Source organism: Nansenia antarctica (genome assembly GCF_963989245.1).
Source record: "Nansenia antarctica genome assembly, chromosome: 20".
Classification (NCBI taxonomy): Eukaryota; Metazoa; Chordata; class Actinopteri; order Argentiniformes; family Microstomatidae; genus Nansenia; species Nansenia antarctica.
Genome location: NC_137693.1, coordinates 2,931,124 through 2,997,631, shown reverse-complemented (window position 1 = coordinate 2,997,631; position 66,508 = coordinate 2,931,124). Strand labels below are relative to the sequence as shown.

General features: G+C 45.9%; 2 protein-coding genes and 1 pseudogene across 5 annotated transcripts; all 3 read left to right on the top strand.

The window, feature by feature from the left end:
- Positions 1-6,418: 6,418 nt before the first annotated feature.
- Positions 6,419-10,931, top strand: LOC308174864 (lysosomal proton-coupled steroid conjugate and bile acid symporter SLC46A3-like; the record flags this gene model as incomplete). Its single annotated transcript, XM_080549973.1, has 6 exons — positions 6,419-6,607; positions 7,059-8,039; positions 8,392-8,638; positions 10,073-10,156; positions 10,359-10,515; positions 10,811-10,931. 6 exons carry the CDS (start codon positions 6,419-6,421, stop codon positions 10,929-10,931), a joined length of 1,779 nt encoding a protein of 592 aa, XP_080406099.1.
- Positions 10,932-36,449: 25,518 nt separating this feature from the next.
- LOC308174863 (nipped-B-like protein B) lies at positions 36,450-47,813 on the top strand (annotated as a pseudogene). The gene is made up of 32 exons: positions 36,450-36,557; positions 37,271-37,442; positions 37,759-37,910; positions 38,096-38,176; positions 38,323-38,423; positions 38,605-38,731; positions 38,823-38,905; positions 39,075-39,207; positions 39,375-39,518; positions 39,648-39,734; positions 39,900-40,039; positions 40,184-40,289; positions 40,391-40,489; positions 40,791-40,937; positions 41,735-41,869; positions 41,985-42,083; positions 42,207-42,260; positions 42,396-42,489; positions 42,655-42,791; positions 43,101-43,241; positions 43,368-43,458; positions 43,569-43,717; positions 43,848-43,941; positions 44,121-44,294; positions 44,499-44,689; positions 45,173-45,280; positions 45,382-45,588; positions 45,753-45,899; positions 46,344-46,581; positions 46,748-46,916; positions 47,088-47,201; positions 47,571-47,813. The product of its transcript is annotated as a nipped-B-like protein B (transcript).
- Positions 47,814-49,447: 1,634 nt separating this feature from the next.
- LOC308174785 (sorting nexin-12) lies at positions 49,448-59,248 on the top strand. Of its 3 annotated transcripts, none has more exons than XM_080549888.1 (5): positions 49,448-49,711; positions 54,766-54,861; positions 57,798-57,922; positions 58,034-58,124; positions 58,508-59,248. In XM_080549888.1, exons 1-5 carry the CDS (start codon positions 49,559-49,561, stop codon positions 58,514-58,516), a joined length of 474 nt encoding a protein of 157 aa, XP_080406014.1. In that variant the 5' UTR covers positions 49,448-49,558; the 3' UTR covers positions 58,517-59,248. The 3 variants fall into 3 exon arrangements, with proteins under 3 accessions (XP_080406014.1, XP_080406012.1, XP_080406013.1); XM_080549886.1 differs by having other exon boundaries at positions 49,448-49,723; XM_080549887.1 differs by lacking the exon at positions 58,508-59,248 and adding an exon at positions 58,313-58,392 and having other exon boundaries at positions 49,448-49,723.
- Positions 59,249-66,508: the final 7,260 nt, after the last annotated feature.

Sequence of the window (66,508 nt, the reverse complement as noted above, 5' to 3'; positions counted from 1 at the left end):
GAGAAGAGTGGAATGTTTAACTTCTCATTTTGAATTGTATTATAATGCAGGTAACCAACCATCATATTACCTCTTTGTAGGTAGGAGTGTAGTACTTAGATACAACTAGAGGGAGACTATCTTTCTTCTTAAGGCCCCCTTTTCGATAAAACTAGGTAACTTGACAAAATGATGAACACTATGAAATATAAAGAAGCATGTGCTTTCTCTCTGGAAAAGAAGAATGTAATTTCTAATGTAACCTGACAACCCCAGTTATCATCTTGAGTAGACATAGGCGGTTCATTAAGTACTGTAATAGCTGAGCGCTATTAGAGAGAATGAAAAACTGCAAATGTTTACATCCGTTCAGGGATTTTTTCTGTATATAGATGAGTCAGTGGCTCTCTTTTCTGAGGTAATAGAGTGTCCCAAATGTGTTAGAGGGTGCTTTACGAGCAATGTAATGATAGTGTCATTGATATGGAATATCAAATATTTAACATGACTTTCAGCAATTTTCGGTACTGTGCCCACTAACACTCAGGGTCCTCTCCACCAGTATTCCTCTATGCTGACAGAATTGATATAAACTTGTACAGTGTGACCTATCTTTAAGCTATTATCATTGACACTTTTGTAGGTGACACTCAGATGTGGTTGACATTCAAGCAATCCAAAGCAGCCAGGAGGAACACCAGTTATGGACAGATGAATAGTACTCTAATGAACGTCTTGACTATTAAAACCAGCTCTTGAAGGTTAGCCTACTACTACCAAATCTGAAATCGACTGTATTACAAACCCTCAATGTTTTCGTATGGTGCTTGTTCAACAAAGAATGTCCCAATGTAAAAACATGTTTACTTTTTGGTTTTCGGGCAAACTATCTGTTCAATTCTGTGTAAACGTATTCCACAATGATTATTCACTGTTTCTACGAATATCTCTGTACCATATTATGGTTTTGTTTCAAATCAACATTCAGAATGTGAATATTTAGTCAGGCATAGTGAATATTGAATCCTTAAGTTTCACTGTGAGTTTAGAAAGTTTAGAATTGCAGTTTATCCAGCCTGCTGCCATCATTCTTAGTATGAATGCAGATTGAATACAATTTATTGTAATATTGCCAATACCAAAACCTCAATGAACCTCAGAAAATAACTCAAGAAACCAGCCAGATACAAACATGTATTCTACTGTAGAATATTCTAACAAAGTACTCAGTTATTGAATTTTATTTCAGTGTATAAGCTAATTTGCTATAATTATATAGATCACAAAAGGTTTTCAATGTGTTGTCCAGCCAATTGAAGGTCAAGGGTATTTGTTTCTTGATGTACAGTAGCTCTCTGAGTTCTTTAAACTAGTCATCAGTGTTGATATGTCGTGATCTTAGAATTATAAGGTTCTATCTCCGTTTAGAATGATAAGGTTCTATCTCCGTTTAGGGTACTTCAGAGATATTGAGCGTCAAAGTTTTTACATTCCATTATGTTTTGTAAGACCTTTGTATTTTTATTAATTACTAACTAAAAAATGTCAACATTTTAAAAATAACACCACACAGGCATTAATAAACACTTAATGGATCAGATTATGTAAAAAACTAAATTTTGACAAAAATGGAGATAGAACCTTAATAAACACGCTAAAGGGGCAATCAGTAACATTCATTTCCCATAACTTCAGCTGCCCCAGGCATTTTTGCCCGTCTGGCCAAACATCCAGTAATATTAATCAAGATCCACCCCATCTGTTTACAAACAAATGATGAGGCAGCGCTTTTGACTGAAAATGAAAGTTATCGATGTCCTCTTCAATAGATGTTTTCAACATACAGTACAGTGTCGAATGAGCTTAATGTAGGTCTCTTAATCAAGTACCGGAACTGCACTCTCCAATGTGTCCTGTGGATATGTTTGTCTCACTAATCCATCTACTGAATGTGAACAATGTTAATGAAGCTTACGTCATTATAACATTGAATGAAGGGAACAACGTGACAATGTGTAGCACTCTGTGTCTCTCTACCCTGCGGAACACAAGCCTAATGCTAATGTTTGAATGCTTATGGAGGGGCCCTGATTGCTTATGGGAGTGCCTATAAGCATTGGTACCACTAGAAATGGAAACCTGTAGGTACAGTACAACTGGAATACCATGGATGAGGCCGCTCATGTGAACCAGTAGAGGGACAATAGTGATTCTTGTATCAATGTCTCTATGTTCTTGTAAACATTGACTCTGATTGTACATTTCAGTGTAAATACATTTACGGTACTACATTTACACACACACACAGATTAGCAGAAGCATGCTTTTGTCTTTGCTGTTTATTTCTCTCTCGCTCTCTCCCTCTCTCTCTCTATCTCTCTCTCTCTCTCTCTCTCTCTCTCTCTCTCTCTCTCTCTCTCTTCCTCTTACCTCTCTGCATTGTGATGGTCAACTGTAACTGTAGCATAGAAGGACTAGAGACGAGGAATGGAATAGATGCACATGTATGAGTATGTTGATGCCTTTATTTGCACTTTTTTGGAGAGATTAAGATATTAAAAAATACTACAAAAGAAAGAAGCTAGTGCCATGGTCATGCTTTCAAATGTCTTGTTGTCTTGTTTAATGTTTGGGGTCCAAGAAATAGTCTAGTGTCATTGAATGTGGAAACAGTCAGGTTTCCTGGTAGTTCTTGCCCTATAAAAATGTTTTAAAATGTTTTTTGAATGCTGTGGCAGAATGCTGCCATAGAATTCAAATGAGTGGAAGGAATCTTTCAGCCACCCTCAGATGTTTTGGCACAATGACCACAGTTGGTAACTTGAGTGTGCTTCATTCAGACAGGTGGACAATATGGAGGACAACTCCTTACGTGAACTTGGCAGTTGGCACGCAGGACAGACAAAGGAATCGTTTGGTCAAATATATCAACGTGTCACACTTTAAACCCGGAGTTTGTGATCAACCGGGGCAGCCATGTTGACATAAAGGTAAGTTCAAGAATACACAGATAACACCAATGACTTCATAACCTGCATATTTACCTTTCTGACCACTCCCAGAATTGACTCTGTTAGTCAGCACTACACTGTGACAGGGCATGGTGTTGCTAGATGTTTCCAATTCCAACCTTCACCTTGCCACATAGTAGCGTAGCATGACCAACAAGTAAGTGTAGGTATTTTCAGTCACAGAAACACAAGCACACACACACACACGTAGTAAATGATCTCTTCTCATGATATTTGATACTGCTTCTCAGACCTGTTTTCCTCATGGAAACTCCCTAACCCCCCCCCTCTCTCTCTCTCTCTCTCTCTCTCTCTCTCTCTCTCTCTCTCTCTCTCTCTCTCTCTCTCTCTCTCTCTCTCTCTCTCTCTCTCTCTCTCTCTCTCTCTCTCTCTCTCTCTCTCTCTCTCTCTCTCTCTCTCTCTCTCTCTCTCTCTCTCTCTCTCTCTCTCTCTTCTCTCTCTCTGGGGGTGTACCCTATGGAGGATTAACAGACTACACAAACAACTGCATTGCTTAGCAGCAGGATTGTGTGTGTGTGTGTGTGTGTGTGCGTGTGCGTGTGTGTGTGTGTGTGTGCAGTAGTGTGATACCAGTGTATGTGTATGGGAGTGTAGCAGCTGCTGTATTACATGTGGGTATACAGTAGACACACATTAGTGTTCAGGGTTCATATAGGGAGACAGACACACCCACACCTCCACACTGGAAGCTACCCCGCCCAGGTGCCTCTGAGGTGAGGCGAATACGTTGTTTCACCTCATCAGAACGGTTGAGGGAAAGGAGGAAATGACACCTGAGTGGATGTAAACTAGATGCAGTACTACCGTGTTCACAGGTAAATTGTTTTCGATCCCCGAGGACATGACTTTGCGCAGATACCAGGTATTATAGGTATTTGAATTCATTCACATCCTTTAATGTTGTGTGCACCTTATTGACAGCTACTGTATACAGCTGATGAGTATACTACTACACTCATTCGTACAATTGTAGTACGGTTACCCGACGGCTTATAGAATACATTTATGGGACAGTGTTGCTATGTCATCTCCACCTTCTAATATCCGTCTGCCAGGTTTGTTTTCACAGGCAGGTGAGAAACTTGAATGTAAACCGTCTAAAAGACACAATCAAGGGGGACTGAGTATCTGTATAAACCTAGTATTTTTCTATTGTGTTATTTAAAATTTGGCATTTTAGCATTAGCATTAGCATTTAGCATTATTTTACTTTGTCTCCTTTAAAAGAAAAGAAAAACGAAAGCCAGGTTGGTCAACATGTGTTGATGTTCTCTGTTGTGGCTCTCAGGTTGAGGGAGTTGGCTGCTGCTCTGCGGTCACACCAGGGTGACTAACGCTGCTGCTGTGTGTCTAAGGTCGGAGGTCGGAGCAGGAAATGGCTGGCGTTGGCCATGAACCACCTGTTCTCTAGAGGATGTGTTTGCTTATCGGGACTGAAACAGGCTGCTGACTTGTGACGTGACAATTACGTAGGTTGTCACACACAGGTGTCAAAGGGTAAGACGGTTAGTTCACGGTGTAGGGATTGTTACTTCTACAGTAAAGTATGTGACTGATCTGCAGTATGTAAGAGTGTGTCTACAACAGCATGTTTGGATACTGGATTCTGATTGGCTAGCTAACAGTGGTAACTACCCCAACTCCCTTCAGTTCAGCTCAGCTCCAACCAGGGCTGGACTGGGACAAAAATTAGGCCCTGGCATTTTTGGCCCAGACAGGCCCACCCCATTCGGTCGGACCACACCCACCAGCACAAAAACACTTGCCTTATATACTCGTCTTATATACTGTGCTGTACAGTCATATGACAAACTGTAGTATTCCCCCAAACCACTACAAAGACGACTACATGCAGTAAGCAATGGTACCAGTGCAAGTAGACCAGTGTACTCACTCACTCTTGACTGGCGGTGGTGGCCATGGGGTACACAATCTCCATACTTGACTCAAGTATAGTAGAAGTAAAATGTTATCAAAGAAAAAGCACCAGAAGTCAAAGAATAATTTCAAATGTTTTATTATATTAAATAATATATAATAAATTCTAATATTTAAGTACTAGTAATAAATACAGCATAGACTGTGAACTCACTGCTAAATGGAAAAGAAAGACTGTGAAGTCCAGTGAAATGTTTCAAACAAACGGCAACGCCGACCTTTGAGAGAGAGAGAGAGAGAGAGAGAGAGAGAGAGAGAAACAGAGACAGAGACAAGGGTGAGACTAAGACATGATCATTTGAATGAATGAATGAATGAATGAATGAATGGACTTTATTGTCATTTCTACAGTACAGGTACCAAACAACGAAATTTAGGAGGGGTGGCTAGTAGTAGTAGTAGTAATAATTGCATCATTATTAGTACCTTTTTACTTACTGTAGAACAACGTAGAGATAGCAGCATATCTGGAAAACAGCCACTTCAACAAACTATAACAATAATGCCATCTCATGATGGAGAGAGAGGGAGAGAGAGACAGATAATTAATTCAAAATTGTAAATTGTACATTATCATGTGACAGATTCAGATGATCAGAGCATCTTCCAGAAAATGGAGGAAAAAAAACTGACAGCTACTGTACTGTATACTCACTTAGTGGAAAAGGCTGCATGGCCCTCTGGATACTAGTCTCAACAACAATGGACAATGAACCATACAGGGCATCCTTAGAGAGGTGGGGAACTGGGGATAACAATGAGTGAGTCACATGATCAAATTATCTTCAGTCTAAAAAGCTGCTAAATTATTAGAATAATTGTATTTGAATATTCTCTAACCTTAGTACAACAGCAGTTTCCTCATGAGCTCACTCTTCTCTGCCACTTTGTCAATGACAGTGTCTGTGTCCAAAGCCACAGTGGCCATCAACATGAAGGCTTCCAGTTTGCTGGAAGACAGGCTGCTCCTCAGTCTGCTTTTTATGTACTTAAGTGTTGAGAATGATCGCTCGCAGGCCACCTGGGTTATTGACAATGTCAGCAAGAACTCGTATGCAAGTCCAAGCATTTCCAGTATCAATGCGCCTCCCAACCAATCTGATTAAGAACACCTATGCTGACTCATCGTTGATCTTGTTCATGGGACTATATTCTGTGGCGGAAGGATATATGTATTCTGAAACGATTAATGATTGTAAATAAATGAATTTAATGTTACAACTGCGTATTTTTTATATTATGTGGTAGCTTTTGTAGAAAAGCAATTGACCATTCCAGGGCGGGGGTTGTGGAGACTTTACCACTGTACAGGGTTTTCCTACTCGGCTTCTCCTCGTGCCACAACCCTGTACCAGTGGTAAATGTCTCCACAACCCCCTTCCTCTCATGGTAAATTGCTTACGTATATTATTGCTCTGCTCTCTCTCTCTGTCTCTCTCTCTTTCTGTCTCTCTCTCCTTAGGTTTAGAATGAGGCGTGTGTACCTGATAGAGCCCGTGATTGCGGTCTATGCCTTCTCCATGTTTATGATCTACCCCCTGATACAGCAGTATGTCTACCGGAGACTCTGGGAGCAGCTCACCGGCGCCCCCTACCCTGCAGAGCTCAACGAACCCATCTGCTCCGACAACAAGACTAACGTGACCTCGATACACGAGGTGAGAGGAGAGAAGGAAGGAGAGAAGGAAGGAGAGAAGGGGGGGGTAGTAGAGGTACTGAGGGAGGGACAGGGACGGGGAAAGAGAGGTGAGAGAGAAATGAATAGGTCCTTTATTGTTCTCTTTTTGTTGTGCTTTTTCGTGAGCTTAGAATGATATGGTTCTATCTCCGTTTAGGGTAGTTCAGAGATATTGAGCGTCAACGTTTTTACATTCCATTATGTTTTGTTTTGTGAGATGGAACCTTTGTATTTGATTAATTACTAACTCAAAAATGTCAACATTTTAAAAAATAACACCACACAGGCATTAATAAACACCTAATGGATCAGATTATGTAAAAAAACTAAATTTCGACCAAAAATTGAGATAGAACCTTATAATTCTAACGTCACGATTTGTCTTTTTCTTCTCTTGCCCAATCTTACCCCGTCCCCTACCCCCCCGACAGGAGGTCCAGAAGGAGGCGTCTCTCTTCTTCCTGCACAGCGAGCTCTGCTTCCTGTTCCCCAGCCTGATCGCCTCTCTCCTCTTGGTCTCCTACAGCGACCACCGTGGCAGGAAGGTAGCCATAGCGCCCCCCATAGTGGGCGACTTGTTTTTCGCCCTCTCCTACGTCGTCGTCAGCAGGTTCTCGCTCAGTCTCAACTACCTCCTGGGGGCCTCGTTCCTCTCCGGGTGCCTGGGGGGCCCCACCACTCTGGCGGGGGGGTGCTTCGCCTACGTGGCGGACCGCTGCGAGCAAAGAGACCGGGGGGCCGCCGGGGGTGGGAGTGGCAGCGGAGGTAGGGATCCGTATGAGGAGAGTGACGTCGGTTTGGGCGAGGGAGGAGATGGAGGTGAGGAGAGGGGAGGTGCGGTCGGGGATGGGGTTGGGGTTGGGGTTGGGAGGAAGGGTAAAAGCGAGGGCGGCGGGGAGGACCAGTGTGAGGAGCGGGACGGACGTGTGGAGTGTGGAGGCGGAGGCGGAGGCGGAGGTAGAGACGGGAGTAGACGAGACAGGGGCAGCGGTAGGGGCTGTGGCGGGCGTACGCTGCACATGGCGGTGCTGGACATGCTCCTGGGAGTGTTGTCGGGCCTGGGCTCTCTCTGTACCGGCTTCTTCATCCGGGCGGCTGGATTCACTTGGCCCTTCCTCACCGCAGCTCTGCTCCATCTCCTCAACCTGGGCTACGTGCTGTGCGTCCTCCGGGAGTCCATGGTGGTTTCCCACGCGCGCACGCCATCTTCGTCCACACCGCCGCCGTCATCCTCCTCACCATCCTCATCCTCGACCTTGTCTCCGACACATATCGGGCTGGGAACTTCTTACCTGCCTAAGAAGGAAGCCCTGTTCGGTCGGTTGCAGGGGGTGTATCTGCTGTTCGCCGCATCGACTCGTAGGAGGAACGCTATCCTGGGGCTGCTGCTCGCGGCCTACGCCTTCTATAAGGTCAGAAAACACATCAAGTTAACCAGACAGGTCTGGGCAGTGTTCACCAACACTCAGTTAGAACCAATGATATGCATATGCACTTAAAGCACTTTGAGCTGCAGGAAAAGTGCTATACAAATAAAAGTTATTATTATTATTATTATTGTTATTATTATTATGAATTAAATAATGGCATACAACTCAAAGTCATCTTTCACTCTCTCTCTCTCTCTGTCTCTCTCTCTCTGTCTCTCTGTCTCTCTCTCTCTCTCTGTCTCTCTCTCTCTCTGTCTCTCTCTCTCTCTCTGTCTCTCTCTGTCTCTCTCTGTCTCTCTCTGTCTCTCTCTCTCTCTCTCTCTCTCTCTCTCAGGTGTCCAAACTGGGCGGTATGTCCATCTTCATCCTGTATGAGCTGAACGCCCCCCTGTGTTGGAGTGAGGTGTTGGTGGGTTATGGTTCGGCCCTGTCCACGGTGATCTACATGGGCAGCTTCGCTGGAGTCTCTCTCCTTTCCCGCTGCCTGCGAGACGGATACATCGTCCTGCTGGGCTTGTTGTCCGTCAGTGCAGGGATGATGATGGCCGCCTTCGCCAAGACCACACTGCTCATGTTCCTGGGTGAGGACAGTGTGTGTGTGCGTGTGTGTGAGTGCGTGTGTGTGTGTGCGTGTGCGTGCGTGTGCGTGTGCGTGTGTGTGCGTGTGTGTGTGTGTGTGTGTGTGCGTGCGTGTGTGTGTGTGTGTGTGCGTGCATGTGTGTGTGTACGCGTGTGTGTGTGTGTGTGTGTGTGCGTGTGTGTGCGCGTGCATGTGTGTGTGTACGCGTGTGTGTGTGTGGATGTGTGCGTGTGTGTGTGCGTGCGTGTGCGTGTGTGTGCGTGTGTGTGCGTATGCGTACCCTAACCCTATCGAGAACAAGAGTGAGAACAGCAGTGAGCTGTATGAAGCCATGTGCAGAGATAAGACCTTGACCCAATAATGAGCTACTTCTTCAGCTCCTCTTATCTGGCCCTGCGCCCTGGCTCTGCGGACAAACACAAACGCTCCGGGTCCGAGGAGATAGCATAAAGGAGTAAAACACTTCTCCAATGAATGCTAGACACCTTCGTATGACTTCACCCTCGCAGACAAAGAGACTCTGTTCTATTATCAGAGTTAACCACGTTGTCGAAGCGAAATAACAGCAATAGTATCTGTTCTGTCTACTGACGCCGACCGAAAGGCTGGACTGAAGGACACGGATACCATTCAACTCGTTTTTCTTATTTTTTGTGAAAATTGAATAGATTGTAAAACCTGCGAATGCAGACTACAAAACATACATGAATACACAGCTCTGACACATTCAAAGACTAAAACAAAGCATATAAATGTTACACAAAGCACGCATCAAACACACTAACCGTGGCATCCCTCAAGTCCTGGCATCACACAATGAACCCATACGCACGGTCTCCCACTATTTAAGCACCTAATCACAGCCCCCAATATCCCTACGCATACCTGATCTATATAATCAAACAATTCCCACGCAGTTATGAGGCATAACTCAAAATAATGTTACTAATATCTAATAATCAATCATTAATAATAACTAATAATTATTCAAATAACATTTAAAATAACATTCCACATACACTGAAACACCCCATCCTAACTGGACAGTACAGTATCATTATTCTAGGCCTTGATTTACTGTCAATGACCAAAGTCTTAAGTTGACTCATGGTTATATAGTCACTTTTTCTTTCTTTTGCACTGTTTTGCACAGCACTTTGAGCTGCCTTCTTATGTATTATTATTATTATTATTATTATTATTACTATTATTATTATTGGGTGCGTCACTATGACTGTTGTGTTCTATTACTATGACAAATCATTGTCAGCGTGTGGCCTATTGCTCTGGATAACTACTGTACGTACTACACCACCTCTCAAGGCTTCTATCTAGTATAGGCCTGCAGGGGCACCAAACTCTGAAGTTGACCTATGACCTCTTTTGCCCAACCCTTCAACTTGGTCTAAGAGTGTGTCTCTGTGTGTCCCTGCAGTGAGGCTCCCTCTCCTCCTCTGCATCATGCCCACTCCGGTCCTCAAATCAATGATGTCTGAGATAGTACTGAGCTCTGAGCAAGGTAATATCACACTACACTACTACTACTACACACAATGTCATATCTTGAACTGGCTACACTTTACACATGACTCAGCAGGGTAATACAACACACTGTACACAACCCCTGACTGAGGTTGTATCGAAACATTTTTTTATTTGATCATGTTTCCAGAGGTTTTTTTTTCCTCATCAACAGTCTCTCTCCTCCTCCCCTCCACCAGGGGCAGTGTTTGCGTGCGTTGCGTTTGTAGAGATGCTGAGCATCGGCGTGGCGCTCACCATGTTCAGCAGCACCTACGCCGTCACAGTTTCCTGGTTCTCAGGCTTCAGCTTCCTGCTGGCCTCCGGCCTCACCCTCATCCCTGCTGCTCTGATTGGGTGAGTGGGTCGTCAGAAGAACCACTCTGATTCGACCAGAGGATTCATTGTCGTCTCTCTATTGGAGGGACAGTAGTTTCAGTGTTCAGTGGCGGTACTAGGGATGATTGACGACACGTATTTGAACTGTAAATTCATACCGACCCCAGCGAGCTGTGTCGTATTTTCTTTTTAAATGTATACTACAGAATATGAACTGTATGCTTCAATTCAGCACTGCAATAAAGGAAAAAAACGGAGTAAGTCTGAATAGAGTTGAATTCACCACTGATGTCTGTGTGTGTGTCGTCTGTAGTGTGGTCCTATGTTTAGGACTGGACGTGGATCAGGAGACCGAAAGGCTGACTGGTGGTGAGGAGGAGGACAAAGAGGGTGGTAGAGAGACACTACAGCTGCCTCACTGGGACACCAGCTAGCCTCCACCTCCACCCCTGGTCCCTCCACCTGCAACTGAGGCCTCTCCACCCCGCCATCTGCAACCCCTCCACCCAGCCACATCCAGCCCTGACCCTTCCATCCCACTACCTCTAGGCCTGACCCCTCCAGCCCACTACCTCCAGCCCTGACCCCTCCAGCCCTGACCCCTCCAGCCCACTACCTCCAGCCCTGACCCCTCCACCCAGCGATATGTCAACACTCTCTTCTCCTCATCTCATCAAGGAGAAGGAAAAGGAGAGCCTACAGATGCCCCATTTGGACACCATCTAGATTCTATCTAGGAAGTCCACCCCTGAACTCTACTACCTGCTACTGTACCGAAACTACTGAAGGGCTCGAAATGATCAATAATGAAGGATCAGATGGTGGATCTTCAGAGTACAATACAATGTTTTTTATTGACAAGACAGGCACAGACAAAACATGCACAAAACCAGCAGACAAGACCTGGCGAAATGTTCTGGATCAGCCAGGGAGAATACATTTCTCAAAGTATAATTCTCCTGTGCATTCACCGTTATGTCTGGTTCTACGTCAGATTTAGCGATGGCACTGATTGGTCTTTTGTTATGGGAGTAATCAAGATCAGACAATTGCGGGTGGAAAATCGAGGGTTACTGTCATGGAAATTCTCCACTTGATTACTCGGCAAAGATGAGATTCAAGAATCAATGGTCTTTTAAGCCACAATATCAAGTCTTTATTATACTTCCAAGAGAGACGCCAGAGACTCCAGAGAGACGCACCAAACACGTTCATCTGTATCCTGGATATGCTGTCTCTCTTATAAAGGAGGAAGTTGCAGAGCTGCCACTCACTTCTGAGTTCTGTAGTACAAAACTAGATAATACACAGATACATGACAAAGTGACAAATATAATTAAAAACAGTGTTTACGAGGAGTGCTTGAAATGAGTATGATTACTCATGATCACAAATTGGGCTATCAGCCCAATAGAGCTCTCAGGTCTTCTGACGCTGGCTTTCTCTGTACACAAAAAGGCTATTTCTCACAAATTGTGTTCACAAAATGTGTTTAAATCTGTGTTAGTGAGCGCTTCTCCTTTAACAAGATAATCCATCCACCTGACAGGTGTGACATATCCAGATGCTGTCTGACTAGACACTATGTACAAAAGAAGAGATTTGGTGAGGCTGCATTCTCATTTTATGCACCCAAATTATGGAATACACTGCCAGTTTACATTAGGGATGCAACCTCAGCAAATATTTTCAAGTCAAGACTAAAAACCCATCTTTTTAATATTGCCTTTAAATGACTAAATAATACAATTATGATTATATAATGATTAAAGCACTTTGAGCTGCAACGTTTGCAGGAAAAGTGCTATACAAATAAAAGTTATTATTATTATTATTATTATTATTATTATTATTCAGTTGTTCGTTGCATAATGTTCATTGGCCCGACTAAAACTCCACTGGATCACCAAACGCGTGTTGAAAACTAGCGTCTTTCAAATTCTACCGCCACTTGCAAACACAACAGAACAGTGGGAGGAACGGCGTCCTAACGATTCCCACCGTAGTTGGGGTAGACCACGCCCACGCCACGGTCAATGTTGGCCGGGCGCGGCTCTCATTGCCCTGTGGGCCCTGGAACGCGCGCCTATTCTTAGTGTCAGTGATTGTAAAAAAATAAAAAACCTACATATTCCAGAAGTTGGCGTGGTCTACCCCAACTACGGTGGGAATAGTTAGGACGCAACCCGGCCCGACCCTGCTTAGCTTCCGAGATCGGACGAGATCGGGCGTGTTCAGAGTGGTATGGCCGTAAACGAAATATGCAGTGGTTGGTACTGTATATAAAGAGACATCTACCACGTTGCAATATAAATAATGTCATCGTGTATATGCAGAAGGCAGGAAATGATCTTCAAAACCGTAATTAACAAAACAAACAACAACAAAAAAAGAACACGTTTGCTTGCAAACATTTCATTCACAACTGAAAAGAGGGTGCGGCAAAAAATAAAAGCCGATGATTGTAATCAAAAAAGCACAAAAGTGCAAAGACTCAACTTCTCGGTCTTGAATCAGCTCCCCTCATCCCGGTAAGCGGAGAGAAAGGCAATTCTCCGGGTACTACAGAAAACGGTTCATATTACTTTCCACAGAGAGAGGGGGTGCACCGTTCCTGGAGGTACTGCAATACCAGGTCGATGCGTGGAGTGGACGGAGCAAGCCCCTATTCCATCTCCCTGCTCCAAAAATCAATTTAATATATGGTCCCCGGGTAGGGGACGTATCAGATATTAAACTGATAAGAACAGATTTTTTTTTCTTTTGAAAGGTTTTATTGTAAAAAATACAAGTACACGTTATGACATTACATGTTTAAAAAAAAAAACATGGCTGTTGTACAGGAGCGGGGTGAGTCCTTATCAAGACTGCCTCGCCCGCCTTCATGAACAGTTCCCCGCGACCGCCGTTTCAGGCTCCCAGAGGAGACCCTCAACCATGGCAGCGGTGGCACTCGCGCAGTCAGGGCCGGACCTCTATGGTGGGCCTCTGACCCCCTCCTCCGAATGGGCGACGTGCGACACATCCCCTCAAGGTCTCAATGGCCGCAGCTACCACCGCCTGTGGGGTGGTCTCCACGCGCTTCCCTACCAGCAGGCTGCGGGAGGTCCAGAGTGCTTCTTTAAAGCATGTCAGGGTGAGCCAGAGTCTGGCGAAGTCCGCTGATGGTATGCTCCTCCGGCTCACCCCGTAGAGCACCAGTTGGGCATCTAGGACCTCTCCCGCTGGCAGGCACGGGTATAGTAGGGGGCCGGCTCGTGCCCACAGGTCTTTCGCTGTGTTGCACTCCCAGAGCAAGTGCCGCACCGTCTCGGGGGCGCCACACCCTGGTCGGGGGCAGGTGGCAGATGCCGCCATGCCCCGGGAGTGCATGACGGCCCTGACCGGGAGGATCTCATGGGCCACCATCCACGACAGGTCTCGGTGTCTGTTCATGAGGGCAGGGTGGGCTACGTTGCGCCAAACGGTGGAGGGCTCGCCGAATGCAAGCCCGCGCACCGGACTCACTGCTTCCCGCTCCTGCACAAGAGAAAGAAGAGAACGGTGTTTAATTAAAATAGCTTTGTTCTCATTCTCCATGTTATATCTTTTTAAAAACTTCTTGATAAAAACATATGCCGGTGGGAGATTAAAAGACACGGGTTCTCTCAAGTCTGTTTTTAAAAGTTGCAGCCGTCTCAGGTATGACCCCATCCAGAACCGTGCCATCGCTGTTGTTTTGTGATCTCTGGATGGGGCCAAGGCGTATGCCATATGTAGCGTAGTGTAGCGGCTGCCTAAAAACAGGTGGAGGTCTGGGAGTCCTTTCCCTCCGTTCTTGGGTGTCTTTTTTACCTCCTCCCTTTTCAGTCTCTCCCACTTGGACCCCCACAGGAAATAAAACATGGCTCGGTCTAAAGCTAAAAGAGTGGTTCGTGACGGGATAAAAACAGAACAGATGAGTAAAAGCACAGGTAAAATCACAGCTTTAATGATTAAAACCTTGCCTTCAAAAGTCAGTCGTCTGAGTCCCCAGTACCCCAGTCGCTGTCTAACTTTCCCTATCACGTCCTTCCAGTTCCCTGTACCTCCCCCCTCCCTGTCAAACTTAACCCCAAGTATCTGTAGGTCAGTCTGTGTCACTGTCAGGGGGAGTCTGTCCACATCGGTCACTGTCCATGGTCCGTAAAATTGGGCTTGGGTCTTTTCTCTGTTTAATTTAGCCCCAGAGGCCCGTCCGTACCAGTCAGTCTGGTCCAGTGCTCGGTCAACAGATAAAAGGTCAGTGCATAAAAGGTTCACGTCGTCCATATATAAAACACACTTGGCGGTCAGTCCCCCACTCCCAGGAATGCCCACCCCACAGATTCGTTGATCCCTTCTCAAGAGCTGCGCCAAGGGCTCGATGCAGGCAACGTAGAGGAGGGGGGATAACGGACACCCCTGACGGACACCGCAGTGTATTCCCACCGCTTTTGTCAGTTGCCCATTTACAAGAATTCTGCTGGTGATGTCTCTGTACAGCAGTCCCACCCAAGCTAGGAACCTCCCTGGAAACCCCATTTTTTGCAGTACCTGGAAGAGGTACTGGTGCGAGACTCGATCAAATGCTTTCTCAAAATCTAAATTTAGGACTACCAGCCGCATGTTTCTGTCTCTCGTATAACAGATGGTGTCTCGGATCAGTACGAGGCTGTCTGTGATCCTCCTCCCCGGAATGGCGCAGGCTTGATCCGGGTGAATCACATCCCCTAAAAACAAAGACATTCGATTTGTTAAAAGTTTACTAAATAGTTTGCAGTCGAAGTCTAAAAGAGTGATTGGTCTGAAGTTCTTTAGGTCAGTCTTGTCATGTTTCTTGTGTAAAAGCGAGACTATCCCTATTCTAAAACTGTCAGGTAGTCTGTCAAGTCGTTCAAAGTCCATAAAAACAGTTAAAAGGTTGTGTGCTAAAATGTCCCAGAAAGTCAGATAAAACTCCAGGGGAAGTCCGTCTTGGCCGGGGGACTTCCCCTTCTTAAAATTCTTTACACATTTATCCAACTCTAAAAGGTTAAAATCCTGGGCTAAAAACACACCATCCCCTACTGTCTTATCAATGAACTTTAAAACTTCTCCCAAGGTGTCATTGCAAATTTCTTTTTCTTTATACAAATCCCCATAAAAATCTTCTACTACTTTCTTTATCCCTTCTGTGTCTTTTATTGTGTTTCCCTCTATATCTTTTAAATTTGATATTACCCCCCCTTTACTAATAATCTTCTTAAAAAAGTAGTTTGTGCATTTCTCTCCCTCCTCTATATCCCGTTCTTTACTTCTTAATATGACACCTTTGCTTTTTATTTCTGCTAAAATTGACATTTCTTTTTTCACCTCCTTTATTTCTTCATTAAAATCCAAACCCTGTTGAATTAAATTAAAATACCTTTGAAGTCGTTTTTGCAGTCCCAACATGCATCTGTTTTCCCTATCTTTTTTCTGCTTGCCTACCTTCCTAAAAAAGTTCCTAGTCCTTTCCTTCACCATCTCCCACCAGTGTGCTCGTGTCTGGAAACAGTCTTGAAGGGTCTGCCATCCACTGAACTGCTCCCTGTACTCCTTCACCACCTCCTTGTCTTCTAGGAGGGAGCAGTTCAGCTTCCACAGACCTCTTCCTACAGTCACACCCGAAGAAAGTGAGAGGGTGCATGTTAGCATAGCGTGATCGGAAAAGAAAACAGGGGATAATCTAGCATCAGTCGGCGGGCAGTCCCGTGTAAAAATGTAGTCAATGCGAGAGGCTCTGGTGCCATCACCACTGAACCAGGTGAAGCCCTCCTCTCTTGGATGCATGTATCTAAAGCAGTCTGTTAGTTTAAAATCTCTACATAGGTTTTGCAATAAAACCCCTGCCTTATCTACTCTAAAATCCTCCCCTGCCCCTTTCCTATCTTTATTGGTTAAAACAGTGTTAAAATCCCCTCCTACCACTAGGGGAGCCCTACCTAGCATGTGGGACTGCAAGTCCTGTAAAAGGTCAAACCTGTCATTTTTATCATTAAAACCATACACATTCAAAATGTTAAAATCCTTTCCCAAAAATGTCAGATGTGTTAAAAGTGCCCGCCCATCAATCACCACAGTGCTGCCCTTCACCAGCACTTGGGGGTTGTTGATCAGGAGGGCCACTCCATCGGAGCGGTTGTTATTGGACCCGCTCCAGATGGAGGGCCCATGGTTCCATCTCCTCTCCCACTCCTGGTAAGATTTTAAAAAGGGTAGAGAACATTCTTGAAGTAAAAACACATCTGAATCACATTTACTTAAAAAGGATAAAACAGTTTGGGCTCTCACAGTCGACTTAACACTTCTAACATTTAAAGTAGTGACTGTGAGAGCCATTAATAATGATAAAAACAACAGGTTATACATAATCAACTATGGGTAAAAACATTAAAAGACTGCTTTAAAAAACACAATGACTAAAAAAATACAAATATTAAAATGTTCCACTGTTATGAGAGTACTGTACTATGGCTTTTTTCTTCACCACACTAGGCGGTGAAGGGTTATCAGCCATAGGCCTCCCCGGAGCTCTCTTTATGAGGGGAGTTGATGTCAGCTGCAAATTCAAGAAGGAAGTCTGATTGGGTGAAAGGGTGGGGAAGACTCTGTCCGGCTCATCTAATGATGATTTAAATGGCTGGTCAGCTCTTCCCCTTTTTTCCTTATTCTCATCAGATTCTGAAGAGACAATTAAATTTCTCTTTTTTGTTGACAGCTGGGCGCTAGGGAGGGAGGGCTCCACAGAGCTACTACTTTCCCCACTTACAGTTTCTAAAGTGCAATTATTCTCTTCCTCACTACTACTTTCCTTCACATTCTCACCCTCCTCCTGCCCCACGGTTTTCCCTTCCACTTCACGCTCTACCTGGGCTGGCTCCTCCCCTCCCGTCGCGCCCCCTTCCTCTCCTCCAATGGGAACTTTTGGCGGGAGATTTAAAATTTCTGGCTCCGCCCCTTCAATTAGCTCAGGAATTGTTTGAACCTGTCCAGTCTTTTTCACCTCTTTTCTTTGGGTTTTTACTTTGTTGGCAAATGATTGTGGGCAATCTCTGAAGAGGTGATCTGAGTCTCCACAGAGATTACACTTTCTGCCATTTGGACAGTCAGAAAAAACATGTCCAATCTCTCTGCACTTCCCACATACTAGTTCTTTGCATGCCTCTGCCAGGTGCCCATGCTTACCACACTTGCGGCATAGCTTGGGCTGACCCTGGTAGTGGATGTAGCCCCTGTTTTCCCCCAGAACTATCATGGATGGCAGTTGTCTCAGGCCCTGGAAGCCTTGGGGGTCTTCCAATTGTTGGATTGGGACCCGCCAAGCACAATTCCAGATACCGTCCTCATCTGTCACCTTCATAGCCTGGCCTTTGACAGTGCAATATCTCCCCAGCCAAACATAGATGTCACCTATATTCACCATTTCATTGAACATCCTGACAATAACCATTTTTGTGGTATTGTCAGTCAACTTCTCCACAGTGAATATATTGAACTGGGTTTTAACATTTTCAAACACATGCCAGAATTTTTGTAGCAGGGAAGCACTCATAAAACTAACATCAAACCCTCTATTAAAAGGGAGGGTAACAATACAGTTCAATTCAGCAGGGGTGAAACCAAGTATTTTCTGCATCATTTTTCTGCTAAAATCCAACCTTGACATTTCATGATACGTTAAGGTTTTCCCTCCAATTTCATTTAAGAGGAAGCGCACACTGTGGTGCCTCCTCATGCCGGCACGGGCAGCCGACATTCTGGAGGCACCACAGGTTAAAACAATAAAATACTAAAATACTAAAATGCTAAAACTGGTCAAAACAGCTAAACCAGGTAAGAACTGCTAAAATTCAGACTAAAACAATGCAAAATGAGTAAAAACAAAAGGATTCACTTACCTTGACCTGGGGTCTAGTTTGTTCCGCCCACTGGTCTGCTCTTATACAATGAATTCCTTTTGTGATGGATTTAACAACTACTGACTGAGTTGCAAAGTCCAAAAGCTGGGGAAAGAAAATAATGTACTCCTAAAACGCAGGTAGAAAACTCACCACTAGGGGCAGAATTTCTCCTACAAACAGGAGCGACCGCTGTCTTAACCAAAAGGCCGAGAAGCGATACCTACAATGGTTTCGAGGGAGGGGAGTGATTCTCCGGCACGTTAATTCAGGTCATGGTTTAACAACAATAGGTTCTATATGCATTCCACCGAATAATAAAACATAGTGTTTAAATACTAATAATGTAGTCCTAACGTACAAAACATCCCCAAAATACTACTTGTGACTGCTCGAAATCAGGAAATTCAATAGGTCACGTGGTAACCCGTCTCCAATTGTAGCGAAAGAAGGCATTTGTTAATCAAAATCACATTTACCGCAAACTGGAAACAATGACCAAGCGGTTACATGTAGTAAAACGTAATGTGATTATTATGTGACATTTTTGGATACGGACACTTTAGCTTTTCGCCTGAATATGAATGACACAGACACACAAAGCCAACACACACACACAGAGCCGATATAAAGACCTCTGTCGCCCTCTAGCGGTTATAACACATTATAACCAGACATCTCTGACCTGTCCTGCTTCTCCCCGGTGAAGTTCAGCCCAGCAATTTATCGATAAAGTTTGTGCCATTCATAAGCTACAGTTAAACCAACTGGTTGCACAGATATAACCTGTTTAATGCTAGTAACAAGGTACCAGAACAATTCACTAACTGTGCTGCATTTCAGTCTAGAACCTGAAGTGCAATCTTATCTGTTTAGAATATAAAGAAGATTACCGGCTACAAGTGGCTGGAGATCTGGAGACTAGTTGAACCGGTTCTTCAGCAGCTTTGACACGGGGGCTCATTGTCTCCCTCCCCCTAGCTTCACCAACGACTCTCCACTCCGTCCTACATGGACATTTACATTTTTGGCATTTAGCAGACGCCTTATTCCAAAGCGGCTTACAATAAATACTTTTGACTAAGCAAGTGAATCATCAATCCACCAGTCGTAGCAGGAAGAGTAATCTGGCTCTGCAGTTCTGACAGCCGTGGGAAGCTCACCATCCTTCTCCTTCTCCTTCTCCTTCTCCCTCTCCTCCTCCTTCTCCTTCTCCTCCTCCTCCTTCATCTTCTCCTTCTCCTTCTCCTCCTTCTTCTCCTTCTCCTTCTCCTTCTTCTCCTTCTCCTTCTCCTTCTCCTTCTCCTTCTCCTTCTCCTTCTCCTTCTCCTTCTCCTTCTTCTCCTTCTCCTTCTCCTTCTCCTTCTCCTTCTCCTTCTCCTTCTCCTTCTCCTTCTCCTCCTTCTCCTTCTCCTTCTCCTTCTCCTTCTCCTTCTCCTTCTCCTCCTCCTTCTCCTTCTCCTTTTCCTTTTCCTCCTCCTTCTCCTTCTCCTTCTCCTTCTCCTTCTCCTCCCCCCAGCTCCTCCAGCCCTGCTCTGGTACTGAACCAGCCCCCCTCCCCCTGCCCTGTCTGGACCCATTCACACCTCTCACCTACCCCTGTCCCATCCAGTAACCCACTTCAGCCCCCCTCCCCCTCCAGCACCACCATTTCCTCACTACACAACTCTCCAGCACCCCCCCATCATTCTGCCCCCCAACACCACTGCCACAGCCAACGACCTCCCCCACCGACCCCCGCTCCAGTTTCTTCATCAGTCTGACGACATTTAGGAGGGGGGGCTCCCCTGGTGCTTGGAAAAAAGACTAAAAACAAGAGGGCCAAGGGTAAAGTGAAAAAGGGAAAAGAGCTGGTTTACATAAATAAAGGCTATATACACTATCTACTATACTATACTATACTATACTATACTACTATACTATACAATAAAACACTGTGCTGTACTCTATGCTATGCTATAAATATCCTAACTTTTTCCTATATCTGAACCTTATGTACACAAGGGTTGTCATATTGCACATAGTATTGTTGCACATTCATTAAAGTGTCGCAGTTAGCAGGTTTGTCGCAGTTAGCAGGTGAAGAGAGAGTCAGGGAAACTCCGCACCAGGAAAGTTGCAGGCCCTGACGTTGTCCCTCCTAAGACCTCTTCATCCCCTCTACCCCCCCCCCCCCCCCGTACCGTTTCTCTTCTATAAAAAACAAACCAAAGAAAACAAAGTAATTCTTCCTTCTTCTAGCATTAGACAAGCGTATTTGTCGTAAATCGCTTTGGATAAAGGCATCTGCTAAATGCCCCAAAAAATGAATCTGAGGTTTCAATCTTAATTTATTAAGTTATTGTCAGTCCTGCAGCCTGATCACCAGAGAGAGCATCATGGTCCAGACATTGACAAAGACCCTTGCTGATACGTTCTGGTGGAGAAGAAAATATGTGATGGTGAAAGAAGATGAAGGAGAAGACAGTGGTGGAGAGAGAGAGTGATAGAAGATGAAGTGGAGGAGGAACATGTGATGGTGAAAGAAGAGGAAGGAGGAGAGGATATGGAGGACTCTACTTTCGTAGCGGCCCACTACCCCTCTGTACAGACCTCCTCATCCCCACTACCCCCCTGTACAGACCTCCTCACCCCCCACTACCCCCCCTGTACAGACCTCCTCACCCCCTCTACCCCCCTGTACAGACCTCCTCATCCCCTCTACCCCCCTGTACAGACCTCTTCATCTCCACTACCCCCCTGTACAGACCTCCTCATCCCCTCTACCCCTCTGTACAGACCTCCTCATCCCCACTACCCCCCTGTACAGACCTCCTCATCCCCTCTACCCCTCTGTACAGACCTCCTCATCCCCTCTACCCCCTTGTACAGACCTCCTCACCCCCCACTACCCCCCTGTACAGACCTCCTCATCCCCTCTACCCCTCTATACAGACCCCCTCACCCCCCACTACCCCCCTGTACAGACCTCCTCATCCCCTCTACCCCCCTGTACAGACCTCCTCACCCCCTCTACAGACCTCCTCATCCCCCTCTACCCCCCTGTACAGACCTCCTCATCCCCTCTACCCCCCTGTACAGACCTCCTCATCCCCTCTACCCCCTGTACAGACCTCCTCACCCCCCACTACCCCCCCTGTACAGACCTCCTCACCCCCACTACCCCCCTGTACAGACCTCCTCACCCCCCACTACCCCCCCTGTACAGACCTCCTCACCCCCCACTACCCCCCCTGTACAGACCTCCTCATCCCCATCCCAAGTGCAATGTTTTGGGGCTTGTTTTTTAAACAAAGACACTGAAAAGACTCTCTTTAAAACAAGACACTGAAAAGACTCTTTTTAAAACAAGCCCCAAAACATTGCACTTTTAATGTCATAACTTTTATCATAGCCATGTTTTTATCTGTAACCTTTTAAAACTGTGTGTTTTAATGAAAGTCCCTTCATGGTTGCACAGATGTTTTTTTTACTGCTTGTAAACTGAACAATGGCTTTTATGGATGTTAAAAATGTGTGAAGAGATGTATATTGTGTTTTTTACTATGGCTTGTTGTGTTTTTTACTATGTCTTGTCGTAACATGTATAATGTAATGTAATGTCATATATAACGTGTACGTGTTACAATAAAAACTTTTCGAAAGAAAGAAAAATCTGTTCTTATCAGTTTAATATCTGATACGTCCCCTACCCGGGGACCATATATTAAATTGATTTTTGGAGCAGGGAGATGGAATAGGGGCTTGCTCCGTCCACTCCACGCATCGACCTGGTATTGCAGTACCTCCAGGAACGGTGCACCCCCTCTCTCTGTTAAAAAATAACTAGGTCTATTATGCCTGTATATGTATGTATGTATGTATTGGACCTGCTTAGCACCGGAAATATGGCGTTTTCAATGTATCCGATTACCGGGATTGTGGGTGACCGTGACCTAGGGTGAGATTGAATCTGCGCTTTTTGTGCTTTTTTATTATTATTATCAGAGGCGGCGCTAGGGGGTGGCTACTGGGGCTCAAGCCCCGGATGTTTTCTGAAAAGCCCCGAATGTTTTACTTAAAAAAAATAAAATAAAATAAAAATAAAAAAAAACTCTCGTGAGTAACGTGCAGTACCGGAGTCCAACAGAGAGGCAGCAGCTGCGCGACATTAGCCTGCATACTGCGTAGCCTGCCCTGCCCTGGAGAAGAAGTGATCTCAATCAGTGCCTGACTTGCACAATTGTAAGGATGGATATCCCAAAGTTGTTTTCAACAAAACAAGCGCCAAGAACTGTTGCAGCAGCCGTATCAGCAGCTGACAACAATGACTTCACCAGCAGTGATGACATAGATGATGTTTCAGGTTTGTGAATCTTATTAGAAAGGTGACTGACTCACTGACACTACTTTTCCGGTTTGCTAATGCTAGCTGGCTATCATAACATAACGTTATGTTATAATGAAAATGAAACATAGCAAGGTACTGTTACGGTACATGGTAAGAAATCAAACAAAGGATAATACTTATTCAAATAAAGTAATATTATACTTATAATACTTATTCAAATAAAGTGAATAACAGGCTGATAGTCTTTGATATCTGCACTCTGGTTGACTGAGTAACAAGTGAAAAAGAATGATGTAACGTTAATGTTACAGCTAGTAAACATGGAGTAACCACATTAAGTATGCCCTTATGGTAGTATGTATGTATACAGAACATGACTCAAATCTATCCTAAGATGTAACTCTAACTAACTAAGTTTGTTTAATGTCCCAGGGGGGATTTGATTTCACAGTACTATACACAGGCCAACAATACATGTAATATATCGTCATATAACACAGGACAAGACTCTAAATACAATATAAGTGGTGAGCACAGAGTCTGCCCTGATATACATACTGTAACATAACTAGCCTCAGCCCATCAATTATGTAATTCTATACAAATATAAATGATGGTGACTGACAGGGGGAGCTACGTGTGCTGACCTCCCTCTGTGCCCAGAACCACCACAATTAGTTTGCTTCATTAAAGGGTGTGAATGTATATGTGTTCTCCAGTGCCTTTTGTCCGCTTTAAGGTGGTGGTAAGTTGAAGGTTGAAGGCAAAAAATGTCGGTTGATTATTATAATGATCTGCCTTGTTTGTGTTGAAAAGATAATTACTGTATATTGTCTCAAGTAAGTAGCTCACGTTGTGGATGTTGCCGCACCCTCTTTTCAGTTGAAAATGAAATGTTTGCAAGCAAACTTGTTCTTTAGATGCAGGTTAGTACAATAATTATTATTGCGGTTTTGATTGGTTTCCAAAATAATTTCCTGCCTTCTGCGTGTACAAGATGACATTATGTGTATTACAAAGTAGAACATGTCTCCCTGACATAACTTTATATACAGTACAGACCACTACAAACATCGTTTGCGGCCATACCACTCTGAACACGTCCGATCTCGGAAGCTAAGCAGGTCGGGCCGGGTTAGTACTTGTGGCGCTTTTCCATTGACCGGCCTGGCACGGCTCGGCTCAGTTCGCTTCGGCCCGCTTTTGAACAGTTCTGGGTACTGGCGCTTTTCCACTATACACGAGAGACCAGGATCGAGTAGGAGGAGTAGGAGATAGTAGGCGGAGTTAAGGCCGGTTTAAGCTTCTGCGTAAAGTCGACGCCGTAGGCTACGCGTAAGCTTACGTAGTCCCGCATGACCGTGCGTAGCCTTGACGTGCTCCTCTCAAAAAATCTAACCATGCGTCAGAGCGCACGTAACCGTAAGCTCTGTGATTGGTCCGCTTGGTAGTGTCGTATATTTCCACACACATGCATAGATAGTATGATAGGGGGTCATGCTATTCTGTAGCCTTCATGTTTGCACCAGCGGGCACCCGGAAGGGTGACATCACAGTGACATCACAGGGGACGGCCCTCATGGCCATCTGGATAAGGTGATAGGCTATGGCCTGTGACTGTATTTGCATATTGTTGATGAATAGGGTTGAGACCCAAGGGGGGGCCTCTTTGCCAGCGGATCCCAGCGGAGGAGGAGAGACACAAGGCTTCAGCTGCTGGTATACGTATACCCTGTTTTTGTAACTCTGATTAAATCGTCTTAAACTCAATAATTGTTCTTTGATTCATAACCAATAAGAAATACACAACACATGGCGAGCCAGCCAGGAGATAATATAGCTTAATTTACAGTATTTTGCAAACTCTTCAATTCAACGAAGAAGGTAGGTTTTCTGCAGAGACCTCTCTCTCTAGTCGATTGGTGTGTTCAAAATAGACTGTAAATCTCAGATAAGTTATAGTCAAAAGAATCTTGTGTAACGGTAATCTTATTGGAAAAGGAAACACATCTTTCATAGTCTTTAAGCCTGGGTTGGTGATAAGGGCCGAATTTGGTAATTCGTTTTTGTGTGTAATATTGTGTTAAGATAGTAGTTGTGTAACTAATAGATATTGTTTGGACGGTATTACGGAATATCGTGAGTGTGTGTGTAAAATTGTGTTTTGATAAAGCGTAATAAGTCAGAAGTGTGGCTTAGACGCCATTTGCTTTGTCCTTTGTCAGCGGAGCTTAGACGCCATTTGCAGTGTCCTTTGCCATTGTGTAAACGGAGCAAGAACACGCACGCTCGGGCACGCGCGCAGACACGCGGACACACAGGCCTAGATATCTCTATGAAGAGAACATGAAAAGCATTCATTGACCCCTCTTTATGAAAAGTGGAAAACGTGAATGCATTGAATATTTGAATGAGATTTAATTTGGGAAATAATAGTTTAACTGGATTGAAAGATAATCGTGAAATTGTTGTGTCGTGGATGTTGTGAGACTAATCTTTACACAGGAGCGGTTTTTCCCCCAGAAGGACAAAGACTAGCCCCTCCCCCTCCTCCTTCCTCTCCTGTTGTTCAAACATACAGACACGTTGCGTGTGATTGTTGCATTACATAGACTATAGTATTTTAGAGATAGAGATAAAGTGAATTGATCAGCGGGGTATTTTTTAATAGTTTAGAGTTACGGTTGGAACATTCATAGACGCCATTTTACACGGAAGAGCAGGCGCATGCGCGTTAGCCGGAGCACAGCTCCGCCTGCTGGACAAAATACGACAAGACATTTTAAAACACTAATCCTCAGTGATCCATCTGAGGTCGATGAAATAGTCCTATACAATAATAAATGGATGGTTGTAAATGATTGTAATATATTACCTTAATTCAATTAATTTAATTAATTACAAATTGATTGAATTAATTATTCAGATCATTTCATTTTCTGTTTTCACAAAACTTTGATCAATTGTTTTGTGACAATCTAATGATATGTTGATAATAGCTAATTGACTTCACAGGTTTACATCAATGAAGTGTCAATGAATAATTCTAACTAATCATTCATTCCTTTCACTTAACAAGTCGATTTCTTTACAGATTGTAATTAATAATTAATCATTCATTCTTTTCCAAATAACAAGTCGATTTCTTTACAGGTTATAATTAATATTTGTAATTTACATCTTTTATTTCAAGTTAGGTCATGTCCACAGCTTTTGATTAGGAATAGCAGAATAGATTGTATTGATAATTAAGCAGTAAAAGGGTTTTTGTAAATCAGTGAATACTTAGGTGTTGACCAGCCTTTGTGATTTAATAATTGTGTTGACCAGAACTGTAATTAGTATTGAATGAGTAATTAAGTGACACATATTCATAAACAATTAGGAAACACATTTAAGTATAAAGTACTTACACAGATATTAGATTTAAGTTAATACTGCACTGACATACACAAGAGGCAAATCTGTTATTCTGAGTTGCAGGGTTTTGTGGGGATGGTTAATACAGTTATATTGGACTAGCATTTGTTTAGCAAACAAGGCAAAATAAGGTGGGTTGTAAGAAGCGTACACCTTATCTAATATAGAATATTGTCAGCATATTGAGCAAGTAGAATGGGGTCAAACTCAACGAAGCTGTTAAAAGATATTAGTGAACATCGTGGAATGTTGGCTACGTTATCCCCTATGGCTGTAGTGGAAAAAATGAATCCTCTTGTTAGGGAAATTAGCAAAATGTCTACGAAATGGAATAGCCGTTGGGCATACATTGAACAGCCGTGGCCGAAAGAGGGCAGCCTTAATTTACAAATAATTGCAACATTGGAAATACTTATCAATGGGCACAAAGCACATCAAAGAGGAAAGATTAGATCAGAGAAACGCAAGTTAGAGTTAGCTATTTTAGATCTATTTAAGGTAGAGGGACAGAAAATAGCTCAGATGGAACCGGAAAAGAAAAAAGAATTGGCCAGAACACTGGAACAGAAATTGAACATTCCATCCCCAGACATGTGTCCTGTCTCCAGTCCCCCTCCATATGCTAAGGCACTGGAGGACCATTCCCAGAAGAAGAAGAAGGAGCCAAGGGGAAAAGGGGACGACAGGAGTGACGAGGAAGATGACAGCGAAGATGGCAGTGAAGACTCAAGTGATGACGACAGTGCAGATGGAGGCTACAACGCGCAGGTCAGGAAGATGATAGCCACAGCCGAAAGGAAAGGTGGGAGAAGACGCCCGGAGAAAGCGGAAAGAGAGGAAGATTGTCACCGAATGTCATCAAATACATTAAAGAACTGTCCAGTGCTGATTCGGGGTAACAAGATGGAATATCATCCGTGGCATCATACAGATCTGTCTGAAGTGATCGAGAAACTCCCAGTTCTGGAGGAGGGAGGACATTCGTGGACGCGAGAGGTCGACGTGATACTGACAGGAACGCAGGCCGCAATGGGAGACCTGAAAAGACTCTTAGCTTTTATTGCAGGATTGGATACAATGCAGGAAATATTGATGAAGGCAGGACTTCATAGATATATCAATACATCAGTTTATGATCCAGAGCTCTTCGCAGCAAACAGAGGCAAACTGTGGAAAGCAATCAGAGAGACTTACCCTACTCACATTCACCCAGACAATATCATTGTGAAGCCACTGGGGGGGGATGAGAATCCCAGGGGTTATGTTGCCCGTGTGCACTCTCAATGGAGAAGTGTGACAGGGAAAGACGCTGAAGATAACCCCTTAGAAAAATCCATAATCAGGGAAAAAATACAAGAAGGGCTTCCTACCCCAGTTAAGGATAAGCTAGCAGAAGTGGTGGGGCTACGACACATGAACAAAGCTGTTTATATAGACCACGTAGCTCATCAAGTTGAGTTATATCGAAAGAATATTCAGATACAGAAGGCAGAAGACGAAGAATCACTCAGAATATTGACTCATGTGCAATTGACTGAAAGCGAGAGGAACATAGAGGGAGTGCAGGCTTTAGCCCCACAGCAACAGCCACCTGGAGTGCAGACTGCTACTTACCAGTCCTACTCACAGGGGCCACAAGGGGGGTATCCTGCTACTTACCAGTCCTACCCACAGGGGCCACAAGGGGGGTATCCATACCCACAAGGGCCACCAGGGGTGCAAGCGGTTCCATACCAGATGTACAACCAGCCTGGCCAAGGATCACCACCAGGGGGATGGACAGCAGCAGGGAAGAAGATGCTAGAACCGTGTTACCAATGCGACCAGAATGGACATCTAGCCTGTACCTGCTGCAACAGGCCCCAAGGGGGCGCAGGGGGGAGCCAAGGAGGAGGATATTGGCCCCCTACTACACCTGCTCCAGGAGTGATGAACCCTTACGGAGGCCCAGCAGCTGGCCTATAGGGGTGCCCGGAAGATCCGAGTGGGAGGTGCCAGCTGGTGGTGACAAAGAAGCCTGAAGACGCCACGCACCTTCCTATGTCTGGAGAATATGTCAAGACAATCGGATTTGAGGGAATTAAACAGCTGATTCCTACAACTGAGCTTGTAGACTTAGAGTACAAGGGACAGAGAGCAACTCTGTCAACATTTGTGCCAGAACACACGCCAACAGGGCTGCTAGGGAGAGATGCTCTATGCCAATTGAACTGTACAGTAAAATGCACACCTGACGGCTGTCAGGTGACGGTGCCATCCGGTGTTCAGATTCCATCGACAGCCAGAGTGATTAAGCATAGAACAGACCTACAAGCTTTGCCTTTAAAGGGAGCTGATATAGAATATTGGGTTGATGGGTCTTGTTACAGGGTAGGAGAAACTTTGTGCGCTGGGTATTCCTTAGTTAAAGCACAGAATTCAAAGTTTATTGTAGAACAGGCTGAGGCAGTTCCTCAGCCATGCTCAGCTCAGTTGGCTGAGTTGATTGCCCTCACAGAAGCATGCAACTTGGGAACCGGACGGAGAGTGACAGTGTACACCGACTCTGCCTATGCACATAATGTTTGTCATTTTAATGGAGCTGTATGGAGGGGGCGGGGTTTTAAGAGAACTGATGGTACGCCTATACAGCATCACGCACAGATCATGAAGCTGTTACAAGCCATGATGAAGCCAAAGGAATTAGCCATAGTGAAGTGTGCCACACACAGGTCTGACTCATCACATGTCACACAAGGTAACAGGGCTGCAGAAGATGCAGCCAAAGCCATTACAGGAGCAGACAAGGCAGGTAAAGGTCTTCTGATCACACATGAAAAGCAATTACAGGGCATGGTCGCACTTGAGGATTTACTGATGTTACAGAGTAGAGTAACTACGTTAGACAAGAACGTTTGGCTAGCAAGGGGGGCAAGTCAGGATGACACAGGTCTATGGAGGAATCATGAGGGGTTGGTTGTAGCACCCTCAGATTTAATAGGCATGTTAATACGGGAAGCTCATGGATTAGCACATGTGGCTAGGGGGGAGGTAAGACGCAAGATCACCAAGGAATATGGGTTTTGGAGTCCATATTTGATGGAACAGATTGACCATGCTTTGGGTCAATGTGGGGTCTGTTGGAGAAACAACATCAGAGTGGGTACACCAGTGGTGTCTGGGCATATCCCTACCCCAATAGGGCCACGGGTGGTGGACAGGGGGGTGGATGTACAGAGTAGGCAGGATGTTGTGCCAACAGGTGCCGAGGTCCCCAGAGAACCTGAGAAGGAGGAGCTACGACAAGATGCTGTGGTGTTGCCTGAGCCAGTGGCAATGCCAGCGTTACAGCCAGTGATATTACCGGCAATGCCTGAAGCTGAGGGGACAGTGGAAAGCTGTCCAGATGCCAATAAACCAGAAACCAACGAAGCAGAGAGTGTTGACAGTCTGGAGGTCCAGCCTGGGGGTGTCCAAAGCCTGGACACCTGTGCTACTGGGGATGCTGGCGAGTGCCTGCATCATGCTTCAGATGATGCTGAGGGCGACTCCCCAGACCTTGATCAGCGTGGGAGGGGACCAGGCGGCTGCCTGAACCTCAATGACACTGACGGACGACGACCAGTTAGGAAAAGATTAAAGACTATGAATAGGGTAGTGAAGCAGCAGATCAAAGGGAACGACGGGAATGGACAGCAGATGATAGCATGGCTGGAAACGGTCTTAGGGGCATGGGAAACTTATTTTGCTAAGATAGGAGCACCTATTATAGCAGACATGATTTTTGACTTTCTTAGGAGGCAGGGCCTCATTGACTGTTTTTGGAAAATCAGTCACTCAGTCCACGTTAATGAACTTTTCAGAAGACTAGTCCTCACCTGAGGTGAAGATCTATGCATTAATGCATTCCCTTTGTCCTATGCTTACTGTTGGAGAATTATGTGTTATGATAACTGAATGTCATTATTTGTGTATTGTTTGTTTGTTTCTATATTGTGTGATTGAGGTCAGTTGAGAAGTGATGTGGTGGTTATACAAAGCTAAGAGAGAGGTTCTGTTCCTAGCGCAACGAAAATGGAAGCTCCTGACTATGAAAGTGTTATCAATCTGAGACAGCGGTAAAGGCTGTTCTCCAACTGGGTACAAGTGCTAGTAACCTCTGACCCTGACGCTTCAAGGACAAAGAAAACATCGGTCGTTGGAAGTTTCTGTATTGATTTGTGCATGATGAACTGTGTTTAGTTTAATTGTGATTGTTATTTTCAAGATTCTTTTTATTATTGGTTGTTTTCTATTTTTTGTTTATAATATCTTTGGTTCCTAATACTGGTCCTGGGTTGGTCTGTGTTATTGTGCTTCTTGTGTTGTGTGTTGGTGTAGTTTTTCTGTTTGTTGTTGTTTATTTTTTATTTTTTTGTGGGGTTTTTTGTGGGGTTTGTGTTTTTGTTTTTGTTTTGTGGTCGTTTAGTTTCGGAACACCCTCTGGGTGGTCCGAGGGGGGATGTGTCGTATATTTCCACACACATGCATAGATAGTATGATAGGGGGTCATGCTATTCTGTAGCCTTCATGTTTGCACCAGCGGGCACCCGGAAGGGTGACATCACAGTGACATCACAGGGGACGGCCCTCATGGCCATCTGGATAAGGTGATAGGCTATGGCCTGTGACTGTATTTGCATATTGTTGATGAATAGGGTTGAGACCCAAGGGGGGGCCTCTTTGCCAGCGGATCCCAGCGGAGGAGGAGAGACACAAGGCTTCAGCTGCTGGTATACGTATACCCTGTTTTTGTAACTCTGATTAAATCGTCTTAAACTCAATAATTGTTCTTTGATTCATAACCAATAAGAAATACACAACAGTAGCACATGATTCAGACAAGATTTCGACTCTCTCGTCGCCCAAAATGCGGAAGTCATGACAGAAATGTCATTCACCTTTTCTGTAATTACTTATTAATACAGATTTGAAAAATTATGATAACCATCGTATTATCTTAGTTTAATGTCATTTCAATGCATCATAGAACTTTTATTTACAACAAGCATACCAACAAAAAGATCGCTATTATGCCGCTTTGAGCTTTGAGCTCCGTTGAGTTCCTAACCGGAAGAGGCACAGCACAGGGGCTGAAAACACACTGCCACCTAGCGATGTGACGGTGTAATTGCAGCGCGGACCAACGTCGAACTATAAACTTGGAGAGCCCTCGTGTAGTCTACGGCGTAGCCGCACGTAAATTCGACGCAGAAGCCTAAACCGGCCTTTACGCTTCATAACAGCACGCCATGGTGGTGACGTATATTTTCACGAGACACAACACAGCCACAACAACGAGTAGGGTCCAACTGCGCGCATCAAATCCATCACCCGGAAATGTGATGTACCATACGTCATCATACCGCGCCTGCATATTTGCATAGACTACGTCATCGCCTTACTACGGTGGAAACTACGGTAGAAACCATGAATCGCCTTACTATGGTGGAAACTACGGAAAAAACTAATATGTAGAGTACAGTCCTATCAATTGTTCGAAAAGGAGTAGGAAGAAGCCTGTCCTACCCCTGTTTATACTTAACAATTATGCTTACATTATATAATCCAATTAATTAATACATATATTTCAGTATCATCCGTTCTAATACTTTTTCATAAAAAATAATTTAAACCTTTTTTTAAATAGAGCAATAGAGCAATATTTCTGCTTTCCTTCATATTTTCTTCATATTTTTCACATTAGGAACAAGTTATTAGTGTGATCACGATATCCGACCTCATGTACATTCCTCATAGCTTTTTTCTGTAGTGTAATCAATGGGTTTAAAGTGCTTTTATATTCATTTCCCCATATCTCCACACAGTAACTCAAATAGGGTAAGACAAGACAACAATATAGAGTATACAACATGCTCTGTTCCAGAATATGTTTTGCCCTGCACAATACTGCAATACTCCTTGATACTTTGGATCTAACGTATCTTATATGAGATTTCCAACAGAATTTACTGGGCTTAAAGTGCAGACTCTCAGCTTTAGGTTAAGGGTATTCACATCCAAATTGAAGGAAGGGTTTATGAATTATAGCTCTTATATATAATAACCAAAAGTAATTAGACAATTGACTCAAAAGCTGTTTCATGGGCCAGTGTGGGCTATTTATTCCTTCATTATTTCTTTATCAATTAAGCAGGTAAAAGGTCTGAGTTGATTCCAAGTGTGGCATTTGCATTTGGAGGCTGTTGCTGTATACGCACAACATGCAGTCAACAGGGATCTCAATGCAACTGAAACAGGCCATCCTTAGGCTGTAAAAACAAAACAAAAATCCATCAGAGAGATAGTGGGAACATTAATACTGGCCAAATTAACTGTTTGGTACATTCTGAGAAAAAAAGAATGCACTGGTGAGTGTGATGACATGGACATGCATGGCTTCTAATGGCACTGGGTCACTAGTGTTTATTGATGATGTGACAGAAGACAGAAGCAGACAGATGAATTCTGAAGTGTTTAGGGATATTCTGTCTGCTCAGATTCAGACAAATTCAGCAAAGTTGATTGGATGGTGCTTCACAATACAGATGGACAATGACCCAAAATATAGTGTGTAAGCAACCCAGGACTTTTTTAAGGCAAAGAAGTGGAATATTCTGCAATGGCCAGAGTCAATCACCTGATCTCAACCCAATCAAGCATGCATTTCACTTGCTGAAGACAAAACTAAAGGCAGAAAGACCCACGAACAAACAACAACTGAAGACTGCTGCAGTAAAGGCCTGACAAAGCATCACAAAGGAGGAAACCCAGCATTTGGTGATGTCCATGTGTTCCAGACTTCAGGCAGTCATTGCCTGCAAAGGATTCTCGACAAAGTATTAAAAATGAACATTTTACTTACTGTATGATTGTTAATTTGTCCAATTACTTTTGAGCTCCTGAAAATAGGGGACTGTGTATAAAAATGGTTGCAATTCCTAAATGTTTCATACAATATTTTTGTACAACCCCTTGAATTAAAGCTGAAAGTCTGCACTTCAATTACATCTTGATTGTTTCATTTCAAATCCTTTGTGGTGGCATACAGAGCCCAAATTATGGAAATTGTGTCACTGTCCAAATACTTCCAGACCTAACTGTATATAAATAAAAGAATGTCAATGACCCCAGGTGTGGGACTTTATTAGGTCAAACAGGTTTGAGGGGTCAGGCAAAGGACTTGGTGGAGTCAGGCAAGGGTCAGGCGATCATCGTTGTAATCCATGGAGCAGGGCAGGAACCGTGGTGCAAGGTGCTGGGCTGGAGGTGTCCATGGTGCTGAGTGCCCTAGTCAACAGCACTAGGGCTCCTTCACAAAACCCTTACTGGAATCTTCATACACTCTGTGAATTAGTCTTTACTTTCTGATGAGTCAACAGCACTAACCCCATCCAGTGCGACATGTAGATAGCATATATTTAAAATATGTAAAATGCAAACACCAGAAATGCAAGAAAGTTTGAGGTATACCAAATGGAATTAATAACAAGTGTTACGACCCTTCTGTCTAGAGTAAAATAAGGGCCTAGGGTAGAGTGCACAATGTACAGGTGTGTTGCAACACAAATGCCCCAAAAAGTGTACAAGGGATCAAATAAATTCAAGTTTTATTTGTATAGCGCATTTCTTACAAGATGCGACTCAATGTGCTTCACGTAATGACAGATGTTCAGTGTCCAGTGTAGTGTAGTGTTCAGTGTTGTGTCCAGTGTCCAGTGTAGTGTAGTGTTCAGTGTTGTGTCCAGTGTAGTGTAGTGTTCAGTGTTGTGTCCAGTGTCCAGTGTAGTGTAGTGTTCAGTGTTGTGTCCAGTGTAGTGTTCAGTGTTGTGTCCAGTGTCCAGTAGTGTTCAGTGTTGTGTCCAGTGTAGTGTAGTGTTCAGTGTTGTGTCCAGTGTCCAGTGTAGTGTAGTGTTCAGTGTTGTGTCCAGTGTCCAGTGTAGTGTTCAGTGTTGTGTCCAGTGTAGTGTAGTGTTCAGTGTTGTGTCCAGTGTCCAGTGTAGTGTTCAGTGTTGTGTCCAGTATCCAGTGTAGTGTTCAGTGTTGTGTCCAGTGTCCAGTGTAGTGTAGTGTTCAGTGTTGTGTCCAGTGTAGTGTAGTGTTCAGTGTTGTGTCCAGTGTAGTGTAGTTTTGAGTGTTGTGTCCAGTGTAGTGTATTGTTGAGTGTTGTGTCCAGTGTAGTGTAGTGTTCAGTGTTGTGTCCAGTGTCCAGTGTCCAGTGTCCAGTGTCGTGTCCAGTGTCCAGTGTAGTGTAGTGTTCAGTGTTGTGTCCAGTGTAGTGTAGTGTTCAGTGTTGTGTCCAACCCCCAGTGGTCAGACACGGACAGCTCCGTTGGTGGCCAGTCATCCCTCTGCTCGGGACCACAGCTCGGCGCCTGCAAAAAGTCAGCTCTCAAAAACAAGAAAACAAGCAATAAAAATAGGGGGATAAGTAATCGGTAGACATCTGAGAATGTAGCTATTGTGAACTTTTAAATTACATTAAGTGGTTGAAGACAACGCAGCGTTTTTTAGCCCTGCCAGCTGTACATCTTATATGCATAACTGCATTTTGTTGTTGGTACTTGTACTCAGCAATGACAATAAAGTTGAATCTAATCTAATATCTCTCTAATATCTCTGATAACGCTAAACCACATAGGATTACCCAATTAGCCAAGCCAGATGAACAAAACTACGTGTGAAACAGCCGCGTAACACATGCAACAACCTAAATAATAAATACACATCTGAACAACATGTTCATTAATAATATTTCGAAATTCTCACCTGAGCTGCATTTGCCATTGTACTTGTAATTCTTCTTCTTCTTCTTCTTCTTCTTCTCAATTGCGTGTTCAAATTATTGTTCGTTAAATGTCCTATAAAATGTCAAGTATATACTTGCAAAATCTCGCGGTTTCTCGCGGTTACTTTTACCGACGCGCTTACGATGACGTGGTCCAAAAATGGTACATCACATTTCCGGGTGATGGATTTGATGCGCGCAGTTGGATATACTTGGAGTCACGAGCACAGCCAATGTCTCGTGCGTTCCCTCCCACTCGACCCGCTTCACTGTTGCTAAGGGCGACGGCAGTGCGTGAACAGACCGCCAGTAACAAGCGGTTAATTCAACCTGGAGGAAAAGTTTCGTTGAACTGTTTTAATATATTTTTTAATGTATGGTTTAATGTAACGTCCCGACAGCGGTTAGCTTAGGGGGAATGGCACCAAAAAGAGTCCGTTGCACCGTGTCCGCTGCAGGTGGAAGCAAGGCTTGGGAGACTGCTGGACTCACCTCTGCACCGTTTGGGGAGGTAACATTAGCATTAGCTAGCTAAAACTAACCGTAATAAGAATAATAATCATCTTGTTTCTTGTATTATAGCGCTTTTCCTGCAAACGTTGCAGCTCAAAGTGCTTTAATCATTATATAATCTTAATTTAATTATTTAGTCATTTAATACGAAAAGCTTACAGCACCGTGTATTCCCAGGCGGTCTCCCATCCAGGTACTAACTCGGCCCGACCCTGCTTAGCTTCCGAGGTCGCACGAGATCGGGCGTTTTTTTTTAGTTTTTTTTTTATTATTATCAAAAATACATTTCACAGATAATTTGTTCAGTTGGTTATTTACATTATTCACAAAACACATACAGATACGATACGTAAATAACACAGTGAGACATGACAGACAGCACACAGGTCTGACCTCCAGGCACTATGTCCTGCACTACCAGTCCGATTAGGAGAGCCCCCACTGGGCCACTCTACCTACCATGCACCCCTCTTCTGGAGGTCTGACCTCCAGGCACTATGTCCTGCACTACCAGTCCGATTAGGAGAGCCCCCACTGGGCAGAGCTGTCTAACATGCACCCCTCTTCTGGAGGGCTGACCTCCAGGGCTTATGTCCTGCACTACCAGTCCGATTAGGAGAGCCCCCACTGGGCATTGCTGTCTACCATTCACCCCTCTTATGGAGGTCTGACCTCCAGGGCTTAACCCCGTGCACCAGGCGGTCCCGGGCCCCCACACTTAAAGGCAATATTTAAAAGATGGGTTTTTAGTCTTGACTTGAACATAATGTGCTGAGGTTGCATCTCTAATGTAAACTGGCAGTGAGACACAATCTGGAGCATACCTATTAGGACTGAAACATGTTACCTGTATTCATGCCCAAATGTATTCATTACTTAGACAAATGTATTTGTTGTAAGTAGATTTGGATAAACGTCTGCTAAATGTAAAAAGTTTAAAATGGGTTAGGTATCATAAACACTAATGGTCATCCCTCTTCCACAGCTTCCATCGGATAAGTTGGTGAAGGCATTGAACATCCTGGAGAAGAACATTCAGGATGGTTCAAGGCTCTCCACGCTGATGAACCATGTGAGTTCTCCTGGTGGCCAAGTTGAGACAGGATGTTTATTGGGAGTCTGTTCAATCATTGACAGTTGTAGGTAAACATTAGGGCTGGGTTCAAAAAATCGATTTCCCGATTCTGAATCGATCTTCATTGAATGAGCGATTTATCGATTCATAAATCCCGAGATCGATTTTTTTTTTGCTTGCAGCTTCAACCCGCAACGAGATCTCGCGCTACAAGAATTTATCATATCTCACGCAACGAGAGGTCTCAACACTAAAATCTAAAAACATGGCGATGGCAGGGACACTCAAGTCACCACCAGGCTTAAAGTCAGATGTCTGGGTGCATTTTGGATTAGCAAAATGTTGGTCAATGATGTTCATTTATGTTCCAATAAAAAGTACATTCATGTAACTGCTTTGGAGTCAATTCTTAATGTAAACATTGATATGTTTAACAATGTTACATGTTATAGGGTTCCTTGAACCATTTATAGCATTAGTTCTGAGAATCTCTTTCATATTCAAGCAAAACATGTATATTGTAACTAGATCGAATCGGAATCGAATCGAATCGAATCGTGAATCTAATCGAATTGTGAGCTGTGAATCGGAATCGAATCGTTTTGGGAAATCAGTGGCGATACCCAGCCCTAGTAAACATGCCCAGGCAGAATGATGTTCTGCAGTGAGTGGGGTTCCCACTTGTCTTGAACGTCTTCTCCTCTCTCTAGGACAACGATGCAGAGGCGTCTGCTGACGCCTGTCTGACAGCACTCAACATCATGACGTCGGCACGCATGCCCAAGGCCGTGTACGAGGACGTGATCGAGAGAGTGCTGCAGTACACCAACTTTTACCTGCAGAACAGCCTCTACCCTCACTACAGAGTGGACCCACATGGAGGTCAGCACCCCACCGTCTTATCTTAAAGCAGTTGGAACAAATCCCTTTCATATGTGGCAAGAGCTGGCCACAGAGGGATGTTGTTGGACTATAGTCACACTCATGATGCTCAATTAGTGAGTGCTCAACAAAATATTGATAATGTTGTGGTAAGAGCACAGTGTAGTCCACTCAGAACTCGCGACCAATATTCTGTAAACTCCTGGCGTAGTGGACGGAGGACAGGGTTACAGATCTCTAGCTCTAGGCATCTGTTTATTTCATAGTTTCTCCTCTTCTCCTCTCTCCTCTCTATTCATCTCCCTTTCTCACCCAGGTGGCTTGCTGAGCCCGAAGGCCAAGAGAGCTAAACGCTCTACACCCAAGCAGAGGGTTATAGTCATGCTGTACAACAAGGTGTGTGACATTGTGACCAACATCTCGGAGCTATTGGAGATCCAGCTGCTGACTGACACCACCATCCGGCAGGTAAGAGAATGTCCCTACAGCTATTCCTGGGGTTACAACTCCTCATGACATCTGACCTCTGGCCTGTTCCCTGTTCACTAACTAACTGACTTATCTCTCTCTCTCTCCCTCACTCTCTCTCTCCCTCTCTCGCCATCTGACGCCATCTAAAGACCATTCATTCATTCATTCCTTCATTCATGCAGGTATCCTCCATGGGCATCACTCCATTCTTTGTGGAGGGTGTCAGAGAGCTACAGCTGTGTGGCATCAAACTAGTGACTGCGGTAAGAATCCAAATCGAAAGAGGGATCCCATGAGATCCAAGATGTGTTGTCTAATATTATCCTTCTGGCCGTCATCTATTTTCTCTCCAGTAAATCCTCGCTTTTTTTCTTCTGTTTGTGTCTGGTGTGGTGCCTTTTTTCCTCAGGTGTTCTCTCGCTATGAGGAGTACAGGCCGCTCATCCTGGAGGAGATCTTCACCTCTCTGCCCAGACTCCCCACCAGCAAATGCAGCCTCAGGAACTTCAGGTAACTACACTTCCAGGAAGCGCCATGCACGTGGTAACACCACACAGACAGGCCCCCTGTGTCCATCCATAACGTATTTCTGAAAAACTCTACTGTGTTGATTAATGAAGTTGTTCCTACTTTGAGTGCATCGACTCATCTTCTTCAGTATGTTGAAGTGGTGCTTGTTGTGTTCTTCCAGGCTGAATAGCAGTGATAAGGATGGAAAACCCATGTTCATCCAGATGGTCACTGCTCTGGTGCTTCAGCTCATCCAGTGTGTGGTGCACCTCCCCTCTGACAGGGACCATGATGAGTATGACAAGAAGGTGAGGAAAGCTAGGAGTGTTTTTATAGAAATCTTGGCCAGAGGTGATGATTTCCAAGACGTTGACAACTTAGCGATCACTCTTTTCCTAGGTGGATCAAGACCTCCTGATCACAAACTCTTACGAAACGGCAATGACAGCGGCTCACGACTTCCTCTCTGTCTTCTCCAAGAAGTAAGATCGTCTAAAAAAATCTCTGATTGAGTCAGTTGTTATCATACATGATTTTCAGGGCTCCAATGTGTCCTAGAATGTTCGCAATGTTCAGGAATATCATGGTGCAAGATCCCTTTGTGCTCGAGGTCTTTTACCAAACCGCTGTGTTCCTCTGCCCCTCTCTCAGGTGTGGCAGTAAGCAGGGGGAGGAGGATTACCGGCCACTATTTGAGAACTTTGTCCAGGATCTGCTGTCTACAGTGAACAAGCCCGAGTGGCCAGCAGCTGAACTGCTACTCAGTCTACTCGGCCATCTACTTGTGAGTCTCCATCTATTCATCAGTTCAATCACCGAGCAGCAGTAGAGCTATTGATAAAAGCATTGCAGAATTTGTTGAGTTGAGTTCCTGTTGTTATTGCGAGTGGGGGGTGGGGGGGGGGGTCATTATACAGCCACTGACTGTCTTCTCTCCATCATCTGCCCCAGGTGCACCCGTTCAGTAACAAGCAGACAGAGATGGCCCTGAGGGTGGCATCGCTGAACTACCTTGGCACTGTCGCTGCCCATCTACGCAAAGATGCTGTCCACAGCGAGATGGACCAGCGCTCCATCGACCGCATCCTCAAAGAGGTAGACCATCTGAACCATCTACGCTTAGCCACATCCTCAAAGTTATGTCTCATTCTAAATGTGTGCACTTTCTATAGCATATTACTGCACTGCTCACACAATGATTTTGCTTTACCGTTCTCAACCTAGACCACAGGCAATGATGAGGCCCAGCAGCTGCAGAAAATCCTGTTGGACTACCTGGATGACAACGCAGAGACAGACCCATCTCTCGTCGTGAGTGTTTTCACTACATATGCCTATGCTCATCTGAAGAAAGCTTCTAGCATGTCCCATAGCATTGGGTCCATTGTAAGAGACTAGGTCCCTGCACGTTTTCTAAGCTTAGTAGATTATTCAATTGGTGAATTGTAACCATTTATTTCGGTTGTTGCCTCACAGTTTTCCAGGAAGTTCTACATTGCACAGTGGTTCATGGACACGACGACCGAGACGGAGAAAGCTATGCAGAGAGCGGAATCGCGTAAAAAGTACCTCCGCAACATTATCAAGACCGTGCCCTCACAGTTCAACACACTGAGGTAGGCATTAATCCTCACCGGCCCATTATGTTTGCAGCACTCTGCTGTCATACGTGATGTAAAGTGTGTCCTCCACTTGTTGGCAACGACAAGTTCTTTTTATGAAGATGAGTTGACACATCCTCGGTTTCTCTGCCCCCCCAGGAAGAACTCTGACACTGTGGACTACAAAGACTCCTGCCTCATTGTCAGATATTTGGCCTCTATGAGGCCGTTTTCGCAGAGCTTATTTAGAGTTTATTTACCACAGGTAAGACCAATATCACGATGAGGAGTGAGGGATGACTTTGTTCCCAAGTGGGCGGTGAAGGAATATAAAACCGGGGCTCTGTTCCCTCTCTCCTCCCACAGATCCTGAGAATGTTGGAGGAGAGTGCCATCGCTGTCAGAACTAAAGCCATGAAGTGTCTGTCTGAGGTGGTGGCTGTAGACCCTAGTATTCTGTCCAGGGTGAGTCTTGTCTGCTCTTCCCAACACTTAACGGCAAGCTCCTCGAACCGCGGGACTGATCCACAGACATGCTTGTATGCATCCATGCATAGAATTGTACTAGTCTTCCTTCGATCGAATTTGAGATGTGTGTGTGTGTGCGTGCGTGCGTGTTCACAGTCTATATGCTAATGTTATCATTTTGAGGTGTTAACTCGTGTTTCTTTTCTTCACACTCAGCACGCCTACCCTCCGAGTTGTAAATAGACTGTGTTTGCGTGTGGATGTGTCTCCTCACACCTCGTCTCCCCTCTCTCCTCAGTCGGACATGCAGCGCGGGGTTCACGGTCGTCTGATGGACAACTCCACCAGCGTGCGGGAGGCTGCGGTGGAGCTGCTAGGCCGCTCTGTGCCGAGCAGACCCCAGCTCACGGAGCAGTACTATGACACGCTCATAGAGAGGATACTGGTAACATCATCACACATAACAACACACGCCTGAACAAGCTGACACATATCTAGCTACAAGCTACACACCAAGGGGGTAGTGGTGGTCTAGTGGATAGTGAGTTGGACTTGGGATCGGAAGGTTGTGAGTTCAAATCCCGCCTGAAGCCACACCACTACTAGTGTGCCCTTGGGTAAGGCACTTAGCCCTCAGTTACTCCAGGGGGAATGTCCCTGTAATTCGTAATTGTAAGTCGCTTTGGATAAAAGCGTCTGCTAAATGGCAAAATTATTTAAAATTATTAATTATATCTAACACATATTATACTCAACCAGTCACAGAAGCTAAGGACAGTTCAGAGTACTTAACTTATTGGCGGGGGGGGGGGGGGGGGGGGGTGTAATAGTTTTCATAGGCCTTTCTATGGACTTTATGAAAATGAACATCCATCAACTAACAGGGAGCTGTGAGAAATGGAACTGTGCCCACGACATTGGCCACCCCGAGCTGAGAGTTCATTCCAAGTGTAAAAGTTCACATAAGGTAAAATCCTCATGTGTAGCCACACTGCCACCTAGGGATCTACAGGAGTACTGTAGGCTTTTCAAATGTAAACAAGAGTTTTGATCTGCCCTGCAGAAGTGACTCAGATTGTTATTTGATCTCAAGTCAGGTGATTGACTGGCTTTGTTTATGACCTGACACATCATCATATTTCATACATGGTGAAACATTTATTTTGGCTGCACAATAATAAAAACATAAAAATGCAGTGATTCATAACGAGAAGTGGCCATGTGTCCTCTCTCTCCCCACAGGACCCGGGTATCAGTGTGAGGAAGAGGGTGATCAAGATCCTGAGAGACATCTGCCTGGAGCAGCCCACCTTCAACAAGGTCACTGAGATGTGTGTGAAGATGATCCGCACGGTCAATGATGAGGAGGGGATCAAGGTGTGTGTACATGTGTATAATAGTTGTGTGTGAATCAACGGATACCTATTAGGACTGAAACATGTTACCTGTATTCATGCCCAAATGTATTCATTCATGCGCTCCCCTCTTGCAGAAACTGGTGAACGAGACTTTCCAGAAACTCTGGTTCACCCCGACACCCAACAACGATAAAGGGGCCATGACCCGGAAGATCCTCAACATCACTGACGTGGTGAGTACCAGGGGTTAACAAGTGAAAGAATTAACTGTCCAAATGACTATTCATGTACATCTGTCTGGCTATTTGAAGTCTTTTTTTTTTTCTCCATCTCTTGATCTGTGATTTTTTTTTCAGGTGTCTGCATGCAAAGACACAGGCCATGACTGGTTTGAGCAGCTGCTTCAAAATGTGAGTAGTTCATGTGTCTTTGAACGTATAAAGCCTGTGGCGTCCACGGGAAAAGTGAGCCTTACGTTTTAAATGTTAAGCTTTTCATGTAGTGGGCCTCCCTCCACTCACCTTCATTCTATCCTCTCTATGTAGCTGCTCAAGACAGACAAACCAGCCAGGAAGGCCTGCGTTCAGCTGGTGGACAGTCTAGTGGAACACATCCTCAAATACGAGGAGTCTCTTGCTGGTATGACTCTCACTCACGGCTGCCTTTGATATTAAACATATGCTTTTGTTTTGCAGATCACCATTTATATTGGCAGCTCAGTTTACTGTTGATTTGTATCGTAACAGGGTGCACTCTTTCCGTTGTGGACTGAGATTAAGGTAGAGAGTTGTGTTTCTGTTTCAGACTGTGAGAATAAGGGGGTGAACTCCGATCGTCTGGTGTCATGCATCACCACACTCTTCCTGTTCAGCAAGATCAGAGCCCAGCTGATGGTCAAGCATGCCATGACCATGCAGCACTACCTGACCACCAAATACAAAGTAAGAACAATGATGAACATGTTAATTTCAATTTGTAAAATGTTGAAATGGTTAATTTCACTGAATGTATGGTTATGTGTATCATAAAATACTATAGTGAATAATAGAGTGATGTGATGTGCAAAGAAGTGCCAAAAAGTATCAACTTTGTTATATGGAGCTCTAGGGCCATCTAGTGGTTGGTCATTGAAAGCACACCTTTTCCAACATAATGTCCAACAGCTTAGCTTTCAGCCTGTCTGGTGGACGCGGCATGCATTTCTATGCCTGTGTATTGACATTGTCTGTGTTTGTAATGTGTTCTCACAGACCCAGAGTGAATTCATGGTGATCTGTAACGTGGCGAAGATCCTGGAGCTAGTGGTGCCTCTGATGGAGCATCCCAGTGAGGATTTCCTCACCAAAATAGAGAAAGACCTGATGAAGCTCATCAAAGAAGGCGACGTGACGGTGGTCAGTCTCAAATAAAATATACTGCTTGTTGCCAGGAACGCTGTGAAAATAACAGTGAAGTAACAAATAAAAGGTTAAGAAGTATTATATAATAATAATAATTTCACTTGATCTGTTTTTCAGGTTGTGCAGCCCTGTGTGAGCTGTCTGGGAGCTGTGAACAGTGTCACTCGAAACCATAACTTAGTCTGGGTGTGTTTCTATCAATACTATGGTGAGAATAACTTGGATTAACACAAGCATAGCTGCAACACTTGATTTAACACCCAATGGAAACTAAAATCCAGCATCTCTTGGTCTCTCATTGCCCTTGTGTGTCTGCAGGTGCTCTCTCCAAGGTAAAGGAGGAGGACCCAAACAACACTAATCTGATTTCTAATAAACTAAAGGTTATACGCTTACTATTCACTGTCGGGGCGCTCTGTCGCCACTTTGACTTTGACCTGGAGGAATTAAAAGGCCCCTTCTGCGAGGTAGGGATAGGAGTCCAAAAAAATATTAATAATAAAATAAAATAAATATTTTTAAATTAAAAACCCCCAAAATGTTTACATTCAATTTATTTTCAATAGCTGATGTTTTCTCCCCTCTTGTATCCTACAGGTTGTCATCAAAGACAAAGTGATGGAGCTTCTGCTTTACTTCACCAAGAATAAAGATGACTCGGAGGTTCAGACCACGGCCATCATTGGTCTAGGTAAAACTCACTTCCCATCATGTTATTCTGCTTATGAAGACCTTCCTATGCGATTCACATTGTGATGGAGTCACATCTGTCATTCACCATCAACGACTCCTTTTCACTCTGGCCCATCATGGCACTTGTGTTAATATACCTCCCCTCTCTGTCCTCCTCGTTTCTTTCTCTTTCTCCAGGCTTCCTGTTCATCCACTACCCAGACCTGATGTTTATGCACGATGTGAAGTGTTTGTACAACAGCATCCTGTCAGACAGCAAGTGCTCTGAAGCCCTGAAGATCCAGGTGCTGAAGAACCTGCAGACGTACCTCCAGGAGGAGGACACTCGCATGCTGGAGACCGACCGACAATGTGCGTCCCACACAAGCCCCTCTCACCTCTGTGTCCATGTATTCACATCCTCACAGTCGGAGGAGCAACTCGTCACGTCACTAAAAATATATATATTGGGGCCTTTGGATCATGCCTCTAATGGTGTTAGTGCGGGCCACAGTCTAGGTAATTAATGGGAAACACTGGGTGTCATCTAATTGGTCCTTGTGTTTGCATCCTCAGGGAAGAAGCAGTCTAAGCAGGAGGACCTGAAGGAGATGGGCGACATCAAGTCAGGCATGAGCAGCTCCATCATGCAGCTGTACCTGAAGCAGGTGCTGGAGGCCTTCTTCCACACACAGTCCACCGTACGCCACTGCGCCCTCAATGTCATCGCCCTCACGCTCAATCAGGGCTTCATCCATCCTGTGCAGGTACGCTCTCACCGTACGGCGAAAACACACCGCAAGCGGCGTCCTCAGCAGCAAGTGTGTTTAATTTCGGCGCCCATGTTAACGGGTTCGAGCAGCCATACAGCGCGCTCCCAAGCGTGTCACGCTGGCTACCGTGGCACACCATCTAGAGATAAGGACTCTTGCCTATTTTGTCCGCGTGCAGAGTGTGTTGCAGGCAAAACTCAAAGTAGAAAGATTGGGCTGGCAGTAGCAGCTCCACAGTTAGAACCACAGAAGCAGCCAGTGTGGAAGCCGCAACAGTGAGAGCCGCAGCAGTTCCGCCACGCACTCTGCTGAGATTGACGCTTGCGGTGTCTTTTCGCCGTTAGATACACTCACACAAGACTAGCACCTGTCTGATGCTTAGGAAAGACATACAGTATATGATGCCTGGCAATGTAAAAAAAAAATCAATTTCTACAAAGACAGTTTTGGAACCTGTGTGCTTTTTTTCCTTCTCAGTGTGTGCCGTACTTGATTGCCATGGGAACAGACCCAGACCCCTTCATGAGGAACAAGGCTGACCAGCAGCTGGTGGAGATTGATAAGAAGTATACAGGCTTCATCAATGTGAGTGTTTAGAGGTTGGCCTATAGGCTTTGTGTGTGTGTGTGTGTGTGTGTGTGTGTGTGTGTCATGTAATCAATACATGACGATTTGTTTTTGTACAGATGAAGGCCGTGGCGGGGATGAAGATGTCCTACCAGGTGCAGCAGGCCATCTGGGCAGCTCAGGGTACGGTGATCCGCGGTTACCGGCAGGACGAGCACTCTGCTCTCACGTCACGCCACTCAGCACTCTGGGCTATGGTCAGAACGAACCGGCAGCACAGACGAGCCTTCCTCATCTCACTGCTCAACCTGTTCGACGACAGTTCTGTGAGTTCCTTCTTCCCCACAGAGAGGAAATCACTTTTTTTCTTTTTCTTAAAAAAAAAAAATTCCAGATATGTTTTACCATGTTGCTCACTTAGACATATCATTTGTATAGTGTGGACAAGCTAAAGAGTTTAATGAAGTAGTCATGACGTTTTCCCTTGCAGAAGACTGATGTGAACATGCTCCTCTACGTTGCGGACAACCTGGCCTGTTTTCCCTTCGTGAGCCAGGACGAGCCCCTCTTCATCATGCACCACATCGACATCACAGTGTCCGTGTCTGGCAGCAATCTACTACAGTCCTTCAAAGAGGTGAGAAACACACAGCAACCTGCCATTGTAGTTTAAAGATGAAGCACACACGACATGCTTATGAAAACAGTTGAGCTGTTCGTGGCTCCGGTCGTGTTCCTATCTGATTTTAGAATCCCTACATTAGATTAGATTCAACCTTTTTGTCACTGCACAGTACAACGAAATGTATTTTTTGCTCTAGGCACAGGGTCAGCCGTAGTCAACGCCCCTGGAGCAATTAGGGATTAATTGCCTTGTTCAAGGGCACAACGGCAGTGGTAGGCACCTTAGATATGATGTCAGCAACCCTCCAGTCACCAGCTCACATGCAGCTCCCTCCTGAGGCTGGGATCGAACCAGCGACCTTCCGATTGCTAGCAGGCCTCTCTAACCTCTAGGCTACTGCCGCCCCACAAAGTAGGCTTTGCCTTGTTGTGACTGACTCCCTCCTGCTCTCTGCAGTCTCTCCTCAAAGAGGCTTTGTTGTGACTGACTCCCTTCTGCTCTCTCTGCAGTCTCTCTCAGCACCAGTGGAGTCGGACTCGGACTCTGACCTGGACCTGGAGGATGTGGATAAGGTGATGCAGCGGTTGCCTGATAACTCTGTGTCTCTGCTGGACTTTGCCAACACCTCGCAGGGTATCCTGCTGCTGCTGGTGCTGAAGCAGCACCTGAAGAACTTCTACGGCTTCTCGGACAGGTAGGCCCCAGCTAGTGGGAGCACAACAAACAAAAAACTGGATGTGAGATTATATTTTGTTTCGCATACAGATCTTCTCAAAGCTACTTATTTTATTATCCTGTTGCAGTAGTCTGTGTTAACTTATGTGTAATACTGTTCACTAAAGCATCCTCTATGATTGTAGTAAAATCCAGAAGTACTCACCGACTGAATCAGCCAAGGTGTACGACAAGGCGGTGAACAGAAAGGGTACCGCGCACTTCACCCCGCGCCTAGATTTTCTGAACAGTGACCTGGCCAACGTAGACCTCACCTATGACATCAAGAAGAGAATCGTCAAGCAGTACCTAGATGTAAGCATTCTGTCTCCCCACGGCCTCTTCTCTTTCTTATAAGTGAAAAAAAGTTGTTTATTCTGATTTTCTAAGGCAGTAATGGAGTCTCTTTCAGAAGTTAATAAAAAAGCAGTGTAAACTAGAAAGGGAATGTCTGGACACACAGGTTGACACTCTTGTCTCTCTCAGTTCAAGTTACTGATGGAGCACTTGGCTGAGGCGTCAACCAACGCCAGAAATAAAGCCATCTCTTCATTGCTCGGAGGGCCCAACCCCCATCTCTTCATCTTCATTGCTCGGAGGGCCCAACCCCAAGAACCACCACGCCTGTAGTAGACACAGAGGACGACGAGAAAACCCTCGGGGTGAGCCATCTGAAGCACCTGGGTTATAGCTGTTAGACAGGGACTTCACAGTGTAATTGTCCTTAAGCAAAAGGTCATGTCAATGATGTCTCTCAAGACCTTCACTTGTGATAGATACTGAACCTTGTGTGATCTCTCTACTTATGGGTGCAGGTTGGGTCATGTCAATGATGTCTCTCAAGACCTTCACTTGTGATAGATACTGAACCTTGTGTGATCTCTCTACTTATGGGTGCAGGTTGTTAGTAATGGGTTGTAGTTATGAACTGTTGTGTAAGTTGTAACACTCCACTGTTCCTGTTTTCAGTCATCACGGCGAAGGAGGGGTGGCGACGAGGCGTCAGGTCACATGAATGAAAATGTGGGGGCCATGGACGTCATCGCCCTCTCCTGCCCCAAGTATAAAGACCGGCCACAGATCGCCCGTGTCATTCAGAAGACCAGCACGGGCTACAGTGTGCACTGGATGGCCGGCTCCTACTCTGGCATTTGGGCAGAGGCCAAGAAACGGGACGGACGCAAACGGGACGGACGCAAACTTTGTCTCTGACAAAATTCTGTTTAAAAAAATAATACAAAGTGAATGTTGGAAATGAGTCTGTTGATGTTCTTAATAAAGTGTTCTTGGAGTTTAACCTAGCACCGAATGGATTTCTTTAGCTTAGCTCAGTTTCCAGGGAAGCTCCTTTTAAACGTTTCCTTTTCTTTTATGTTTTATTCACTTTTAATTGTTTACCCATGCTGTACAATGGAGTCTCTTGGATATAATTTATTCTGTTGAAAGCGAAGCATGCAGTATCTGTGGCCTACATGCAGGGGGAGTTTTTTTGTAAATGTAGATTTTGATGTATTAGGTCACCCGAGAGCGAGAAAAGGGAGCCCCAGCACTTCTGGCGGAGCAAATACTGCAATAAATTGTTTTACTTCTCTGTGTTACTGGTCTTGTTTGCATTTGACTTGGTTTTATTTGTTCATGGGTATTGTTAGACCCACTATGTATGTAGTATCAATCGTCAGCTTGTTATTTGTTGTCTGTCTTTTTTTCTTATTTTTTTTAGAAGAGATATTGAGTCCATCCAGAGGGCAACAGTATTTTGATTCCCTGGAACTATAATGTATGACCCATTGATAATGATATGGCCCCATGTTTTCAATGATTGCTTTGGCTGGGGTTTAGTAGTCTATTTGATTAATACAGTGTTCTGAACTTTAAACACTTCATCATCTAGTAACAGAGGCAATACTGGCCATTCATTTGTCTGTATGCTGCTTGCCTGCTTCCAGTGTCTTGAAAATTGAACTGGTATAACAGTGTTTTAAGTGAACATATGAAAAGCTCAGGTAGAGAATATACCTTAGAGGTTTGATAGTTAACCAAAGCGTCTAAACATATAGCTAACTAAGTCTTATTTACTTTAATTTCCACAGTGCTTATCTAACGTTTCTAATGTCTGTTATGTTCAGTTAAATTGAAGTTCGCTGCTGTGGATACCACTACAGTGGATAAAATATAAATAATAACGTGTTTTTTTTTTACCTATCTGTTCCTAAACTCCTTCCCATTCTGTGCAGTCTTGAGGAGATGGAGGACATATCTGACTCTGGCAGTGACTTTGAGGTCGAGCTGAAAGCCATGAAGCGGAAGAAACAGACCACTGCACTTGAACCTCAGTGTTCTTACTCACAAACAATGAAGTAGCCAACACACACAGACGTATGTGTTGTCGGGGGTTGCAGCGTTTTCTTGTTGCATGTGTTGTCGGGGTTGTATGTGTTTTTGACTTTGTATCGTTTCTGTATTTGCAGCGCGTTTGCTGTTAATGTATTTGTTTTGGTCTTTGCAGCGCGTTTGCCCTTGTCGGCCACCGTATATATATATAGAGGGAGGCAGGGAGGGAGGAGGAGCAGGGAGGAGGAGGAGCAGGAGGAGGGGGAGGAGGAGGGAGGAGGAGCAGGAGGAGGGAGGAGGAGGAGCAGGAGGAGGGAGAGGAGGAGGGAGGAGGAGGAGGAGCAGGAGGAGGGGGAGGAGCAGGAGGAGGGGGAGGAGGAGGGAGGAGGAGGAGGAGCAGGAGGAGGGAGAGGAGGAGGGGGAGGAACCTCCATGCGGAAGAGCAGCCAGACGGACGGAGAGCAGACAGGGCAGTGGGGGTGTCCCTGGATGACACTAGCCTCGCTGCTCAGACACACTAACGCCCGAGAGAGGATCTCCGTCAGTAGGTTAGTTGTTGTTTCCCCCCCCCCCCCTCACACACACACACACACACAGTGTGTTAGTTAGTTAGTTAGTCAGCGACCATGGCCGACCCCACGGTGGCGGACACCCGCCGGCTGAACTCCAAGCCGCAGGACCTGACGGACGCCTACGGTCCTCCCAGCAACTTCCTGGAGATCGACGTGTACGACCCGCAGACCGCCGGCGTGGGGAGGACCCGGTTCACCACTTATGAAGTCCGTATGAGGGTAAGGTGTCTGTCTGTCTGCCTGCCTGTCTGCCTGTCTGTCTGCCTGTCTGTGTGTCTGTCTGTCTGTCTGCCTGCCTGTCTGCCTGTCTGCCTGTCTGTCTGTCTGTCTATCTGTCTGTCTATCTGTCTGTGTGTCTGTCTGTCTGTCTGCCTGTCTGTCTGTCTGTGTCTGTCTGACTGTCTGTCTGACTGTCTGTCTGTCTGTCCGTCTGTCTGTCTGTGTGTTTGTCTGTCTGCTCTGTCTGTCTGTCTGTGTGTCTGTCTGCCTGTCTGTGTGTGTGTCTGTCTGTCTGTCTGTCTGTCTGCCTGTCTGCCTGTCTGTCTGTCTGTGTGTCTGTCTGTCTGACTGTCTGTCTGTCTATCTGTCTGTGTTTCTGTCTGTCTGTCTGCCTGTCTGTCTGTGTGTCTGTCTGTGTCTGTCTGTCTGTCTGTGTGTCTGTCTGTCTGTGTGTCTGTCTGACTGTCTGTCTGACTGTCTGTCTGACTGTCTGTCTGTGTGTCTGTCTGCCTGTCTGTGTGTCTGTCTGCCTGCCTGTCTGTCTGTCTGTCTGTGTGTCTGTCTGTGTTTCTGTGTGTCTGTCTGTCTGTGTGTCTGTGTGTCTGTCCTGTCTGTCTGTCCGTATGAGGGTAGGTGGCTGTCTGTCTGTCTAGTCTGTCTGTCTGTCTGTCTATCAATATATCTATCTATGTATCTATCTGTCTATCTATCTACCTCCCTATCTATCTGTCTATCTATCTATCTATCGTCTGTCTGTCTGTCTGCCTGACTGTGTGTCTGTGTGTCTGTCTGCCTGCCTGTCTGTCTGTCTGCCTGCCTGTCTGTCTGTCTGTCTGCCTGCCTGTCTGCCTGTCTGTCTGTCTGTCTGACTGTCTGTCCTGTCTGCCTGTCTGTCTGTCTGTCTGTCTGTGTGTCTGTCCTGTCTGTCTGTCCGTATGAGGGTAGGTGTCTGTCTGTCTGCCCGTCCGTCCGTCTGTGTGTCTGTCTGTCTAGTCTGTCTGTCTGTCTGTCTGTCTATCAATATATCTATCTATGTATCTATCTGTCTATCTATCTATCTGTCTGTCTGTCTATCTATCTATCTACCTATCTATCTATCTATCTATCTATTCTGTCTATGTATCTATCTATCTATCTATCCTACCTACCTATCTATCTATCTATCTATCTATAGATCTATCTATCTGTCTATCTATCTGTCTGTCTATCTTCTGTCTGTCTGTCTGTCTGTCTATCTATCTACTATCTATCTATCTATCATCTATCTATCTATCTATCTATCTATCTATCTATCTATCTATCTATCTATCTATCTATCTATCTATCTATCTATCTATCTATCTATCTATCTATCTATCTATCTATCTATCTATCTATCTATCTATCTATCTATCTATCTATCTACCTACCTACCTACCTACCTACCTACCTACCTACCTACCTACCTACCTACCTACCTACCTACCTACCTACCTACCTACCTACCTACCTACCTACCTACCTACCTACCTACCTACCTACCTACCTACCTACCTACCTACCTACCTACCTACCTACCTACCTACCTACCTACCTACCTACCTACCTACCTACCTACCTACCTACCTACCTACCTACCTACCTACCTACCTACCTACCTACCTACCTACCTACCTACCTACCTACCTACCTACCTACCTACCTACCTACCTACCTACCTACCTACCTACCTACCTACCTACCTACCTACCTACCTACCTACCTACCTACCTACCTACCTACCTACCTACCTACCTACCTACCTACCTACCTACCTACCTACCTACCTACCTACCTACCTACCTACCTACCTACCTACCTACCTACCTACCTACCTACCTACCTACCTACCTACCTACCTACCTACCTACCTACCTACCTACCTACCTACCTACCTACCTACCTACCTACCTACCTACCTACCTACCTACCTACCTACCTACCTACCTACCTACCTACCTACCTACCTACCTACCTACCTACCTACCTACCTACCTACCTACCTACCTACCTACCTACCTACCTACCTACCTACCTACCTACCTACCTACCTACCTACCTACCTACCTACCTACCTACCTACCTACCTACCTACCTACCTACCTACCTACCTACCTACCTACCTACCTACCTACCTACCTACCTACCTACCTACCTACCTACCTACCTACCTACCTACCTACCTACCTACCTACCTACCTACCTACCTACCTACCTACCTACCTACCTACCTACCTACCTACCTACCTACCTACCTACCTACCTACCTACCTACCTACCTACCTACCTACCTACCTACCTACCTACCTACCTACCTACCTACCTACCTACCTACCTACCTACCTACCTACCTACCTACCTACCTACCTACCTACCTACCTACCTACCTACCTACCTACCTACCTACCTACCTACCTACCTACCTACCTACCTACCTACCTACCTACCTACCTACCTACCTACCTACCTACCTACCTACCTACCTACCTACCTACCTACCTACCTACCTACCTACCTACCTACCTACCTACCTACCTACCTACCTACCTACCTACCTACCTACCTACCTACCTACCTACCTACCTACCTACCTACCTACCTACCTACCTACCTACCTACCTACCTACCTACCTACCTACCTACCTACCTACCTACCTACCTACCTACCTACCTACCTACCTACCTACCTACCTACCTACCTACCTACCTACCTACCTACCTACCTACCTACCTACCTACCTACCTACCTACCTACCTACCTACCTACCTACCTACCTACCTACCTACCTACCTACCTACCTACCTACCTACCTACCTACCTACCTACCTACCTACCTACCTACCTACCTACCTACCTACCTACCTACCTACCTACCTACCTACCTACCTACCTACCTACCTACCTACCTACCTACCTACCTACCTACCTACCTACCTACCTACCTACCTACCTACCTACCTACCTACCTACCTACCTACCTACCTACCTACCTACCTACCTACCTACCTACCTACCTACCTACCTACCTAGATAGATAGATAGACTTTATTTGTCATTGCTACAGTACAGGTACCAAACAACGAAATTTAGGAGGGGAGGCTCCCCTGGTGTTTAGGAAAGGAAAAAGAAACACATTTTAGAAAAAGCATAGATGCGTAAAATCACAAGAAGGTAAGGAGCTGGTTTACATCAATAGAGGCTATGTACACAATCCACTGTACTATACTGCACAGATAGTCAACTAGGGTTGTCATATTTCACAAGAAAGTATTTTTTCACATTATTTTAAAGTGTCACAGTTTGCAGGCTTGAAAATGTACATGTTTGTGCCTCAGCACTAGCTGCCATACAATCCGTCCGGGCCAGAACTTAGGCCTTTTCTGTGTTCAGGGCCTTGACGGTGAAGCTGTCCTTCAGTCTGTTTGTCTTAGCGGCCGGGGTCCTGTACCTCCTGTTCGAGGGCAGCTTGACAAAGTGTTCGTGCCCAGGGTGGGTCGGGTCCTTGGAGATCTTGGAGGCCCTCCTGAGACAGCGTGTTTTGTACAGCTCCTCCAGAGAGGGGAGGGGGGCGTCGGTGATCTTCTGTGCTGTTCTCACGACTCTCTGTAGCTCGCTTCTCTCCGCTGCCGTGCAGCTGTGGAACCAGTTGGAGATGCCGAAGGTGAGGATGCTCTCCACTGCGCTGTGGTAGAAGGCCACCAGCATCTCCTTCTTGCTGTGTTGTTTCTTGAGGCATCTCAGGGTGTATAGCCGCTGTTGTGCCCTCTTGATGGTGCCTTTAGTGTTGTCCTTCCAGGCCAGGTCATCCCGCATGTTGTGTCCCAGGAATCGGAGGTTTGAGACTATCTCCACGCTCTCTCCGTCGATGAGCAGGGGCAGGATCTCAGACTTTTTCCTCCTGAAGTCTACGATGAATTCCTGGGTCTTTGACTTGTTTAGCAGCAGGTTGTTAACCTTGCACAGCTTGCTCAATTGCTCTACCTCATCCCTGTACGCCGCCTCGTCCCCCCCCGAGATACATCCCACCACGGTGGTGTCGTCTGCATCTATCTATCTATCTATCTATCTATCTATCTATCTATCTATCTATCTATCTATCTATCTATCTATCTGTCGTCGTCGTCGTCCCCCTGGTAGCTACAGAGCTAACTCAGCTACGTCGCGTCTAGGTCGGTGACAGCTCAAAATCGAGGCCGAGGACTTGGCAGTGGCCTAGGTGGTTGTTAGTTAGCTAGCTAGCACCTTGCACAGCGTTTGTAGTCCTCGTAAGTGTCAAGCCAGGGAGGGAACACACCAAACCAGTATATATATGTGTATGTTATATAGGCACGTTTGCTACTGTAATTAATGGAGTAGCTAACTAGCCCAGCTAGCCGCTGTGTGGGCAAAGGGAAGGATGACAGAGAGGGGGAGAGAGAGAGACAGAGTGAGGGAGAGGGAGAGGGAGGGGGAGAGAGAGGGGGGGTGATAGGGAGGGAGAGAGAGAGACAGAGAGAGGGGGGGGGTGAGAGAGAGACAGAGAGAGAGAGAGGGGGGTGTGAGAGAGAGACAGAGTGAGAGAGAGAGAGAGAGAGAGAGGAGGGGGGTGATAGGGAGAGAGAGAGAGACAGAGAGGGGGGGGTGTGAGAGAGAGACAGGGAGGGGGCGGGTGATAGGGAGGGAGGGAGAATGAGACAGAGAGGGGGGGGGGGGGCGGGTGATAGGGAGGGAGGGAGAGAGACAGAGAGGGGGGGGCGGGTGAGAGAGAGAGAGACAGAGGGAGAGAGAGCCAGAGAGAGACAGAGAGAGAGAGAGACAGAGAAAGGGGGGGCGGGTGATAGGGAGGGAGAGAGAGAGAGAGAGACAGAGAGAGGGGGGGGGTGTGAGAGAGAGACAGAGAGAGAGGGGGGGAGGGAGATAGTAGTCCCATGATGATCATACAGCTCACAACCTGCAAGTTGAAACACGCTTGAGTAAAACCCTAACAAAGTGCAGATGGGTCAGGTTTCACTGTCCCTGTCTCTGTCTCCTCCCACACCTGCAGACCAACCTGCCCATCTTCAAGCTGAAGGACTCCACCGTGAGGAGGAGGTACAGTGACTTTGAGTGGCTGAAGAACGAGCTGGAGAGAGACAGCAAGGTGAGTGGACTGGTAGGGCTTTCACACCGGCAAAGAACCGTGTCGGTTCGCGTTCGCGTTCGGAAACCTCCGAACGTTGGCGCTGTGTGGCGAACGATACACTGGTATGAACGCGAGCTCGTTCGCCAGACAGCGCCAACGTTCGGAGGTTTTCGAACGCGAACGCGAACCGGCACGGTTCTTTGCCGGTGTGAAAGCCCTATGAGAGAGATGGAGGCAGGGTTGCCAGATGGGGCGGGTAACTTACCGCCGAATTAAATGGGCTACTTTTGATCACACTGGGCCAGGAAAAAAAAGCATTTGGGAGGGTTGGGAGGCTGGATCAATAACATTTAGGCGGTATCAAAATGTCAGTGCCCTGGAAGTTACAAAATGCTTGAAGTTAAAACACACACCTTAGTAGCTACATACAATGTGCAGGGTTTTTATTTTATTTTATTGATTGATTGATTGAAAACTTTATTAGAAGATTTGCAGAAGTAGGTACATGAAAGTACATATTACATACAAGGTCAACTAAAAGGATAAAAACCCAAGAAAGCCACTGGCTTATTTCAATTGGGGTCCTTGATTATTTTTTTTTTTTAAATTTGTTTTTCAGATTTTATCCCCTTTTCACCCAATTTGGTAGCCAATTTAACCCAACTTAGCATCCAATTATCCCCTGCCTATTGCGAAGGAACCGCCGCACGACCCCGTGGTCGGCAGTCCCAGAGGAGGCCGCCAGGCAGACTAGGCTGACTGGCTCCTCGAGCCCAGTACCGTTACTCCGACACCAGACGGGGGCGGTGTTGCGCGACGGATCCTAGTCCAGAACTACTCCTATACCCCCCTCGGAAGCGGCCGGCCAATATGCCGCTTCCCGTGTGCCTCGGCCATATCTGGATCTGGCGAGCCGGGATACGAACCCCGGCCCCGGTGGGCAGCATGCACTAGCGGCCAGTGCTTAGACCGCTACACCACCGCGGGGCTGGGGTCCTTGATTTTCAATTCATCGTTACATGTAAGACAGACAGGAAAAAAAACTAGTACTATCTACAAGATAATACAGACAAATAACTATTACTATCTACAAGATAAAAATACATCCATCATGGGAAGAACAATACTAGATATACAATACAACAAAACATCAGGTATGTACAGCGGGTAGGACAGGTGGGGACATACACCACAGGTGGGGGCGGGGGACAAAACACAAAGTATGTACAGTGGGTAGTTCGGGTCTTTTAATCTGATTTTTGATTTAGAGGGTCCAGTTACGGATTGCAGCCTCCTGTAAATGTTTTTTGAGAGTGGTTTTGAAGGTGGGCAGTGTTTTGCACTCCTTTAAGATTATAGGAAGGGCGTTCCACATTTTTACTGCATAGTTTGCAAACGAGTTTAACCCCTTGTTTGTGGTGCAACGCGGTTGAACGTGGTTTGTGGAGCTTCCTCTGGTGTTGTATGTGTGGACGTTGTTCACTTTTTGGAAGTATGTTGACAGGTACTTGGGTGTCTTTGTGGTGTAGCGTATCTTGAAGACCAGGCCCAGTGCAAGCTGCTGCACTCTGTCAACTACTCGTAGCCAATCAAGGCTCAAAAAATGAGCAGCGGTTAGATGTGTCCTAGGGTTGAGGCCTAGCAGAAGCCTAACCAAACGTCATTGGCAACAGACATACGGTTTAGGGGGCAGGAGATGGACACCTGCCCAATAGTAATTAGCGGTTTTCTGACAATATAGGTTTTGGGCTGGTTTTTGGTGGATTTAGCGTTTTTTAGATTGTGGTTGGGCAGGAAATTGTCAATCCCATCTGGCAACACTGGAATCCGCTCTGAGAGAAGCCGGAGCGCACGCTGGGTTCAACGTCATAAAGTGAAACCAAGTCGTTGAGTTGATTGGACAAGAGGGCGTTCCCGTGAGTGCTGCTGATCAGATTTCCAGAGCGAATTTACGAACACAGCCAGAGGCTAGAGATGATGGTAGTTCCTGTGACTACCATGACACAGAGTATCTAATCTAATCTATGAGACCTTTATTAAAAGCACTGACATGGTGGTGACCACTGCAGCTACTGTTCGATTAGATTAGATTCAGACTTTATTCTTTATGGTCATTGCAGAGTACAAGTACCAGACAACGAAATGCAGTTTAGCATCCTTAGGATACTGAGAGTTAGGCCTCGTCAGAACCAGGCCGTGGTGCTAGCTAGACCACTGGACCACCCCAGGCCATGGTGCTAGACCACTGGACCACCCCAGGCCACGGTGCTAGACCACTGGACCACCCCAGGCCACGGTGCTAGACCACTGGACCACCCCAGGCCATGGTGCTAGACCACTGGACCACCCCAGGCCATGGTGCTAGACCACTGGACCACCCCAGGCCACGGTGCTAGACCACTGGACCACCCCAGGCCATGGTGCTAGACCACTGGACCACCCCAGACCACGGTGTTAGACCACTGGACCACCCCAGGCCACGGTGCTAGACCACTGGACCACCCCAGGCCATGGTGCTAGACCACTGGACCACCCTAGACCACGGTGCTAGCTAGACCACTGGACCACCCCCGGCCATGGTGCTAGACCACTGGACCACCCTAGACCACGGTGCTAGCTAGACCACTGGACCACCCCCGGCCATGGTGCTAGCTAGACCACTGGACCACCCCAGGCCACGGTGCTAGCTAGACTTTGGTGGGTTACTGACTTTTGATTGGTGGGTTTGGTGGGTTACTGACTTTTGATTGGTGGGTTTGGTGGGTTAATGTCTTCTGATTGGTGGGTTTGGTGGGTTAATGTCTTCTGATTGGTGGGTTTGGTGGGTTAATGTCTTTTGATTGGTGGGTTTGGTGGGTTAATGTCTTTTGATTGGTGGGTTTGGTGGGTTAGTGACTTTTGATTGGTGGGTTTGGTGGGTTAATTTCTTTTGATTGGTGGGTTTGCTGTTCCAGATTGTAGTCCCGCCCCTGCCTGGCAAGGCCCTGAAGCGGCAGCTCCCCTTCAGGGGAGACGAGGGGATCTTCGAGGAGTCGTTCATCGAGGAGCGACGGTCTGGCCTGGAGCAGTTCATCAACAGGTGATACACACACACACACACACACCTGTATGTATAGATACACACCTAACACACACACACCTGTATATACACACCTAACACACACCTGTATGTGTGTATTGTGTGTTGCAGGATTGCAGGCCACCCCCTGGCCCAGAACGAGCGCTGCCTCCACATGTTCCTGCAGGACGAAGGAATCGACAGGAACTACGTCCCCGGGAAGGTAGGCCGCCGTCACCACGGCAACCACCCTTAGTGGCAGTTACAACCACAACCACCCTCAGTAACAGTCAGTTAGGCAGCTTATACATCCTACCGTTTTACATGTTATATTTTAACAGAAGCAAAAAAAAAAAAAAAGCATAAACAAACCAATCTGATCCTGTTTATTCTCTCTCTCTCTCTCTACAGGTATGAATGACGTACGTTTTTTTTATTATTATTATTATTTTCATCATATCTTACTTCTACAATCCTCCACACCTCACGAGTCTCTCACCACCACTCTTAACATGTGCTAATGATTCCCGCTGGTCCGACCCGGCCCGGCTGCGTGTGCGCGTGTGTGTGTGTGTGTGTGTGTGTGTGTGTGTGTGTGTGCTGCAGACCCAGTGATCCAGAGGTGTGGTGGTGCAGAACCAGAACCAGAGCCAGAACCAGCTCTGGTCCGTTCCTCCTCCTCCTTCACCTGACCCACCCCACCCCCACCCTCACACACCCCCCCCCCCCGCCCCGCCCCGCCCCTGCCACCCCCCCCCCCTCCTCCCCCTTCTCCACACTTCTTCTTCTCTCCTTCCCTGAAGTATGCACTTGTCCCCTCCCCCAGAAGTGTGCGCCTGGCCCCTCCCCTGCCAGCGTGGGGTTGGTTAGTGTAGCCGACCAATCGAATGCTTTCAGGACACTGACTATGTACCAGGGGACAGGGACCAGGGGACAGGGGAGCGTTTGCCAGAGAGCTCCGTACTCTGAACGTTCCAGATAGAAGGCTCTAGAAGGTTCTTTCCTCTGGTACCAGAGAAGCACGGCTGCTCTACGTGATCTGGGTCCCCCCCCCCCCCCCCCCCCCACACACACACACACACACACACACACACACAGATACACACACACACACACACACACACAGGCCTGCCCCTATCCGACCACTGTGACAGATGCAGGATGTGAGAATGTTAGATGGGTGCTCAGACCAGTCGTGGGTTCCGAGGCATGCCTGTACTCCTCCATGGTGTTCTCATGTGTTTTACGAGGCTGTCATTACGCCGTATGTATGTATGTATGCCGTTCAGCCATGCAAACGTCTCTCTGGGGGAAGAACTGCCTTGTTGTTGTTGTTGTTTGTTACCCACCAATAAAGTTCCTTCTGCCTGCTGTTGGTTGTCCCCCGATCGTCTCTTGAGTCTGGAGATTCTGGAGTGTGATGTCACAAAGGAAGAGGTGGGGAGGAGGAGTCTGTAGTGTGATGTCACAAAGGAGGGGCTGGGGGGGGGGGGTAGGAGGAGTCTAGAGTGTGATGTCACAAAGGAGGGGGTGGGGAGGAGGAGGGGTCAGTAGTGTGATGTCACAAAAGAGGGGGGGGGGGGTAGGAGGAGTCTAGTGTGATAATAATAATAATAATAATAAGAGTCCATTCCTCCCGACAATCTGCTCGGAAAATGGTCGGGGCCGACGATGGTAAATATTCAATGTGTTGAATATTTACGATCAATAGTCCTCTTGTGTGTGGGCGGCTCCCGAGTCCGATTGTGACGTGGAATGGAATGTAGCCAATCAAGAAGCGAGCTAACTGACGCGTCTTCTGCTTTTCATTATTCTGCATTTCTATTTGCCCTGCCGCAACATGGCTGCCTCGTACAGGTCAGTCAGGGTACTACTACCCTGATCACAAGATTTCTGGCTTGGGGGACGTAGGACAGATCTTTATGTATGTGGTGTGCTGTATTGGGAATATCGGAGCACACCACACACAATATGATCAAAACTGTTCAATCCATGATTTTTTATCTTCATATGTGGGGTCTCTCTCAGATAAAAAAAATCTGTTAAGATTTAGAAAATCTTTGTGTGTACCAGGCTTAAGAAGAGGTCCACCCCAGTCCCTGCTGCACAGAGAGATTAGCCTTGTAATTAAACTGGTATTTTAATCTCCGCAGCGATGTGAACAGTCATGATCCCTGCAGGTTTTTCCTATTGCAGTTTGATTATAACACCGTGCAGGGGTTGTCGGGCCGCCATCTGAGCTACCTGTTAGCTAGATGTTTAGATTAGGTTAGATTCAACTTTATTGTCTTTGCAGAGTACAAGACAATGAAATGCAGTTTAGCATCTAACCAGGAGTGCAAATAATGATATAGTGCAAAACATGTTAGTGATAAGTGATAGATACAGTATGGCAAGTAAGCTACCTACAGTAAAGGTGTATACAGATGTATGAATTAGAGACTAATATAAAAAAGAGGTATGTAGAAATATGGTCTACTATATGTACAAACAGCGTCTCAAACATACTTTGAGGGAGCAGATCTAAATCTACCACCCCTCAGACCTGCTCATGGCAAGGAGGTGAGGAGACAAGGAGAGAGGAGACAAGGAGAGAGGAGACAAGGATAGAGGAGATAAGGAGAGAGGAGGTGAGGAGACAAGGAGGTAAGGAGAGAGGAGACAAGGAGGTGAGGAGGTAAGGAGAGAGGAGACAAGGAGAGAGGAGACAAGGAGAGAGGAGGCAAGGAGAGAGGAGACGAGGAGGTGAGGAGGTAAGGAGAGAGGAGACAAGGAGAGAGGAGGTGAGGAGGTAAGGAGAGAGGAGACCAGGAGAGAGGAGGTAAGGAGAGAGGAGACAAGGAGGTGAGGAGACAAGGAGAGAGGAGACAAGGAGGTGAGGAGACAAGGAGAGAGGAGGTAAGGAGAGAGGAGACAAGGAGAGAGGAGACAAGGAGAGAGGAGACAAGGAGAGAGGAGACAAGGAGAAAGGAGGTGAGGAGACAAGGAGAGAGGAGACAAGGAGAGAGGAGGTAAGGAGAGAGGAGACAAGGAGAGAGGAGGCAAGGAGAGAGGAGACAAGGAGAGAGGAGGTAAGGAGAGAGGAGACAAGGAGAGAGGAGGCAAGGAGAGAGGAGACAAGGAGAGAGGAGACGGGGAGAGGGGAAGTTTTAAAACATACTGTCAATTCCTCCTCCTCAACAGCAGGAAGTCTGCTAAACAGCTCCAGTTAAACAGGCCTGCAGAGCGAGGCCCATAATGACACGGGTCACAGAGTTTGGTGTGGAAGAACTTGACTGGCCAGCACACACAGAGCCCTGACCTCAACCCCTTCGAAACACATTTTGGGAGGAATTGGAAAGCCAGGTCTTCTCGCCCAACATCAGTTGCCCGACCTCACTAATGCTCTTGTGTGGCTGAATGAGAGAACAACCATGTTCCAAAACCTAGTGGAAAGTCTTCCCAGACGAGTGGAAGCTGTTACAGCAGCAAAGGTTGGGACCAAACTCCATATTAATGCCCGTGGTTTTGGAATGAGACGTTCAACAACATGTTCAGCTCATATGGGTGTGATGTTCAGTATGTGTGTCCACATACTTTTGGCAGCGTAGTGTACTTCAGCATTACGTGAGCTTAGAATGATAAGGTTCTATCTCCGTTTAGGGCAGTTCAGAGATATTGAGCGTCAAAGTTTTGACATTCCATTATGTTTTGTGAGATGGAACCTTTGTATTTTATTAATTACTAACTAAAACAATGTCAACATTCTAAAAATAACACCACACAGGCATTAATAAACACCTAATGGATCAGATTATGTAAAATACTTTGACAAAAATGGAGATAGAACCTTATAATTCTAACGTCACGAGTTACCGTACGGCATAGCCTACGTATGACGCCTGGTGTGTTGAGATCTGTGTGTGAAGAACGTACGAGTGTTAGCTAGCTGTGACGCCCGGCCGAGTGGTTAAGGCGTTGGACTTGTAATCCAATGGGGTGTCCCTGTGTAGGTTCGAACCCTGCTCACAGCGTGCGGTTAACACAATCCTACATTATGTTGTAAGGCTGCAACAGACTTTCTGCTAATGTTTGGAGCGGAGCGGTGGTAGCCTAGTGGTTAGAGAGGTCAGCTATCAATCAGAAGGTCGCTGGTTCGATCCCCGCCTCAGGAGGGAGCTGCATGTGCCCTTGAGCAAGGCAATTAACCCCTAATCTCTCCAGGGGGCGCTGACTATGGCTGACACTATGCCTAGAGCAACAAATAACAGAGCAAATTCCAACAATTGACTGACTGAAGTTGATTGCATGGCAAATACAACATTCTTCATCTAGGGTTCTTCTTCTATAGATGTTAGGGTCTATAGGTTGTTAGTCTGGTGACTAAAGATCACAGTCCACTCTTTGATGTCCTGTCGTGTGAAAGCAGATGGGGGGGGGGGGACTGTGGAGGCCAGCAGAGGGATTAACAGTGTTGTGTTTAGGGTAGGGTGGTGGTGGGGGTGACTGGGGTTGGGGGCGAGGGGCGAGGGGGCCCTGGGCTTGGGGTAGGGTGGTGGTGGGGGTGGCTGGTGTTGGGCTGGCCTGGGATTGGGCCTGGAGGTGGGGGTCACGGCCTGTAGAGGGGTGGGGGTGGGGGGGGGTCACTGGGGCCTGAAGAGGGTGGTGGTGGTTGGGTGGGGAGGGGTGGTCACTGGGGCCTGTGGAGGGGGGGTTTGGTGGGGAATGGGGGGGGTCACTGTGGCCTATCTGGGGGGGGGGAGAGGGGGGGTGTCCCTGGGGGTTGCAGGGGGGGGGGGTCTGACTCTGGGCTGGCTGTTATGGGCGCCTGAGAGCAGGAGGAACATTTCACCTTTCCTGTTGCCACGGTCACCGCACCCTGTCGCCACGGTCACCGCACCCTGTTGCCGCGGTCACCGCGCCCTCTGAGGAGGCCCCTGGGATCAGAGAGGCTGGGGGGCCAGGAGCTGTTGTTGTTCCAGATAATCTGGGAGACAAAGCTGCAGCGCCGTACATAGGAGCCTGGGGGGCCAGGAGGGGAGGGCTGGGTCGGGGTGGGGTGGGGTGGGGTGGGCTGGGGTGGGGTGGGGTGGGGTGGGGTGGGGAGGGGTGGGCTGGGGTGGGGTGGGGTGGGCTGGGGTGGGGTGGGAAGGGATGGACTGGAATGGGCTGGGCCATATATATATATTATGACTACCTGATTACCTGAACACTACCTCTACTTGAACACTGTACTGCTCTATCTGTACCATATTGCACACCGTACGATAGTGTATTACATCTGTGTGTATTACATCTCATTGCAACCTGCACACTTTTTTTTTTGCACCACCTGACTACTACTTGAACTCCCTGTAATGCTGATTACATTAATAATGCTGATATGCCAATGTAGAATTAACCTGAACACACACACACACACACACACACACACACACACACACACACACACACACACAGGGAGGACATATTATGTTTATTTAGTGATAGAGAGGTCAGAGTGTGTAGAAGGACTACGACAGAATTCATGAATGGTTAGCTCCACCCCCTCCCTCTAGGTTTGTTTACACACGTGCCCCTACGACACTGTCCCCGCCCCCTACGTCACTGTCCCCGCCCATCCGAGATCAAAACTCCACACCGAGCCCGAGGAGAGCGCGCGGGATGTTTCATCAGCCGGTGTGAAATCAACCCCGGTCCTCTCCACGCGTCTGCCTGACCAAGCAACGGTATGGTAACGAACGAATGTTTACATTTAATAAACGTTTAATAATAATAATGTTTTATACGGTTATATCGCCAGGGTGTTACCAGGGTAACGGCACGAGTCGGCTTACTAGGATTTCTGACGCAATCCCAGCCTCGCGTCTGGTCAGACGCTCTCACACGCTCGTTTAAATACATATCTATTTTAAATGAATTTATATATTAATGTGTTGAAGTCTTTCAGTTGAAATGGCAGCTATCAACTTTGTGTGTCCGTACTGTAAACTTGGCTAGCTATCTATGAAGGTTGCGTGCAGCTATCTGCATAGCCCGGCTTGTAATCAGGCGGGGAACACACACACACACACACACACACACACAGCTAGCTAGTAGCTATTATTAGCCAGTTGGTAATGAGCAGCTTATTCTATGTCTATGGACGGGCTAATGTGAACGTTAGAGTAATACGATACATGTTAGATGGTGAGATGCGCCGTGTGTAGTGGACATTGGGTGTTGTTTATAGTGTGTGTGTGTGTGTGTGTGTGTGTGTGTGTGTGTGTGTGTGTGTATCTTGCCTGTCCACGTTGTGGAGAGAGAGACGGTGTCGTTGTTGTGAGGAGGAAGCAGCTCGTGGTACGGTTTTTATTTTAAATCTGAACATTCTTTTATGTTAAATCTGAACATTCTTTTATTTTAAATCTGAACATTCTTTTATTTTAAATCTGAACATTCTTTTATTTTAAATCTGAACGTTCTTTTATTTTAAATCTGAACATTCTTTTATTTTAAATCTGAACATTCTTTTATTTTAAATCTGAACGTTCTTTTATTTTAAATCTGAACATTCTTTTATTTTAAATCTGAACGTTCTACAGTAGAACGTTCAGATTTAAAATAAAAACCCTTGGTGGTGAAGTTCAACCGTCAGTTGAAGTTGAAGTCTACCAGTGTTCAAATGAGCTCAGCTTTTATTACAATTGTGAATTTTAATTGGCTTATCTAGCATAAGGTTAATGAAAGATGTTTAATCATGTTAAGGTCTGCAATAATGGAACAAACCGATGTTTGTATTGTTGTCGTGGTTGGACGTTGGACGGGGTAACATCTCCATTATAAAGTCTTTCTGCATCCAGGATGTAGGCTAGAGAACGACGATGGGGAAATTGACCTGACACAGGTATTGTTTATAGTGTGTGTGTGTGTGTGTGTGTGTGTGTATCTTGCTTGTCAGTATCCACGTTGCCGAGAGAGAGAGGCAGCGTCGATGTTATCCAAGCACCCGGGCTGCGTTCGTAAAGTCGCTCTGACAACGCCGCAGCGCACACTGGCCCCAAAGTCACAAAGAGAGCAAGTGATTTGATTGGACAAGAGGCGTTCCATGAGTGCTGATCAGAGTTCCAGAGCGTATTTACGAACGCACCCCCCCCCCCCACGCACCCCCCCCCCCTACTGATGAGCTCGTGGAGAGCAGCGGAGTCACGGCGTTAGCGAGAGAGGAGCTACATTATAGATACAGTCTCCCCAGATAACCACACTTGTCGGTGTTAGTACAGTTGTGTAGTAGTAGTAGGCCTAGCATCTGAACTGTTATAGTTAGCTACTGTTATAATTGCTATAACAATTGTTGTAGGAGCGTCATATCACATCTTGTGACAACTTGCGGTGTTGCATCAGCTTACGAGCTGAACATTGGCTCCGTGGACGGACCATAGGAGGTAGAGACAGTGGTAAGCGCAAAGGAGGGAGAGACAGTGTTGGCATTGAGCCTCCAAGGTAAGAGCATAGGAGGGAGAGACAGTGTTGTCATTGATCCTTCAAGGTAAGAGCATAGGAGGGAGAGATGGACAGTGTTGGCATTGATCCTTCAAGGTAAGAGTATAGGAGGGAGAGACAGTGTTGGTATTGATCCTTGAAGGTAAGAGCATAGGAGAGAGGGACAGTGTTGGCATTGGTCCTTCAAGGTAAGAGTATAGGAGAGAGGGACAGTGTTGGCTTTGGTCCGGCATTGGCCGGCTGGCATGGTTTCACACGACTGACTGGCTGACTTATCAGATCAGAGCAAAGGATTGGCTTACAATACAATACCATAGGCCCTAGGGGTGTAACGGATCACCTAACTCACGGATCGGATCATGTCACGGTTTTTGAGTCACGGATCGGATCATTTTTCGGATCAACACAAAACATTTTTGTTTTTATAAAAACTGCTTTTTCCTTGAATTCTGTAAAAACACCACTTTTACTATGTGACAAAAACCAACAACATTCAAGATTTCAAAACTGGTAATATATATATATATACATACATATATATATACATATATATATAACATATTCTACACTCAAACATTACATAATTATACTGAAATACACTCAATTTAAATGATTTGGAGAGAGGGAGGAGGCGCCTGGTTGCAGCAGTGAATCACTGGGCTCTTTAAAGTAGATGAATAAACATGCCACTTTTAACTAAATAATAAAGTGAACCCTTATTTTGAACATGGTATGAAAAAAATTATCAGAAGTTGTCGAGCTACCTTTTTCGTGCCTCCCGTCATAGTTGACAGAGAAGCCAAAGTGCTCCCATACATGGGATTTAAATGACACGGGAGGCATTTCGAGTTCTTCTCCGCCGAACAACGTAACATGATACACCTGGGCCGCGTTCGTAAATTCGCTTTGAGAGCGCCGGAGCGCACACTGGGTCCGACGTCATAAAGGGACCAAGTAATTTGATTGGACAAGAGGCGTTCCTTGAACGCTGATCAGATTCCAGAGCGGATTTACGAACGCAGCCTTGTTGTTGTGGATTCCCAGCTTCACGTGTAGTGAGCAAACAACGGATTCTTTTTCTTTCGCATTCTCAACCTATCATTGCGCTTTAGAGTAAAACAAAGCAAACTGTCGCGTCTATCTTTT

Excerpts from the sequence above, each read along its gene's own strand:
- LOC308174785 (XM_080549886.1), top strand. The coding sequence starts at position 49,559 with ATGGCCGACCCCACGGTGGCGGACACCCGCCGGCTGAACTCCAAGCCG. Across the intron at positions 49,724-54,765 it reads CTTATGAAGTCCGTATGAGG|ACCAACCTGCCCATCTTCAA; the intron begins GTAAGGTGTCTG and ends CCACACCTGCAG. Across the intron at positions 54,862-57,797 it reads AGCTGGAGAGAGACAGCAAG|ATTGTAGTCCCGCCCCTGCC; the intron begins GTGAGTGGACTG and ends TTGCTGTTCCAG.